At 38.9% G+C, this 72,089-nt stretch overlaps 2 protein-coding genes and 1 long non-coding RNA gene across 5 annotated transcripts in view; 1 reads left to right on the top strand and 2 right to left on the bottom strand.

Annotated features, from left to right (window-relative positions):
* Positions 1-35,422: 35,422 nt before the first annotated feature.
* LOC125794094 (uncharacterized) lies at positions 35,423-48,068 on the top strand. Its single transcript, XM_049473564.1, has 2 exons — positions 35,423-36,099; positions 46,043-48,068. Exon 2 carries the CDS (start codon positions 46,047-46,049, stop codon positions 47,829-47,831), a length of 1,785 nt encoding a protein of 594 aa, XP_049329521.1. The 5' UTR covers positions 35,423-36,099; positions 46,043-46,046; the 3' UTR covers positions 47,832-48,068.
* A 20,258-nt stretch (positions 48,069-68,326) lies between these two features.
* LOC125794096 (uncharacterized) lies at positions 68,327-69,947 on the bottom strand. Its single transcript, XR_007433608.1, has 2 exons — positions 69,636-69,947; positions 68,327-69,245 (listed from the first exon to the last, which is right to left on the bottom strand). It is a non-coding gene; the product is annotated as an uncharacterized LOC125794096 (long non-coding RNA).
* A 36-nt stretch (positions 69,948-69,983) lies between these two features.
* The window catches only part of LOC125794095 (tumor necrosis factor alpha-induced protein 8-like protein 2), a 17,814-nt gene continuing 15,708 nt past the window's right edge, over positions 69,984-72,089 (bottom strand). For all 3 annotated transcript variants that reach the window (XM_049473566.1, XM_049473567.1, XM_049473565.1), the window contains exon 3: positions 69,984-70,286. In XM_049473566.1, coding sequence (XP_049329523.1) covers positions 70,044-70,286 — 243 coding nt within the window. In that variant the 3' untranslated portion in view covers positions 69,984-70,043. The remainder of the gene's footprint in view (positions 70,287-72,089) is intronic.

Here is a 72,089-nt window from a genome sequence, read left to right as displayed (position 1 = left end):
AATTACAACTGTATCACTATGTATTATTATACACCAGGTATATTAGAGTATATGTACTAAGAATTGATGTCAAATATATGTTATATATACAAATATACTTCTTGTTCCTGAAAGAACCACTATTTTCCGATGGATTTTCTAAAATGCCAAATTCAGAGGGTCATAATAAATAAAATGGTACAGTAATATTCTCTACTGTTCAGGATATTTACAGTCTATATGGTCTAATTTCATTATTCAGTGTAAACTTCAACAGACTGTTTGATAATCTGCAGTTACGGCAACTGTAAATATAAAGAACAGGCATTTTTTTCTTAAATGCCAAACAAAATGAGCACACGTTTCTACACAACTCTTGGTCAATGAATTCAATACAATTGTTTAATACTAAATAGCGGAAGATGATTAGATCACATGTATATTTTCTTTTAAATAACTGCAGAACTAATTGTTGATAAAAATCCAAAAATGTACTAAAAATAAAGTCTGTTTTCAGTCTCTGTCTCTTCCTTCTGATCTTCTGTCGCCCTTCAGTCAATCCCAGGTCTACTTCAGAACTTGCATCCAGGGCTCTGTTAACACCCACCGTCTTCTGCAATGATTATAAAATCATTTCTTTAGATTAAAAATTCAGACCCCTTCATGTTTTCTAAGTGGGAGAACTTTCAAAGTCACAGGGTGTTCAAATACTTATTTTCCTCACTGTATATGTGTGAAATATGGTAAAGAAATATATTTGGCTGTTTATATTACTATATTCTTGTTGTAAATGTACCAAAATGGTGTGTTTTCCTTTGTTGCATTTAGGAAACATAATACAAGTAGAACACTTATGCTTATTTGTGATAAAAGGGCAAAATAGAATGTTATATTTGATATACCCACTCACTCAAAACTTTCAAAATTATACTTTTCCTTCTGATAAATATTATTTATGCAATTTAAAAATTTGTGTTTCTTTCATTATTTTTTTTATTATTATTTATAATGACCTATTTTATGTTTTTAATCCCTTTTAAACTGTCAAAGCTCGGCTGCATTGTAAATCAGAGCCCCCTCAGTGTACCTATACCTTATACTATCACATGTACTTTATACTATTACATGTACTATCACATGTAATATATACTATCACATACAGTAGCTAATACGGCTAATATATTAAGGGGGGCATATCCTCCTTTGATTAAACAACTTATAAAGGATTGTTAAAGTAATTCTGGGATGTAATCAGTAGTGGAGAGTAAATGAATTAAAAGTATATATTTAAATATATCATCCAATTTAACAACCAAACTCCTTCCAAAAAAAGCCCAAACATCAGTACAGACCACATCCCTGTTTTTCACTGTTAAATACCACCTGAACTACTGCTTCCAGTTCAGACTATCACTTACTGTACTCTGTCTGCTGGAGCTTAAAGCCTATTGTACAGAGTAACTGTAGTGAGACTACCTGTGTATTTCCATTAAAAATGACCAGTTATTTAAACGTGTCAGAGAATTCCTCTGTAACATCAAAGTAATGTTTGATATCATCAGTGACATCACGACCTTCACAGTGTTTTATTTTCTATTTATGGGACTGAAGACACTGTTAATGCTGCATGTTCAACAATAAATAATAATATTATTTTCACTTTATATATTCTCATATTAAGCTTAAAGTAAAGCTTAAGCTTAGTCACAGTAAAATATCACAATTTTTTGGTAAATTTAAATGTATATTTGAAACGAGATACATTTCGATTTACGTAGATCAGCCATGTCTTCATTAAATTCTGATTTTATCTAAAATTGACTGTCCACCCTGTTGTGCAGCTTGTTGCATGAATGGAAGATAAATAATAAAATAAATAAATAAATAAAAAAGAAAAGTAATCAAGCTGTAAAATATGATTGTGTGTAATCTGACGTCTTATACAACTATATAGAGGATAAATAGTAAAAATAATCACATATATTGATTAATTTTAGAAGGTTTTTAAGGCAAAGGGGTACAGTGTCCTAAAAATGGCCCACCAGTGATGAAATATGTTAAAAAGGGAAGCTTTCAATGGGTATTTCTTTAAACATGACTACGTGTTGGTATTTAGGTTTCTGTTTCTGGTAATCTGTATATCTGGATTTAATGGGTGTGTCTATATTACTGCAGTGCCTTCAGGGCAAATACAGAGCAGAATAGGCTAGTTTGGGCAGGCCTGGAGCTCCAGACCTGTTGCTGTTCTGTCAGCTGTACTGTAATTATAGGGAGACACACCCATTCCATCAGACCCAGTCGCTTCTCATAAACAGCTTTACTGTTTACCAGAAACTGAAACCTAATCTCTGACACACAGTTATGTGATAAAATTAACACAACCCAATAAAACAGAGCAGCTATTATTATTATTATTATTATTATTATTATTATTATTATTATTATTATTATTATTATTATTATTATCAGCACTGCATTGATTAGCAGTGATTAGCATAGTAATGGTGTATGAGGTGTAATGGTGAGTGTTAAGCTGGTATAGTGAATAACTCAGATACAGCAGTGCTGCTGGAGATCTTACACACCTCGGAGTCCAAGCTGCACTGAGAATGGACCACCAATGTGGACCATGTGGACATCACACAGCAGGATGGGTACAACCAACAGATTACACTGGAGATTCCTGTATCCACACTGGGTAAAATAAGAAATTGGAGATTCTACAGGTTCCGTATGGATCCTGCAGCACATTTACCCACAGGTGTTGCTACAGCTGGGCCTGTAGATCCTGTAGCTCTACACTCGTAGGTTGAGTCCCGGCTGCTCCATAAATGCTGGATTGGTGATAAATCTGGAGAGCGGGCAGGATGAGGAAGTGCTGCAATCTGGTGGAGACATTTCTGGGAAAACCTTGCTGTGTGTGGGTGAACATTATCCTGCTGAAAAATGCTATTTTTTGGAAGTTCTGCCATAACAGGCCACAACATGTGTCTGCAGTATGTTCTGCACAGATCACTGAGATCACTGTTAGTAATGTTCCTCCTATCACTACTAGGAGTGACCGACACTCACTGTATGAGATGCTCCTCAGATCATCAATCATACCTGCAGTTTACACTGTGAACTCCTTAGTCCAAACCTGCAGTTTACACTGTGAACTCTTCAGTCCAAACCTGCAGTTTACACTGTGAACTCTTCAGTCCAGGTCAAAGGCAGGATTGAAGCTTCACCATGAGACTCCATACTCAAATCTGCCTTTCGACAGATCTCAAACAGGACTTTGATTTGTTGCTAAAAATGATATGGGTCAAATCTGCAGTGTTCCAGTTTTTTATTAGGGTTAGGATTAGGGCTAATTCTATTACATAGCACACTCTTGGTGGCAGTTGATATTTAGAAAGATTTGGGACGGGAGAGCGCTGGTTCAAATCCCATTCATGTAGCTTGCCATCAGCTGCCAGGGCCCTGAGAGAGCACAGTTGGCCTTGCTCTCTCTGGGTGATGTGGAAAGGCACTGTGAGCTGATGCATCAGAACCGATTCGCTGTGCTTTCCTCCGAGTGTTAGCACTGTGATGCTACTCAGCAATGCTGCATCAGCAGCAGTTCAAAAAGAGACGGAGTCTGACTTCACATTTGTCAAAGGAGGCTTGTGCTAGTCTTTACCTTCCTGGTGTTTGAGCATCATTATTGATAGGAGGAGTCCTAATGAGTGGATGAGATCATTGGCCATGTAAATTAGGGAGAAAATAGGATAAAAAAATAAAGGATCTGGAAGAATCTATACAATGTTTAATCCAGAATGGCCCCATCACTAACATCCATACGTGGGCACAACACAGAACCCATGGGCAAAATGTACTGGTTCATACAGGCCTCACATGATCATCTTATTTAGGTTATGACACTTTTAAAAGTATTAGAGCTGGAAACATTTCAAATGTGTCTGTCTCTCCCTAAACCACAGGCAGACCATGATTTCTAAAAAAGCAGAGATAAGATAAGTGCACATAATCTGAAGTGAAAACATGAAACCACAGCTCAGGTAAGTTTCTGTTCATCAGAAACAGAAGATCAGAGGCCCCACCCATCCCTCCCCGCTCTCACGCAACACTATAAAACTTTGCAGTAGTCTGGTTCAGCCAGTCTTTCACCACTTCCTCTTACCGTATGATCACAGGTTTCTCCTGTAGTGAACAGTTTATCTTCTCTTCTTCGCGAAGGACTAAGAGGAGTTTGAACAAGGGCTGGGACAGGATGACCCGCAGGTCCCTATCTGATCCAGAATCTCCAGTGGAAATGGTCAGTGGTGGAGAAAGTCCTTTAGATATGAATCCCTGTGTTGACACAGGTCAGCACAGGGGCCGGCAGCTCACCTGTCCCAGCCCTCCGGAGCAAGGGACTGCCTTCATGGTGAGTAATACTGTGTGTGTCTGATCTAAAAGCAATGGGATGAAGGGAGAATATAATCTACAGTTTTTAGATAAAAACAATGGGTATAATTTATATTAATACTTTATTGTTCTGAATGTTAATATTGTTTATCTCAGGTTTCCAAGAAGCGTAGTCCCTCACCTCCAGAGGAGAGTGGACCAGAATGGCTTGCACGGTAAGTCGCATATTAATTTGCAATACCCTCAGGCAGAAAGGCATTGCAAACTTCTTTAACCGAAAAATAATAAAGTTTCCTGTTCAGAATTCTGCTCTTCCTGACCATTTATCAAAAAAGACATTAAAGACACACTATGCAACAAAACACTGTGATGATTTCTCTCTTTCTGTGCATTGACTGTGGCAGCCATTGTGTGTAAAGGTGTTTGATCCTGTTACGCCCTCGCTATGTTTTCCTGTGTTTTCCCCGTTTCCTAGTGTGTTTCTCTTGTACTTTTCCATCACGTGTGTGTAATTTGTAGCTCCGCCCCTCGTTACCTGTTTCCCCAGGTTTTCAGTGTTTCATGTTACTATAAATAGCCCTCCTCTGCCACCTTGTCCTCCGTCGGTCTTTGCACCTTCCTCTATCGTTTGTCTCGCCACGTTTGCTATTGTTTGTTCACGGTTTCGTTACGCTCTATTTATTTCTTGTATTTTTCTAGTCACGTTTCTTGCCTGTTTGTTTCTTTGTTTATTTTGTATTTATTTACGTATTTATCCTTTGTATATATATCCCTAGCCCTGTTTTGTACTTATCTGTTTAGTTTAGCTCTTTGTTTGTTTTCCCTGTTTGTTTATGTATATATATTTATTCGTTATCCCCCTGTTTGTTTATTTGTTTATTTGTTATTTATTAAAGTCTTGTTCTTACCCGCATATCAATCCGCCTCCCGTCTCAACCCTGCGTTACAGATCCACTGTTTTTATAACTGTGGTCTGCTGCTGGATAGATAAGTAGCTAGTGGGGATGTTCATTTTGATCAATAGTTAATTCATTGGCTGAACATTGTTGCTTGGGAAATACCTAATGCTATATAACTGCCTTTCAATCACTTGCTTTTTGGTAAACTTGCTTTATAAGTGAAGTTCATTGCATGTTTCTGTATTTACGTTATTAGATATATTGTTATTTGGTACAGATTTGGTTTAAAGTGTGCTTTACTATGAGCTGCAGAAACCAGTACAAGATCTGGTTGCGTTTGCTAGTCGCCATAAAACTTACAAAGCTAGAGTGTTGCCTAGACTAGCATTCACTAATTACCTTAGAATGGTTAGATTTCTTTCTGATTTTATTATATTGTAGATGTGTTTATATATTGCGTTCACCGATCTGCTGTGCTCAAAACAATCATGCAAGGCGAGAGTGAGAAACCGGAGGAACAGCATCGCCTGTTTACAACAGTGAATATTTACACTTAGCCTGTAGGGGGAGCCTCGTAAGAAAACGTAACAGTTATTCATGATTAATTTTGTCTGGTAGTTTTCCTACAGTCCCTAAAGTGCCAAATATGCTCAAATATAATCATACACAAGTTAAGTTTAGTAAAATAAAGGTGCAGTAAAGATGGTGGTTATAGTTTGTTGTTTATCATGGTGTGAACTGCACTTTGTCGATCTTCGAGACCTTCAGTCTGATATACACAGTGTAGCATCACCCTCTACCTTATACAGTATCCGCACTGTGTGGAAATGCTGAATATAAACTTATATATAATATAAAACAGTGGTTTCTCACTTTTTAATGAGGATGTGTCATTTCCAGGAAGAAGACTCGACAGAGTGAATGTCCTGCTGATGATGAAGCAGATTCTGCTGAAGGCTCGAACAGTACGGACAACACTCTCAACACCACCGACCACCCAGCTGACGTAGACACCAGTCAGACCACCACCGACCACCCAGCTGATGTAGACACCAGTCAGACCACCACCGACCACCCAGCTGACGTAGACACCAGTCAGACCACCACCGACCACCCAGCTGACGTAGATACCAGTCAGACCACCACCGACCACCCAGCTGATGTAGACACCAGTCAGACCACCACCGACCACCCAGCTGATGTAGATACCAGTCAGACCACCACCGACCACCCAGCTGATGTAGACACCAGTCAGACCACCACCGACCACCCAGCTGACGTAGATACCAGTCAGACCACCACCGACCACCCAGCTGATGTAGACACCAGTCAGACCACCACCGACCACCCAGCTGATGTAGATACCAGTCAGACCACCACCGACCACCCAGCTGACATAGACACCAGTCAGACCACCACCGACCACCCAGCTGATGTAGACAATATGAAGTGAGTACCAATAATAAAGTATTATTAGCTCTTCAGTTGTGATGTAGTAATAATAATTTTATAATCTCCTAACTTCATCATTTACAGTTCTGTCCTTATTAAAACTCTTTAACAATAAGCCATTATGTTTATCTAATATCATAATGCTAACTCAGTATCACATGTTCATGTTAGATCTAGTGATTCATATTCGTGCTTTTTATCATGTTTTACAGGATCGTTCCAGCTGGAATCCCTAAGACTGTGAAGCTGTCCCCTGAAGAGTGGAATAGTTCAAATTTAATTGATTATTACTCAATGACAAATAGTTTATTGTATCCGGACCTGTCTAATCGATCTCAGTCTATCCCTCTCATCTTAAAACTATCTAACCATACCCGTCATATTCCTGGATATGATTCTGACAGTACTATCAAGAACATTGTTTCAATTCAGTATAAAAAATGTTGTCAGTCATTAGATAAAAAGACAATGGAAAAGATCAATAATAAGGATCAGTATGCATTAATTTTTTTTAGAAGAAATGACGGCTCGTATACAGACCCCTCTCAACTGTATTTCCCAACAAACGGAGGTCATATTCACAGTGAGGATTTTATAATTAAGGCAATTCGACGTCATATTACTAATGGAAGCATCAGGCAGTACTGTGAGCTGTGGATCTTCTCACTGAACAGTCCGTGTTTGGGGAGAAAAGATAAGGATCCCTGTATGATTAATTTAATCAGGTTATCATATGTACTGGGCAGATTTTATCAGATTAAAACTTTCATCACATTCTCAAAACCATACGGCCCAACAGGTTCCATCGTTTCTAAATTACCAGATCACATCTACAGAACCTGTTCCTACAGAACCATCCAGAACAGTGCTCACCATCAGGACCCTCCACCAACCATCCCTGAAACTGATCAATCCACTAAATCCACTAAATGTAGAAGAAAGAGATGTGATTCGTTACCAGCTGATATCTCTAATAAACCCCTGACTTCTCTAACAGTTAATCAGAACAATTATCAGTCTTCTACCAGACTGCCCCCTCCTAACACTCCATCCCAAATACAGCCAGGTACAGTAAAAATTAAATTGAAGATAAAAAGATGCAATTCGCTCACGGCTAATAGAACTTACGAAGCACCAAGTTATTCCTCTAAAACAACAAATCCACACAATTCTGAACCTCAGTTTAAGAGGTCCAATTCTGACCGTTCATCTAAAAACAGTGATTTCAACAAGTTACTGGAGTCAGCGAGGAAAACACTTCTCACCACAGCCGATCGTGAATCTAAATTCCTCATGAAAATGTTTTCTAGATTTAAACCAAATTATGCAAACAATTCGGTTAAAGAAAACATTCCCAAAAATAAACGGCAAAAACATTTTAAAGAACTGAATAAATGTTGCCCTGAATTCCCCGAAACTCCACACTCTTTTGAAGAGTTAGAAAGCATGGGATTGAATAGAGCAGAAGAATATGAAAAGTCACTGAGAGCTTTATTCAGTGAGGAGTTTAATCAGAGAGACTGTAATTCCGTCTGTGAGACGTTTAAATCTGAGTTTCTGAGCTGGTGGGCTTCAAATCTAGAAAAGTCTTACAGCTCATTTCTAAACACGAGACTCAGTGACAATTATAATAGAAAAGCTGTTCAGATTTTCATTCAGGGGATCCAGAACCTTCCATATAAACCTACTATAGTCTGTGTTGGTGACATCACTGATTCAGAGACTGCTACAGACTGCACTGGTGACATCACTGCTATTCGGAGTATAGATGGTAGTGAGAACATCATCAATTCTCAGAGCATAGACTCTCTTAGTGACAGCACTAATACTCCTCATGACATCACTGATTCACCTTGTGACATCGCTGATTCTCAGAGTACAGACTGTAGTCGTGACATCGCTGATTCTCAGAGTATAGACTGTACTAGTGACATCACTGATTCTCAGGGTATAGACTGTACTAGTAACATCGCTGATTCTCAGAGTATAGACTGCAGTCGGGACATCGCTGATTCTCAGAGTATAGACTGTACTCGTGACATCACTGATTCTCAGGGTAAAGACTGTAGTCGTGACATCGCTGATTCTCAGAGTATAGACTGTAGTCGTGACATCGCTGATTCTCAGGGTACAGACTGTAGTCGTGACATCGCTGATTCTCAGAGTATAGACTGTACTAGTGACATTGCTGATTCTCAGAGTATAGACTGTAGTCGTGACATCGCTGATTCTCAGAGTATAGACTGTAGTCGTGACATCACTGATTCTCAGGGTATAGACTGTACTAGTAACATCGTTGATTTTCAGAGTACAGACTGCAGTTGTGACATCGCCGATTCTCAGAGTACAGACTGTACTCGTGACATCACTGATTCTCAGAGTATAGACTGTAGTCGGGACATCACTGATTCTAAAACTATAGACTGTACTAGTGACATCGCTGATTCTCAGAGTATAGACTGTACTAGTGACATCACTGATTCTCAGAGTATAGACTGTAGTCGGGACATCACTGATTCTAAAACTATAGACTGTACTAGTGACATCGCTGATTCTCAGAGTATAGACTGTACTAGTGACATCACTGATTCTCAGAGTATAGACTGTAGTCGGGACATCACTGATTCTCAGAGTGTAGACTGTACTAGTGACATCGCTGATTCTCAGGGTATAGACTGTACTAGTAACATCGTCGATTCTCAGAGTATAGACTGCAGTCGTGACATCACTGATTCTCAGAGTACAGACTGTACTAGTAACATCACTGATTCACAGTGTATAGACTGTGCTAGTGACATCGCCGATTCTCAGAGTATAGACTGTACTAGTGACATCGTCGATTCTCAGAGTACAGACTGTACTAGTGACATCACTGATTCTCAGAGTATAGACTGTACTAGTAACATTGTCGATTCTCAGAGTATAGACTGTAGTCATGACATCACTGATTCTCAGAGTATAGACTGTACTAGTGACATTGTCGATTCTCAGAGTATAGACTGTAGTCATGACATCACTGATTCTCAGAGTATAGACTGTGCTAGTGACATCGCTGATTCTCAGAGTATAGACTGTACTCGAGACATCATTGATTCTCAGAGTATATACTCTCTTACTGACATCACTAATACTCCTTATGACATCACTGAGTTTCCTCATGACATCACTGAGTTTCCTCGTGACATCACGCTTCTCAGAGTATAGGATGAAACTAATGATTTTTGAGTATAGTTTGTATTGATGACATTATTAACAGTTCTTGTTAGTAATCAGTTTCTGTTCAGGTGCTGTTTCTCCATCACTCTTATCTATCCGTAAATTTGTCTAAATTGAATTAAAAGAATCTTCCCCCTGAATCTTGCTGTGTTTATTTATAATTTATATATTTTAGATGTATGTGTTATTATGGTATGATGTTCTGGGATACATCCATTTTACTATAAGTCTGGTAAATTTAAATAATAATAATTATTAGTAGTAGTGAATATCTTGTTAGATAGATTTTATATATGAATTTGTAATATGCTTACAGTATATATCCTCAGGGATTTCTATAAACAGCAGTAATATTATAACTCGCCGCAGTGACTGGATCAGCTGTCAGGTACTGGGAGTTTTTACTGAACTGGGAAAATCTGCTTATATTTCCAGTTGCACCAGTGAGCTGGAATTCAGCACGGGAGCCTTTTAGTTTTAGCTTTTAACTTTAGTTTTAGCTGAGTTTTACACTTTCTTTATATATATTATATTAACTGTTATTTATTTTTAGATTGTATTATTGTATTTATTTATTAAGTATTTATTTTAGTATTATTATTTAAACTAATGGCTTTAGTCTTCTTTTTCTTACACATACTTTACCTGCTTGCCGGTACATTGTGTACACAGTTTTTTTAATGCTAAAAATAAAACTTAATTTGAAGTTTTCATATACATATATATATACACATACAGTTAAAACCCGGTCTAGGATCAGGTTGTAACAGATAATGAGAGTGGTTTCTCCTCTCAGACCCTCTGCCATGTTAAACACTGGAGATCATGAATAAACGAAGCAGAATAAGTTTTAGTCACAAGAAATTGGGAAGGTGGCTTCAGGGATACAACTAAAAACAAAGGGATGAAACAAAAAACACCAAAACGATGCATGTTAGGAAATCAGGGGACGTTGGTATCAAGACAAATGTCACTTCTCCTACTCTTCTGATAAATAATAATAATAAATAAAGCCAGTAAACAGACAGCGTGAGATATGGAGGTGCTGGGTTGGGCTGAGCAGGATGTTTTTCCAGGTCATTAAAGGGGAGGAGCTATAAAAGTCTCTCTCCCAGGTAAAGGTGTAGGAGCAGGTTTAATAATGGAGGGGGACACATTTGCTAAAATGAATAAAATGAATCCAAGCCCACCCTATATTTACTAACAACAACATTTACGGAATTACAGTTAATCGCAAAAAAACTAAATATATATATTTTTCTGTGCTTCTGGCGACTTTGCAACCTAAACATGTTACTCTACATTACATTTACTGTTGTTAGAAAAAAAATATTTGTGCAATGTCTGAATTATATATATATGACAAAAACTGAACAGTTATCACCTATATTTCAAATAACATAACAACAGATTATTACTATTATTATTATTATTATTATTATTATTATTATTATTATTATTATTATTATATATTGTCATGTCAATTCTGTCATATATTTTTATATGTACATTTTCTCCATTCTTTAAAAAATAATAATTTTTACGATGGTGTCCTTTTATTAAAGGAAAGTAATTTTATGTTTTATAGAGATTTTTGGCAGCAGTTAATATAAACGTTAGATAACTCAAATCCTTCCAGTCTGTTAGCAGAACAAAGAAGCCATTGTTTTTATTGCAGTTTATTGTTTTATTATTATTGTTATGATTCATTGCTCTCATCACTGACCTCGTGTGTAAAGCCGGTGTTGTGCTGAATTCAGAACCCCCGCCAGGAAAAGCACCCCCTCTCTCGGGAGCGCGCACCCACGTCTTACTGGCTTTAACTTTAATTAGAAAATAGAAAAATACCCAAGATACACTTCTAAGCTACACTGACTCATAAGAAATAAGGAAAAATAAAAGTCACCTTCAGCCTCTCCTGAGAGGAGGTGCTTTTCATGGCGGGGGTGCTGAATTTAGTGCGCTTTCAAAATAAAAGTGGAAGAAAATCCTGCTGAAAAAACCTGAATAAGCAGGAGAAAATGAGACACACCACTCAATGACTGAATTCAGGTACTTTATTCAGTGCCTCAGCTGTATAAAATCAAACCCATAATAGTGCAGTGTTTTACAGACATGAGTAAAACCTGTATCTACCATTAATTAATCACAATCTACTATTATTTAATACATATCTATTATTAATTCTTCAAAATCTACTATAAACAACTTAGTGTCCACTATCAATTACTTAGTATTTAGTATAAATTACTTCATATCTATTATTAATTACTCAAAATCTACTATGACCAGCTCATTATCCATTATTAATTACATAGTATTTAATATAAATGATTACATATCCCCTATTAATTATTTAAAATCTGCTATAAACAACTCAGTATCCACTATTAATTACTTAGTATTTAATATGAATTACTAAATATCAATTATTAATTACTAGTATCTCCTATTAATTAGTAATTCCTCTGAATATCTGCAGATATATGATTTATTACTCAGTATTGTAATGTAAATTCTGTATTTATGAAATAAATATCATTTAGAGACCTTTAGGAATTGTGAACATCAACACACCAACAATATAAACCTAAAGAAAAGATTAAAATTTTAATTCAATTTTAACAAAAAACAACAGAAATTGTCTTTATACATGTGTTTATTTAGTAAATACACTACAGAAATAATCAACAAACTGCTTATTAAAAAGCATTTCTCGGTAAGTAAAGAAACTTTAAGCATATTAAATCAATGATTTTGATTGATTTGACTGATTTAGATTTTTGTATGAGTAAATATTTTATCTTAATTGCATTTTCTGCTAAATGTAGAAAGGAGCCACAGCATTGTCTTTATATCAGTGAATGTAAAAGATGAATCATTGCATAATATATACTAAAATAATTTTAAAACATCTAAATAAAAACATACATATAAGGATACATATTAGGATGCTTATCACTATGCTTAGATTGTAATAAAAATGATACTACCTTAAACTGAGTTTGAATTAGCATTGCTAGCATTACAGCATTAGTATAATTATTTAAGATGTCTCTCAGACACTAACGTGAACACAGAAACTGCAATTATCTGATCCTCTATTAAAACAAAGTCATAAAACCCCAATCAGAGATCCCCTGAGATCTCCTGTAATCACCACATACTTACTGAATGATCAGAACATCAAACAAACTAATAATCACAATTAAAGGAATTTGATATTATTTCTGTAACTGATGCATCTGCTGAACATTTCTTCACACTCTAGTTTCCTCAATCTGGTCCTGTCTGTATTCCTGAACAGACCTTTTGATATTTCTGTCTTCTTTAAAGTCTGTTCTTCTCAGAAGTCGTCTTTTTGCGTCCAGTGGATCCCACCTGGAACTAAAAATGGTAAAAATCATTGAATCATTGATCTTTTTTTAGAAACAGATGCATCTTTGTGCACATTTGTTTAAAGAGTTGCAAAAAGTTTAGTCGATCCTTCTGTAGGGCTCAAAGAGAAGTATATTTATGTGTTAAATAATGTGTTGATTTATTTCCATTATCTTCCCCTTTCACATAAAGAACACCCAGAAAAAAGCTGCTTCTCATTTAAATAAAGTTGGAAAAATCTGAAGTTTTTTCCACCTGCTTCGCCTCCTTCGCACCATTACAGCTCCACCATTAGAGTCTCTATAGAACAGTGGGAGGAGTAGCTGCAGTGTCAGTGCTGTTAAAGAGCCTATTTTAAATGTTCTGCCACCTAAATCCATTATATCACTGCATATAAACGAAGAAGGACTGAATAAAAATCAGCTTAAACCTTAAAATCTATGTATCATTTATTCATTGATATTTAATTGAAAATCAAAATCTGAAAATTTAAATAAACAATACCTTATTTCGTTTTTTGTTTTTTGAATATAATACCAAAAATCAAATAATGGCTTAAATTTTCATTTTTTTTTTTTTTGATAATCCAAACAAAAATGAAAAAAAAAAATTGAATCTTATTCGAATCTCCATTACACCTTAAACACTTACTGCAGTACATACACAGACAGATATTCCGCATCAGTAAAAGGTTTATTTATTTTTTTCATGTATGGAATTGACTGTATTTATGTTCTATTGGTCGCAAAAAAAACCCCAAACTAAAATCCAGTGAAAAACCTCCGCGAAGTAACGCAAGCTCTCTACACTCGGGAGGCTTCTTGAGGCGAGGGAGCTGAAGGCTCGGCTACCAGGACGCCACCATGAGAAAATTTACACACTGTATTATATAATTGTAACAATAGAGCATTAATAAGCAGCAGGTAATAATGTATTTCTTTTTTAGTTTTCTGATTTTGATTCTTAATTGAATATCAAATGAACAAATGATTCACAAATGATTCTTTACAAACAATGGATTCCTTAAACCAAATTATATAATGAAAAAAATGATATAATGCTAATTTTATGTAACTTTTTTTGGTAATTATAAATACCTCTTAAGATGATTTTCTATGGCTTTGCGCTCGTATGTAAAGCCATATGGTGTTTTCACTGGATCCACAAACAGTTTGTTTGTCAGGCGGCATGTCAGATGAGGAGGTATCACAACCTCTGCAATTTCAGGAACGTATTTCTGAAACACATAAAGAAACATTTTATACAATATAAATCTTATGCCTAAACTAACATGAAAGAGACTGATTACATTTGAATGCATTTGACTGTGTTTATGTTATTGAACATATTATTGGGTATGTAAACCTGAAATTACCTTTTCTGCTTCATCCATGGTCTGATTTGCATTGCTTTCAGTGTTTCTTTGAGCTTCTTCATCATACCTGTCCTTGCTGGACATGAATTCTTCTGCAAGAACACTAAATAAACACAAAGACAATATATTATTTTTTTTGAAACATTATGGATTAAAAATATAAGAGCAAATGGACTTTTGTCAGTATTTGTTAGTAAGAAATGGTTTTACCATAATTCTGAGCAAATGTTGCCTATCATTATTTATTAGCATGCTACGGTTATGTGCAACAGTTATAGTTGAAAACAAAACTTAAACCTGAATTTTCTAAAGCAAACCATCCTGGCAGAATTGATGAGAAGATTATCTTGGTAATTCCTGGATTAGACTGATGTTGATTTATTATAGCTGTCTGAATTAATGGGTGAATAATTACTTACACCCCAAATATCCTTTAAACTTAGGCTACGTTCACAAAACAGGTAAAAATGGTCTAAATCCGTTATTTATTTTAGTCTGTTCACTCAGTCTTTTTAATGCGACCCATTAGTGCAGGGTGATTATGGCCTTAAAGATAATGTTTGATTATAATCAATTTTCCCCTCCTACTAAAAATCAAACTACAGATAACAAAGAAAGGTTTAGCTGTAAAAAAAAACACTTCAAAATAATTCAAAACATTGTTCACAAGCTCATGTGTTCATTTCACGCGCTGACCTCGTATCTACACACAGCCATATAGTTACTCACACACTGACGAACGCTGGATTATACTTCAGAACTTGGGTTTGTGACTGAAAATTTAGAAAAAACGCACTAAACGAGTCACAGAGGAAACTTTAAAAGAGAGATTATTATTATTATTTTCCACAATTATAATCACGGATCCTCACCGGAGAGCGACTACCATTTCTAAAAACTGCTGCAGTTTTTAGAAATGGTAGAATTTATTTTGTGTTTGTGTGGAAAGTGCTGTAACAGTGCTGGAACTGTTTTCAGTACGAGCTCAGTCAGTACTCGGAGGAATGTTTATTAAATATGCGTGGGTTAGTCTGTGGGAGGCGCCGGTAACCAAGGTACAATGGATAAACACTTCAGAAATGAGGAGCGTTTTCGGATATTTTATATTAAAAAGATAAAATGTCTGTATTGTGATGGCGCCCCTGGTTAATATAGTAAAAGCACCCCTTTTGAGCATATTTTTTTGTTTTCATCAAGAAGACGGTGCGTACGTGCTGCAGAGAGGGGGTACTTTTCATAGCGGGGGTGCAGGAAGTTTGTGTAATGTGTATTGCGATTCTTCTCAAATGACTTCTATGTTGCCTTGGCCTTATGTTTTTGGTCATTGTCATGTTGAAAGACCCATTCAAGATCCATCTTTAGTGTTCTGGCTTTACATGAGCCATCTTCGCCTGGGGCAGTAAAGAATCTTAATCCATTAAGATGAAGTGTGCTAGTACTTGTTTTCGTGGTGACTGTGCTTCCAGCTCCCTTGAGATGATTAACAAGCTCTTAAGCTTTATATTATTATTGTAAATTCTTCTGCAGACATATTTAATTAGAAATGTGTTAAAATGTATTAAATAGCAAGAAGTAGATGAATTATCACTAAGGATAAACAATATAACAATATAATAATCCTACAGTATGTGCAGGTAGCAGGACAGTAAAATATGGAAGATATTTACCTGTCTAAAGGATCTTCTGGCTCAGGAACAATTAGGAGTCCATAAACAGCATCCAGAATCTCCCGCATGGTGATCTGGGCGGAGTAATTACGATCAAATATGTTGTGACAGATTCTTCCCACACTGTTCACGTTGCAGTGATAAATCTTCAGCTCAAATAAGGATGGAGAACTATTAAAGAATTGTAGAACTGGTTCAGGACATTACACAACAAACGTACCAGTTCTGATTTATATATAAAAAAAACAAGATATATGCAATCCCTTCCAGTCTTTATTTCAGAACCATTGTTTTAAACTTGCATTACAAACTGAAGATCCTCTGATCATCTTCACTCCTCAGAGATTCAAATACTTTACTGAAAGCTGATTTAATACCAAATCCTGATTGTAATCACATAAACATAAATGCCTTTTTGTGTCCAGACAAATACTTTCTTCATAAGGCAAGACAAAAATGCACTTCAACTATTTTATTATTGCAATGGTGAACAGATTGACACAGTAAAAAGGAACCTACGAAAAACTGTGTTTGGTACAGTATTATATATACAGAACTCGTACAATTGATTTATTCCTTTTTAGAATTCATTTCAGTTTAAAAAATTAAATATTATCCGTCAGAAAAAAGGATACGGGTGTGAGGAATTTCATCAGTGGTGGTTTCACAGGGTATTCTGTCTCAAACTCACAATACAGCTCAAAAACTCCTTTCTCGTACGGTGTTTCAGGAGGACCCTGCATCAGAATCTTCCAGAAACCTAGAAAATACAAATATAGAAACAAATCCACTATTTCAGACTAATTCTGAGTGATCTAATATTTATCTCATTGTTTAATCTGTTTGGTTATTTCACAAAATAATACATTTAAAACCACATAATCAGAGATCATAACTAAAAACAATTTTAATAATTTTTACAAATAAAAATTAGTTTTTTTGGTCTCCAGTTTTCTTCTTATGCTCTTTGCTCTAAGTTACTTGATTTTATCTCCTTCTCTATTGTCTACTGCTGTCTTTCTTTCCCTGCTGTTTAATATGTTCCTCTCCTTTCCTATCACGTCTTCTGTCGTCCATCATTTTGCCCTGATTGTACATAGTTTTAGTAGTATTTGATTTGTAAGTGCGGAGAACAAACGAGCCATGATTTTAAAGGTCACCTTCCGCGAAAATCCGATTTTTCTTGTTTTTTGTGGAATACAGTAGGTCTCTCCGAGTTGAATGTGTACACCTGCACATTAAACTGTTTTGCAGCCCCCATTGTCTGCAGGAGCTAAGCAAAGAAATCCCCCCTCCCCCCCTCCGAAAAACGGGTGAATTTTGAATTATCTTTCTGCCTACGTAGGCAGAAACTCACAGACCAGCCCACCTTGGCTCGAGAAACTCCCAGAGGCGGAGCTGAAGCGACGCAACATCACCGCTCATCAGTTAAGGTGCTTACACACTGCACGCGGTAGGTGCGGCGCGGTACGCTGACCCCCATAGGATTCAATAGTGTCTAGAGCGGTAGAGCGGTGCGTCGCTGCCGCGGAGCAGAGCGGAAAGCGGCGCATTTCCCCGCCCATAACCACGCCTCCACCGCGCTACCGCTTACCGCGGGCAAAGTTCAACATGGTTCAACTTTGACCTCGCGGCAAGCGGTACCTCGGCAGAAAACGCATGACGTGAACTCACGCGACTAGAGAGAAACTGTAGTCCAAACAACAATAAACATGCGCGAGAGACTAATAATAGCGATTAGTGAATCCCCTCAGCTGTACATCACTTCCCTACACTCATATAGAGATAACAGGAGGAAGAGAAGAATCAGAGCTTTGTTCTGAGGCTGAGAAACAGATACAGATCCACAGAGGCTGTAGAGACTCAAAACTACAAAACACCGCTCGCAGAGGTGATGGGTTTTAGAAAACTCCGCCTATTATCAGCAGGAGACGCTTGGCGTCAGCAGCAGCCCAACGCAACAACAACTGACCAGCGTAGAGCAGAGCGGCAGCACAGCGGAATACAGCGCGGTGTACCGCGTTCAGTGTGTAAGCACCTTTAGGAGGTGGGAGGCAGTGAGCGGCAGAGCGGTGGAGGGGCGTCGCAGTGCTCCTAGCCAATCAGAGGAGAGATATTTGCATGCTGTTTGCATGTATGAATATTCATGAGCAAAGCTGGAATCCGGTCATTTTGGACACACCCCTAAAACAGTCCATTAAAAAAGAGCTATACAGAGACACCTGAGCACTTTTTTTTTACAAAAACGGCTCACATGTCATTCATTCATACTAGAGACCACAACTAGACATTTTAAAATGAAAGAAAAAACGACGGAAGGTGAGCTTTAAGTTTTTACAGTGTGGTTCAACCACCCTTCTGAGTGAGCCTTCACACTTTTTGCATCTGTCTCACGTTTGAAGCAAATTCCAAAATAACTATAGTGCATGCCTAAGTAGATGGTTTATAAGGTATTTATTATCAGTATTTCTATTAATCATGAAGTCATTAATTATATTGTAACATTAGTGTTTTTTTAGTTATTTTATAAGTTTTATATCCCAGTCAACAAAATGTAATGGTAATGACTTTTACTTTTTACTCTCTTCTCTCCTCTTTAACATTTCACTTTGTGATTTCTCTCTCTCTCCTTTTCACACTGTCCTCCTTTTTGTTGTTATATATTTTCTGATTGATATTGTAAAAAAAAAAAGCACCCAGCCGCCACTGAATTTTTACTGGCAACGGGATTATTATATATATTTTTTAATATTGTCACACAAGATCAGAGTAGTGAATCCAAACGCAGGTTTATTTGACAAAAACAGACAATAATCCAAGCAAACAAGGCAGACGAGGGAAATCCAAAAATCGAGGTTTTAGACAGAAAAATGGTCATATAACAGCAACAACAAGATGAGATAAACGCTTCGAATTGCAGGAAAAACTGACAAGATGTGCAAAAAGGCATGCGTGAGAGAGACTTAAATAGCACACTGATTACAAGGTGAGATCAGGTGAGACTTCTAATATTGAGGCGAGAGCGACATCCAGTGGCGTGGAGGTGCATTACCAGGGTCACTGATGACAAATATATTTTATTTAAATTTTACAACTTTGCATACAACAAAAAAACATCTTCCCATCCTCCCGCACACCCATTTAGCACATAAAGGAGACACATCGGCATAGATAGAATGTAGTTTTGTTTGGGAATAATGTAATCTATGCAGTACTTTGCACTGAATTAACTGATAACTTGTATTTATAGAACATTACTGAATACTTTGTAATGATTTTGTCCAAAAGTCATCTAATATTTCCATTCCCAACTCTTCTTCCCACTGCTCTTTCAAGCTCTGGGTGGATGCAGTGCCCATTTTTTGAAACCAACCCCCTGCTGTCTGGATCTATTGTCAAGAGTGAATAAAAACTATTCTGAGGGCTTTATTTTTCAAAGCATTCAACGTTGGCCTTGACATAATGGATTTTTAAACAAGCCCAATTTGGAGGGAAAACCTCCAACCTGGCAACTATGGGTCCAACTGAGCATGTGCAGTATGAAGCACACTAGCTTGTTTCTGATTGCAGAACTCTGCAGTGCTGTAACTGTGCCCAATCTCCCCTTGTTAAAATATTAATCTTCAGAAAAGTATTTGCAGAAAATCATCTATTACTCACTGAAATCAGATTCTGAAGGTAGAACTGTGCAGTATGGATGAGGGTCACAGTGCAGACTCTTCAGCTCCTGCAAAAGCCGCTTGTCTTTCTCCAAGAGGCGTCCCAATCTCTGTTCCACCATCTGTCTCTTCAACACGCTGTACGAGAAGATATTAAAACAGAAGTTCTTCTATCAGGACCCAAAGCTGCTATAAATAAATGCAGTAAAACATCTTAGAGTGTGATCTAGCACTCAATAAAAATGTATGTGTCCAAACTAACACTGGAAATGTGCACCGCTAATGACCCCAGCTATTAATTCAGCTCTGAAAACAAATTATTAGCATTAGCATTATTAGCATTACCAGTTATCTGTTAGCAATTATAGCTAATCCGCAATATTTGGCTTTGTAGTCCCGAGGCCAGATATACTAAAATATTAACGGCTATACAGTATTTTATTTTATTAGGAAGTTACTAAATAAACTTTTCATCAAAATACATTAAAATATCTAAATTCTGTTAACGTTTGCACCTCATTTAAAATAATAAAAATAAAAAATTACATTATTGTTCTACTTTGTCACTGTGTGTTTGAAGAACTGAGGATATAAGGTTGGCCCCCCTTTATAAACAGCAGTGTTGAGGCCATATATATATATATATATATATAGAGAGAGAGAGAGAGAGAGAGAATAAATAAGAGAGCACTTAAAAATGATGAGTTTCTTTGATTTTACCAAATTAAAAACCTCTGGAATATAATCAAGAGGAAGATGGATGATCACAAACCATCAAACCACCAAACTGAACTGCTTGAATTTTTACACCAGATTACGCCCAAAACACACCCATGAATAATTAAGGGAATTAAAACACGCCCTTTGCACCGTTGGAGCTTCAATACCAAAGACAGAGGACACACCCCTAAATCCAGCTGCGCAAAGCGCAATTAACTAGTGTGCTCTAGATCGTTAAAATAGGTCCCTAAAACATAAAAGTAATGTTCAGTATAGCATGTGGTTGTACTTTCTTGTTTTCCACCATTTGAACACAAAACTGTGTGGATGGTTAATTTATAAATAAAAGGAAAGAAAAGGAAGAATTATTGTTGGACATGAAACATATGAAACTAGGAAATGTATGCCCATAGATTATAGTATGCAAATGTACCTGAATTTGTAATGTGCATTATGTAATGATTATTTCATTAAAACATGTATGGATTACTTGTAATATAATTGTGCAATTGTATTAAGTAAGCTATTCTAAATTCAAGACGTAAGTGCAGTTACTCACTTCTGAGTCGTTGTCACTTTATCTTTTATCTGAGGAGGCAGTTTCGTTTCAGGTTTCTTATCAAAGGGGCGAGTGAGAAAAATCCTTTTCAAGTCATCCTGAAAAAAATGAACAGGGCTATTAATATTTTTAACCCTAATTTAGCAACATTTTATTATTTAAAACAATGAAACAAGTTGAACTTGGTGAAAACAGCATGTTTTAAATGCTATATGGTTCTTGCAAAATGTATGAGTCTGCTTAGCAAAATACAAAACTTACCAGAACACACAGTACTTACACAGTGAAGAATTAATAATATTTGATGTTAAAGTGAAATATTATACTTTTTACATACTCACTGTAACTAAAATACAGTTGCAGGAAAAAGGTATGTGAACTCTTTGGGGTTATACTTGTATTTCTGCATAAATTGGTGATTAAATGTGTTCTGATCTTCATCTACATCACAACAATAGACAAACACAGTCTGCTTAAACTAAAACCATACAATATATTATATATATTTCCATGGTTTTATTGAACACAACAGGTTAATATTCACAGTGAGAGTAAATAAAAGTATGTGAATCTTTGGGTTTAATATCTGGTTGATCCGCCTTTAGCAGCAAAAACCTCAACCAATGGTTTCCTGTAGCTGCAGATCAGACCTGCAGAACGGTCAGGAGGAATTCTGGATCATTCCTCTTCACTAAACTGTTTCAGTTCAGCTATAATATTATGGGATATCTGGTGTGAATCTCTCTCTTGAGGTCATGATGCTGCAGCATCTCAGTTGGGTTCAGGAGGTCAGGACTCTCCAGAAGGAGGATTTATTTATTTTCTTCTGTTGAAGTCGCTATTGCTTTTTGCAAACTTCCAACAAGGAACAATTTTGGTTTTTTTGGCAGCAGTGTCTTCCTCCCATGAACTGCATTCTTGTTTAGTATTTTCCTTATTGTATTTATTGATTTGTCAACAAAATGTTAGCATGTTCCAGAGATTTCTGTATTCAGTCTTCAACTGACACTCTAGGATTCTTCCTCACCTCATTGATCATTCTGGGCTATGCTCTTACAGTCATCTTTACAGGACTTTACTATGCCTAGAGAGAGCAGCATCAGTGCTGAACTTTCTCCATTTGTAGAGCGTCTGTCTTACCGTGGAAACATGAACATCAAAGCTTTTAGAGGTACTTTTGTAACCCTTTCCAGCTTCATGCAAGTCAACAATTCTTGAACGTAGGTCTTCTGAGAGCTTGATCTTTTGTGTGAGGCATGATTCACATCAAGCAATGCTTCTTAAGAACAGCTAAAAACTTAAAACTGATGTGAGTTTTTATACATCTAATCTCATCACATCCTGCCTCCAATTAGCTCTTAGAAAAGTCATTAGTCTAGAGGTTCACATACTTTTCCCCCTCATTGTGAATATTAACATGTTGTGTTCAATAAAATCATGTAAAAAAATATAATTATTTGTGTGGTTTTAGTTTGATCAGACTGTGTTTGTCTATTGTTGTGATGTAGATGAAGATCAGAACACATTTAATCACCAATTTATGCAGAAATACAAGTATAATCCCAAAGAGTTCACACACGTTTTCGTGCAACTGTATATATGGTTTGTATAGATTAGAAGTTTAAAACTCAATATTTTTATATCATACCTCTGTTCTGATGGAAGATATATCTATCTTTGGTTTCTCCTTCCTCAGCTCCATGGACAAAACTGTTTCCATTTCAAACAGCTGCAAAGCTTCTTTAGCAGTCTGAGGTTTAAAACAGCATCCTCCTTAAAATAAAATGATAATTTTCATATGTTTTCTGTAAAAAAAATTATTAATTGCTAAATTTAAGATGATAAAAGTAACCTGTGACGTTGCTGATCCCGTGCAGCACTTTGTTTCTCCCGCTACCAATAATCACAGCATCAACAACGATGTTTGACGTCACAAGTCTTGTTGCAACATCAACTGGCTTGGACATAGAACTGATTTTTTTAGGAGAGAAGAAAAACAATTAGTTTACCAATCCCTCTTAAACAAAGCTCTCTCCTAATAAAACTCATTGGTAAATAGAAGGGAAGTGAAATATAATAGTTCAGCTCATATTCAGTGGCGTGAAAAAGTAGTTGCCCTCTTGCAGATTTATTCTATTATACTCTACAAATATAACCTTATTAAATATATAAAAAAAACACTTTGTAAATGATGATTTAATTTATTGACATATTACCAAAACTATAAAATGTATTAACATATTAACAAAACTATCCAAACCAATCACTTTTTTTGTAAAGCTGAGTTCAATTTCACTGCTAACCACAACCAGACCTGATTACGGCCAAACTAATGGTGAAAACATGGAACAGTGGTGAACCTTCCTAGGAGTGACCGGCCGACCCAACAAAATTACTCCATAAGGGCATGAAGAACTCATCCAGGATCCCAAAATAACCCAGAACAACATTTATTTAAAGAACTGCAGGATCTCACTCACCTCAGTTAAGATCAGTGTTAATGATTCAATAATAAGAAAGAGATAAAATTATGATGATTTCCAGAACTTTGGGTAAATATTCTTTACAGGACTGACACAAGACAAAAGAGTAGCTTTTTTGAAAGTGTGTGTTTAAATGTTACATCTGGTGTAAAACTATAAAACACATAATTTCAGACAAAAATCATCATACTGAACAGTGTAAAACATGGTGGTGGTAGTGTGTGTGTGTTATAATGGTCTGGAGCTGCTGGATTACTTGCTGTAATTGATGGAAGCAGGAATTCTGCTGTTTATCAGAAAATCCTGAAGGAGAATGTCTCAGGAGCTCAGGAGTACTTGGGTTCTGCAGCAGGACAATGACCTCAAAGTTGGTGGCGACAAAGATAAAACCAAGGCTAACTGATTGGGCTGAGCAATTTGTCTCGGTTAGTGGTAAGACGCAGATGATTGGACATCAGCAGAATTAGGGCGGGATTATTGATTGACTGATCTGCATATTGTGATGATTTGTCTGTTTACCAAAGTACACATCCTCGTCTATAGCACAATTAAACCTGAGAGGATCTACAGAGGCAGAAATTACCACAATAAAAGTGTTTTTGTAAGAAGGGGTTTCCCTTCACCTGTACAGGGTCCTAGCACCATTTTAAAAGTCAAATTTAATGCTTTTTAAGACCTCAATAAATATCATTTAAGATGCAAAAATGTAGTCATGTAGTCAAAGTCTTTTTTCTTCAAATTTTGTTTCCTTGTGATGCAGAACAGAGGCAACACAGCATATGTAAGTTGCATTACGTTGAAATTATAAAAGCCTGTCCTCCTAAGCCAATAATTAAAAAACAGCAAAACTTTGAGAAACCAATGAACAGAGGTTTATTGTATTGGAAAAAGGGAAAAAATTATCAATTAAATTGTTGTGATAATTTATTATACTAATTACAAATAACACCATTGCTACTTCTACTATTACTGCTAAAAAATATATATATAATAATTTAAAACATTACATTATAAGTGTTCATTTATCATTATCTGATAACATTAAAATCCACAAAAATAATATAATAATGTGTGCAGGTTTTGGTTTGTACCCCACGCACAAAGAGGGTCTCCAACGGAAAGGTTTGAGAACCGCAGTCGTAAAATGCAGCCTAATGTTAATGTTAGCTAGCCCTTTCCTTAACCTTGGTTCTCTCCCTGATAACCTTAGCTAGCTCGCCCCAGACAGGCGCAACGACTCGGCATTAAATGCACCGTCTGAAAAATTAATACTTACAGCAATTTTACAGTACATTTAAGACAATTTAAAATGTAAACATTTTCGGATTTAAATTTAAGACATTTTAAGATATTATTTATATTACGATTTATATATTTAAGGACCCACTGGAACCCTGCTGTAAAGTTGCTAGTTAAGCGACTTAAGGGTACAACATTTTTGCACTGTGTAAAGGTGAGGCAAATACACAATAAAATACACTTTATTTTCAAAACACCAACTTATGAATCCAGCATTACCAACATCATCTTACCTAACATCATTCCCATCAGTCAAACATAGAATGCGGCATCTGCAGTCTGGAAACATCCGTTTGACCTCAGCGAGTTCTGTGATTGCATGATTTAGTGCATCATACAGCCGAGTTTTGCCATCCGCCTGCAGATCTTTAACATATTCCTGAAAAAAAGGAAAAACACTGACATAATGCACTAGTTAAAATCTAACCGTTTTCACTCTAATCAGCTGCAGCAAACAGAGGAGACACAAAGTGAGGTTTGGTTTTATTTTGCAATGACATGAGTGACATACAGTATGTAGTGGCATATTGATAATAAACCATAATCTTTGGTGCCAGCTGTGTGTTCATGTGTACTGGTACCTCTCCACGGGTCCAAGGAAAAGGCTGTGTGAGGTACAGGGGTTGGAGAATGAAACTGAAGCACCTGGTTTTAGAGCACAATAATTGATTGTGGTGACGGACAGTTCTGGTGGAAACAGGAGAGTTGAGGTGCACATTGAATTCTGGGTGATTTGATCAGCCGTGGTTTTATGTTTTTTGGATACAATCCGGGTTAGCACCCGAACATCCCTTTCAGACAGCTTCCTCTTACAGCGTCCACAGTTAATCCTGTTGGATGTGGTTGGTCCTTCTTGGTGGTATGCTGACATTACCCTGGATACAGTGGCTCTTGATGCATCACAAAGACTTGCTGTCTTGGTCACAGATGCTCCAGCAAGACGTGCACCAACAATTTGTCCTCTTTTGAACTCTGGTATGTCCCCCATAATGTTGTGTGCATTGTAATATTTAGAGCAGAACTGTGCTCTTACCCTGCTAATTGAACCTTCACACTCTGCTCTTACTGGTGCAATGTGCAATTAATGAAGATTGAACACCAGGCTGTACGGTACAACAGTAGTGAGAAAAGATAATAAAACCAGAAATTACCTTGAATGTTTCCAGGTTATCTGTAAAGGTATGAAGAATGTTCACGGAAGAGTTGAATATGATCAGGCTGATCACATGATTGAAATCATAAGCACTGCTTCTGTTCGAGAAACTATCAAACACTTGTTTAACAGCATCGATTCGCGTCATCTGGCACTGAGAGTCGAAGCATTCCTCACTCATCGAGTAGCTCGAATCAAAGAGCACCTAAAAGAAAACAGAAAAGTGAAGCATTTTACAGGACTAGGACAGAAGATCTGCCCATTAAAGTCCTATAATTATTTCATTTGTTCATTTCTGTGTTGTAAAAGCCAACAAATGCAAGCATCTACAGATAAGCCATAACCCCGCAACATACATCACTTATAAAATGTAAAAATCTTGTGTTTAATGATTAAAATAGGAATGTAATGTTATGTATAATTATTATTTGCATGTATTATTGCTAGTATAGTAACACAATACACAAAAGACTGGTTACTAATCGTACTAATTGCTATTTATATATTTTTGTCATGTCTGGTGCTGAAAGCACACCTGTGGTTCCCACACTCAGCTCTACCTGCGTTAACCAAGCTTCCAACTACATTACCCAGAACGCACCACATCGTGACATCACACACTCCCGATCACGTGGTACACAGCATGACACCTCCAGGAAGTCCTGAGTATTGATTACCCCTCAGTATAAATAGACCACGCTCAATCCTCGCTGAGTAATTGTATTGGTTCTACCCTGCATTAATAAGCATTTCCATTGCCTGATTGTTATTCTGTGTATGATCCTTTTCCGTGTTTTTCCAACTTTGATTTTTGCCTTGCCCGTGTATTGGATTTTCTGTGTATGACCTGGACTGTTACTCGTTTGGATTTCTGCCTTCTCTGTGATACTCCCTGCTCGTGTATGAACTCTGGACTGTCTCCCGTTTATGGTATGGTTTTCCTGCTCAATGTTTCTCTGGTATTGACCTGGCTTGTTTTGACTACCCCTGCTGAATCTTTTAATAAAAGTTTTTTATCGTATCTGCACAAGTCTCCTCCTTGTCTGGCCCTGACAATTTATTTAACTTTTTACCCCGTTTTCTCCCCAGTTTCCACAACCAATTCCCCAATCCTGATTCATATGAACTCCTCCCATCACTAATAATGTTCCCAACACTGGAAGGTTGAGGATGAGCCTATGCCTGCTTTGATACATGGGAAGTCAAGCTCCGCCTCTTTTTCAGCTCCAAGCAATCAGCTGCAGTATTACTAGCCAGCATCACAGTGTATTCGGAGGAAAGCGCCAGACACCCAGCTCTGATACAACAGCCAACAGACGCCTGTACCGACCAGCATCACAATGCAGGAGTGATGAGGTGAGAGAGGGCCACCTACTGTACTGCTGTACCCACCCAGAGAGAAACAGCATGATCCACTGTACTCTCTCTCTCTCTCTCTCTCTCTCTCTCTCTCTCTCTCTCAGACTCCGGCTGCTGATGGATAACCTGGGTTTGAAACAGCGACATGTGTAACACAAAGTGTTATCAGATTAGGAGTATATGAGTTTCTGTAACATACCAATATGGCTTCTTTTGGTGTTCTTGTCACGTTGATTTTTGAGTCATCTCTTCTGTCTCTCAGCCTAGAAACACATGGATAAGTCATGTTTTAGGGACATACAATTACCTATGAACATACCTCTTTTGTAAAGAAGAGAAAGAATTTAAAAAATCACATTATAACTATTATATAGCTTGGAATTAGCCTGCTGTGTTCTTTTGTTGGTTTATTTCTACAGTGCTGGGTAGATTAGACACTGGATTAAGGTGTTTAATTCATTTAGGCGTAAAACTTTGTCATTTGGAATGTTTTACCTAATCCTAAGTTTTTGTAACAAATACTAAGGGTCCTGAAGAAAATCTGGCACCACTGAAATGTAACTACAACCATGCACTACTGACAGAGGTTATCTAAACTGCTCTACCCAGAACTAACAGAAGCTCTTTTATGACTCTTTTTTTTATTTTCTCATATTTCCCATAGCAGAACAGGATTTTATTATTTATTGACCAGTTGATGATACGTACTTATTGGCCAGCTCCTCAGGATCCACATTTTCTCTTTTTCCAGAAAGACAGTTGAACACCATGATGTATTTAGGGGTCATTTTGTCTTTGCAGGTGAACATGCCGACATTTTCTATAAGAGTGAAAATAAATCAAATATAAAATATTCCAACTTGTTAGGAATTTATTAAACTTGTTCGGAAGTGTTCTTTTATTATTAACCACAAGTAAGGAATCAGAGCCAGTAAAATAAGGGTCAGTGACAGAACTGAGACCAGAGCCTGGGTTAGAATTATGTAACCCAGCTGTTTAATGTAAAGTTACCTCTTAATTAAGCGCTGCCCCTTTAATAAAACCACAGCAGTTTTCACACACACTCAGCACACTTTCTGTCAGTTTTAGCTCCAGCTACCTTTATATCATTAACTCGTGTTTACTGATTCTCCTGCTAGGTGAGCATTGTCTGCTTATAGGGCATCCTAGTGCATAATTATGAAGAGCTTTATATGTTTTATTTGTTTCATAAAACTCCTGTTTATCTGCTCTGTATTAATGGATTATATGCTCTCTACATGCTTTAAATATAAGCATTTAGTTAATGTGTTTTTAGTGAAATGTTAAATGTGTTTTAATGAATTTAAATGCTATTTATATGCTTTAAATATAAGCATTTAGTTAATGTGTTTTTAGTGAAATGTTAAATGTGTTTTAATGAATTTAAATGCTATTTATATGCTTTAAATATAAGCATTTAGTTAATGTGTTTTTAGTGAAATGTTAAATGTGTTTTAATGAATTTAAATGCTATTTATATGCTTTAAATATAAGCATTTAGGTATTTTCTATAAGAAACATTCAAAAAGTGTACGTAAGCTTATTGTAAAACAGTATTTTGGGTAATGTGTACTTATTGATTTAGTGTTCCAAATAGTATTTTTTTTCTTTTCCTCCAATTTTTCCCGAGTATGAATTGTTTAAGGACTGTTCCAATACCTTTTTTTGTCTACTTCACAAACACTTTAAGTATCTGGTCTCTGAGAAAGAAAAAAAAATTCAAGGTTGAAGAGCTCTTACATATTGTTCAGTGAATATATATATATATATATATATATATATATATTTGGGCTTAATCTCATTCATACAAGGTGAATTCAGGGAAATGTGACTGTGCACATTTTATATATATGTTTTTTGTTGTGGCTCTTCTATTTGGATTGAAACATTTTAAAGCTTGGTTACATAAATACTAAGAAAAGCGTTTAATGTTCTTCCTACCTTCAGTGAGATGCACCAGGCATGGTGCCTCAACTCCAAGTCTCTTCAGCTGTAATGGTGGATATATCCGTATGTGAGGGTACTTTGCACGATTCTCATTCAACTGGGAATATATGTTCCCTGGATTCATCCTAAATCTAAAAAAATCTATATTTAGAATCGTTAATAACATTTACTGTTTTAATTTTACCAAGTAAAATAAAAACAGCTCATACCTGCTGATTGGTTGATCAGCATCATAAGAAATCCACAGTGGGAAAGTATCGACTGATGGTGGGAGACTGAGCAGAATCTTCTCAATATCTGTCGCTCTTTGAATGGATGACTCTCTCAGGTTCTCATCAGTACAGTTGGGGATTTTCTCACCCCCTAGTGAATCATAGTATATATTATATTATACAGTGACTTATAGAGTTCTGAACACCAAACAGAAACATGTTTAGAAAAGTTCTTACTTTTTATTTTCTCCAGAACGTACGTCCTTTCAAAGACCTCAGGCAGTCCAGGAACTCTCACCGGCTCAGAGAGACGCTGGAATGTGGACTGAGACTTCAGATATATTGGAGCGTAATTTTCCTGCTCTGAGCTCTCGTTCTGAAAACAGAAGCAGGACTTTTATGAGTTTCTTTGATTTTATCAAATTGAAAAGCTCTGGAATATAATCAAGAGGAAGATGGATGATCACAAACCATCAAACCACCAAACTGAACTGCTTGAATTTTTGCACCAGGAGTAAAGCAGCATAAAGTTATCCAAAAGCAGTGTGTAAGACTGGTGGAGGAGAACATGATGCCAAGATGCATGAAAAAAACTGTGATTAAAAACCAACCAGGGTTATTCCACCAAATATTGATTATTTCTGAACTCTTAAAACTTTATGAATATGAACTTGTTTTCTTTGCATTATTTGAGGTCTGAAAGTTCTGCATCTTTTTTTGTTATTTTAGTAATTTCTCATTTTCTGTAAATAAATGCTCTAAATGAGAATATTTTTATTTGTAATTTGGGAGAAATGTTGTCTGTAGTTTATAGAATAAAACAACAATGTTCATTTTACTCAAACATAAACCTATAAATAGTAAAATCAGAGAAACTGATTCAGAAACTGAAGTGATCTCTTCATTTTTACATTATATTCTTTTTCCAGAGCTGTGTATGACTGTTTCGGATCTACAAGCATGGCTGTAACATCTTTATGTACATTTCTGTTATTTGATTGTTTAGTTGTTCAGTAAATTAAATGCTTATACAGTAAATGTTGAGGAGAAAGTGATCCAGTCTCGATCTAAACCCAGCTATCAAATTTACTCCTTGCAGTTTAATCTGATATATATATATATATATATATATTAGCCAGATGACACTAATTAGTTACCCCAGCTATGGACAAACCCTGTCTCTGCTGCTCCATGCTGTTTACACACTGAGAGCTCAGTCTGTGCAGTGTTCACTGCTCACAGCCACATGACTCTGTCTACTAAATGTAGTGTTCTGTGTTACTGCACAGATATCAGCGCTGAAACACAGAATCTTCTCGCTACATTTGCTTTCTTGCTCCCGTGCCAGACAGCTCTGACCAGAAGTAAACAAACAAATCAACGGATCCGGACCATAGAAACCAACTACAGGTGTAAAAAACGAATAATAAATAACATTATTAATAATAATTTAAAATTAAATTAGAATTAAACAATAAATAATCAATTAAATAATAAATAAAAGTACTACTAATAAAAAAAGTAGGAGAGAGAGGTCACCATTTATTTTTTAAGTATTAGTCAACCAGTTAAGACTAATATTACCAGCGATCAGTATTTCTAATTCTAATAGTTCAGGTCTTGAAGCTGTTAAGTACAGCTTAGTAAGTTATTATAAAAAAGACCTGTAAACGCTACATAATTGGTTAATTGAACTGTTTAAATTAGATATTTAAGCAATAGAACACATGAGGGAGTGTGTTATCACGAATAACATCACGGCTGTGATTCGGTCGTAGACCATCAGACGGCAGTAACCGAGAGATTTTCTTTCCCTTTTTTCCAAAAAGACGAGTACACGCTGCGGGCTGCAGGCAAGCTTGCCGCAGCTAAGCGCTAGCCTGTGCTAAGCTAAGGCTGCTGCGGGTGTCCTGTGTATATATGTCGTTACTCGGCAACGCGTCATGATACAATTTTAGTGTGAGAAGGCCGTGACGTTATCACAAATATCAGCACGGCAAGAACACTTCTCAACCAATCAGATTGTGAGGTCGGAACTAACAAAACAAGATAATACAACTAAGTGCCTTTAAATGTGTAGAGTACGGGATCTCATTACCAGTGCTGGAGATCTACCACCCTGTATAGTGATTGTTTTATTATGTGTGTGTTAGATCTTAAAATATCCAGGGTAGTAGATCTTCAGGACCAGGAATGAGGACTCCTTGTCTAGGAGATAACAAGATGATGGTAGAAACTTGATTAGTTCAGAAACACATCAAAATATTTAGTGCTATTATTTTTTCTATATAGGTCTCGATGATAAACTCATAACACCTACCTTAACTAGTGCAAGATTTCCAGGATTAACTGCTATTTAAATAAATCCTACATTGATCTCACTCCCGAGCCTCTCTAAGCCCCACCCCTCACCTGAAATTGATTTTTTTACCTACCTGGTTTCTGTTCAGACAAAACGTTTTCATATACCTACCTCCCCCTGAGATAAAAGGTAAGCCCAGCAAACAGTGGAATGTTCAAAAACATCCCCATCTTCGATTATCCTGTCCCCGTATCTTCTAGTTGGGCTTGGCAACATTTCCCTGAAGAGGAAGTACAACCCTTCCACAATGGCTACCTGGAGAAATACAAAATAAACTCAATTAATCATCACAGTTCAACAAGTACAGTAAAACACACAGCTCAGCAAAGGCTTGTTAGTTGATTAGTTGGAATAGTTGTGATGTAATTAGTGTGTAATGGTCGTGTATTCTTTACGTACTGTCACGGTACGGGGGTCACAGTTTGGTTTGCGTAAATGCACGCAGAATACACGGTACACAGTCAGTCTATAGGAGACTTGTGAAACCAATGAACGCAACCTGGAAAGTGTAGCTGTAGCACTGTTGCTATTAGCAACTCGCTAATGATTTAGCCCATATCTTGCGCTGAGACTTTTAGCTCTGACTGGAAGTTGGAGCTCACAAGCAGAGAGCACAGGATCACAGATAATTCAGACTGTCCACAACAGTCGCTGTGCTGCCATAGGAAAATAACGATCGCCTGTCGCTTTCCGGTGTGAACGCAGGGTTAGGCGCTCATACTGTCTCTCTCAATCTCTCTCTCTCTCTGAGAAATTATACCACATCTAATGCTGATATTTCTTAAAAAGAACTCAAACACTGAAATGCATCCAGTAATATTATCAAGAAAACATATGTGTAGTTTAATCAGGTAAAGTTATGCTGTTGTTTTTGTTGCTCATGGAGATGATGTAGGAGAGAATCCTGAATTCAGTATTTAATAAAAGAGCACAAGCCCTGTTACAAAATTCCACCCCAAAAAACTAAATATTATAATGAAGATTCATTCTTATTATGAAGTTAATAAAGGAGAGGTGATACAGAATAAACAGCTTCTTTATATTTCACACCAACCGCACCGAAAACATAACGTTATGTTACGTTACGCTACTCTACATTAATAGTAAACCTGCGGGGAAGTACTGCTCCAGAACCAGGACTGAGAGCCTGTTTATACTCCAGATCACTACTGCACTATTGTCTTCTGTCTCTCGTATGTCTATTTGTGTCCTTGTTGTATTGTATATATACTAACCCCAGTAACATGATGATAAGTACCAATACAGTCTCCTTACCCTGATATACCTCACAGGTTCTAGGTAATAACCAGGTAAGTGTGAGGTACTAACCCCAGTAACATGATGATAAGTACCAATACTGTTCATTTTAATCAGTCTCTATTTATTTGACTGAGAAATCCCTAAAAATGAATTTAAGGTTTATAGAGTGGAATTCTTCACTAGGAAGACAGCACAGGAATGGAATACTTGGCCATATGTTTAAAGACATTAGAGCATGTTACAAGGTTTAAGGGTGAAAAAGTATACCATAAGAATAAAGTGTTGAATATGTGTATTTACCCCCTTTTTAAACATAATTTGTAGAATAAGGTCTTACATGTTAAATATATATATATATATATATATATATATATATATATATATATATATATATATATATTTAACTTATATATATAAATTAAAACTGCTTAAAAATCAGGGTTATTAAAACTACCAAATATTGATTTCTGAAATCTTAAAACATTATTATAGTTGTTTCTAAATTAATATTAACTGCTTTTGTTTGCATTATTTGAGATCTGAAAGCACTAAAGCATCTTTTTCATTATTTTGACCATTTCTCATTTTCTGCTCTAAATTACAATATTTTTATTTAGTATTTGGGAGAAATGTTGTCAGTAGTTTATAGAATAAAATAACAGTGTTCATTTTACTCAAACATGTACCTATACATATGTAGCAGATAGCCTGATATCTCATTTTGAAATCACAACTCTGTTCCCTTAAATCCATTTAAGGAATTCCAATGGAGAACATAGGGGAATCTCCCCAACCTTGAATGATAACACTTTAACGACTTTTACGACCATTTGCTGGAAACATCTGTCTCGCTAAAAGCATCTGAACAAAAGACCCATAAACTTTGGGGATTAACATGTCACCTGCTGACCCGCTATCTTCGGAGCACACCTCTTAAACAGTCACGCTAATTTACACACACACACACACGCAGTTTGACCCTTTAACTGGTCCAGGACCCGTGGACCATTTAACAAGACAATACTGCCACCCGCAGGAGAAGAAAGGAACTTTTCTTGGAGCACGAGGCTATGATCGAAAAATTACATATGTATATGCTTTTACAATAACTTAAATAACTGTTGGTTAATTCTAATATTGTGAGAAGCAGGGTATCAAGCAATGTGATGAAACACTTTCTAATCAAGAGAACAATTTTGAGGTTTACCTTCATTTTCTTCTACAGGTTCCAGGCTGAAGAATTATGTCTTGTTTGTCATTGGTTGAACTATTGCAACTAGTCAGCGTAATTTTAACCTTTGCTTTGGTTATATAGATACATTTTCCTGTTTAGTAAAGAACAAAGTATAAAAGTATAAAGGTATAGTGAATTTCTGATTTAAAGAGGTCTGAAATTATGTTAACCAGAGCAATGAGACCCGCATTCCTTAGTGGGGGAGAGGTGTGAATTACGACGGCCAGAGTTCTTATCTCTTCAAATACACAAGAGAGTCTGCCTTTTCAAAAAGGAAATTTAAGGCTGAAAAATGTTAAAACATTAAAAACAAAATGTGTTCTTAAGACGTGAATGAACATTAACTACAAAAAGAATACGGATGGCAACAAACTAGCAGTCTGGTTAAAATAATTACTTAAAAGCTATCAGGGCATGTTTCCACAATACTTTAATCAGGTTAATAACCAAATCTTGAATTAATAAGTTTAAAGTTCATAACGAGTTTCTTTCTTTCCTTTCTAAGAGTCCGATGCGTGGAAGTTAGTGTATTCCCTGGTCATGTGTTATATTTCTTTCCATTCTTACACCTCAAAATCAACTATGATTATCTAATTGTCTGGTTAGGATTTCAGTTCTGAGATGTTTATTCATATCACTAAAATGCTATGCAACAGTGGGTGAATGTGGGGAAATTGTGGGTTTTCTATGTCAAAGTATATTTTAAATAAGCAATTGTTTAATTTGATCATTTAAGAATGTTAAGGTTTAAGTTAATAAAGAAAAAAGGAGGAGTCGTCCAGGCAAGACTCCACCTACCTGGAGCTGATTGGGTTTTTAGAGATTATACTTGCAGTTAGGAAACCTATCACAAGTTAGGGCCAATACGTCACGAAGGGAATGTGTTTCCAATAAAGGGGGGTGTTAGATTATTCAGGAGTAGTTCGTGGTTCGCAGTTCGGAGTTCGTGCGCTTTTTAGGTTTAGTTAAGTTCAATTTTTTTTTTCTTAGAAGTAATTTTAACTTAGAGTTTTAGTTAGAATTTTGTACTCTCTCTTTTGTTTTACTTTCTCTTAGATTCAGCTTAGTGATTCTTAAGTTTTTTGAGTCATAGATCTTAGCTTGAGCTGCGCTTGCAGCGCATCCGCGCTGACCAACACAAGTCCAGCGATTATCAACAGAATTAGAGAATTAGGTGCTTCCAGCTATTGAACCACCTTAGCGCTACGGAGCTGCCTATAGTTCACCGCTCATCTTTAGCGTTATACATCGCTCGCCGTACCAGACCCAGACGCGAAGAGAATCCTGAAGCAATCAGCTGCCCGGAGCGAGGCTCCCGCTTGCCGTTGGAACCGAAGCCCTGCTTGCACCGTGAAGTCCACCTGAAGAACCCGCTTCGGCCACTTGGATCGAGCTACCCTTCCTGGCGGTCGACACCAACGGTTCCCTTCGCGGCAGAGACGACACCGGTTGCCCGAGGCCGGTCAACGCAAAGTGAGGCGCTGGTTAAATCTCTAATTCTCTGGTGGCGTTCTGTTGGTCTGGTTAGGTTGAGTCTTGCTAAGTTCTCAGTTATAGTCATTCCCGGTTGAGATGGTGGTGATCCCTGTCAGTTCCATAGTTCTAATGTAATCTAGTTTAACTCAATTAGCTTGGATTTAGAGCGTTTTTGCTTCTTCAGTAGTTAGTTCGTTTATAGCAGTATATAATCACATATAATCTTGTTTAATCTCCTAATATTCTTATAGTGGGTTTAGTTAGTCATTTTTAGGTTTATCTCCTAGTGGGTTATCATAATTACTTCCCCTTTGGTATATTAAGCTGGGTATTGATTTGTTTATTTTTATCTACTTATACATTTCGGTTGTTTGGGTTATTCATATATGCGATGAGAAGGTTTGGTTGTAAGACTGTTATCATCAGCGTGCTTGAATTTCACTCTCAAATTGTTGTTTGAATTATGCCCATTATCTAATTCTGCATATATCCATGTATTACTTTTATTCTAAATAAACATTACTTGATTTAGCCAATTCTTGACTTAAGTGTGTTCCTCCCGTGGTTCAAAGACTTTCTGAAACCGACAAGAACTCACCCTGAGGTTAAATATAAATTTTGTAGCTAGCCGCTACTGGCGCCCTATTAACCTTTAATATTAATATTAAAATTAATATTGATATCAGGTAAATAGTTCGGTATCCCTTGTAACCACTACATATTTGGCGCGGCCGACGCGGGGCCAACGTCACATCTCTGATCTACGGGAGAAAAGCACGGAGTTAAGAAACGTATTGGTGTGTTGTGTTTATTAAATATCTACCTTACGTTCCGCGTTAGTAAAACGCCAGCGGGCTGGCGAAAGCTAACCGGGTCACTCCTCTGTCTGTGTGCGCGCACATCTATATACATCTATATATATATCCAACTCCTTTATGTGTATGTGTTTTAAAGAGCATTGGTAATCACTTGTGAAACGCCTCATATTACTCGCCAAAGAGCTGATCAGTGTGAGCGCGTGTGTGTATTGTAGACGCCGCTGTGCGTCTGCTTTCATTATCACTGTTATTGGTGCTTTACATTTACCCGGGGTATCTAAACAGGCTCAGCCGACAACTATTATCACGTGAATTATATCAGCGCTATTTGTAAAGGCCTCAGCGAGGTTGCTGTAGCTGCGGATTTCCAGTGCAGTAAACCCGCTTCCCAGTTTAAACGGCCCGTGTGCGCGGATTTCCGCACCCCGGTCGTACTGGGACCCTCTCGTGTGCCCCGCGGCTTTGCAAACCGCGGCGTAACGCTATCCTTTTAGGTGGTAGAGAGGTTTACAGTCGCGAAAACGCGACGGGCGAGGATCACGCCCTCAGCGGAAGCCCCGCTTGACTCAGACTGTGTGAAGTAAATTCCTGCGTGCTGTGTTCCTCTCTGTGTCTCTGTGTTAAGGTCAGCAAGACCGTTGTGTTCCCCACAAAGCTTGAAAGCAACTGAGCTCTCAGGAGCTGAGGTTTGTCCTCCCACTCAAGGGGGCGGGACTCAGTTGTGTCACCGGTAGGCGGAGCCTTCCCCACCAGTGGCCTCTAGTCGCCATCTCGTGGTCAACTGTATCAGCTACATCTTGCCTCAAGGCTGTCTTACCTTTTCGTGCCTCTAGGGGTAAAGCTATATCTACACTGCCCTCTTCTGGTCGTTTGGGTGAATACTCAGGTTAAAGGGGGTTGCAGTTCATTTATACGCTATTTTGGGAAATTCTTGTAGTAAACTGTGTTTACGTGTGGTTGGTGTTGGTTTCATATGAGTTTTGGCATACCTTAATCGAGATACCCTCTTCCCCTGCTTTCTTTGCTTGGTTACTGTTATATTTTAAATGTTGTATCGTTCTAGTTATTAGTAATACTAGTAAGTGTCATTTCCATTCTTAATTACTAGTAAGTATATATTCAAATTAGAATTCACTTCAAATAGATACAGTTAGATAACTCAATTGTAATAATTCAATATTTTGTTCTATGTAGCCACCCTACTTCAAACATAGTGTCAACCCTCAAAGCTAACTTGCTTGTCAGCTGTTCTACTCACATTGCTTACATTAAATATAATCATTTGAGATAACCATAATATCCAGTATTTTAAACATTCAGGTTATAATCATTTGTTGCTATAAATACCTGTTACTTAGGTAATCCATAGTAGCCATTCATTATTTTGTTTTGTCAAGCATTTTATCCACTTCTTCTTGTTATTCTAAATACAGGCATATAATCCTTATCCTATTTGGCCATAAAAAAAAAATAAAAATAAAAATAAATTAATTAATTAATTAAATTAAATTAATTACTAATAGGTATTTGACAATTTTCATGCAAAACTATTAAAACTTATACCTATCCAAGGTCACCCAAATAAAATTGAAATAATAACTATCCATTGAAAAAAAAAAAAAAAAAAAACTACACTTTTGGGCTTATTAGATTCACTAGGGACTACGCATCAAGGTTTGTTACCCTAGCATCAATCTCTCCAATCTCAGCAGCAGTGCTAAGTCACCCATCCGGGACTGGCTTCCTCAGCGAGGCTGAGTCGGTGGACCAAGTAGAAGCCACTCTTCTTGATTTAGTAAGCTGCCGCATTCCAGACTATGCTGAAGGCGTGCAACAGGCAGATGATGCCCACCTTCAGAGTTTGATGACTAGCTGTGTGGACGACCACCTAACTAAATCCCTAAAAATAAAAGAACAAATAGACACCGTGTACAAAATGGCCCTCATACTCTGGAGACAACTCCAACTCTCACAAGAGAGAGAGCAACATGCTACTAACCACTGTACAGCTCTCCAGCAAACTAACCAAAAACTCAGGGACGAATTGGCGCAATGGCATAATACTGGTTCAGAGATACAATCCCAACAAGAAGCCCTTGAACATAAAGTAAAGTCACTGCAGGAAGAGGCCGCAACAGCCACAAAGCTTGCCATCCAGTCACGAGGTAAGCTGGAGGAAGCCCAGGAGCAGCAGACCGAACTCGAGGCTGAACTAACACAGGCTATGAGTGCTTTAAGATTAGCTCGTATAGAAAAAAGGGATGCAGAAACGCAGTTGGCAGAGTTCAAATTAGAACGGGATGAGACATATTCCCGGGGGCCAAAGGTAAGCCCAACAAAGGGTAGACCAGCGACCCCACATCTCTTTAAGACGGAGGTACATACTCCTACGCCCGTAACTTCCATGGGTTACCAGGGAGGAGCTGAAGCTCCTCGATCACCCATCAGAGTCAAACCGGAACCGGCTGGCCCCAAAAAGGTGAACCGGACCCTGTTTGGCTGGGACGAATCTGAACACACCCGACGACCGCAAACAAATGCAGATATGGCCAGGCCCATAACGCCCTCAGATAGAGATTTGGATAAAGTTGCCCGCAATATCAGCCGGTTTGAACCTAAGCCTGGCTGTCCTAATGATATCCACCTTTATCTAAATGACATTGATTACTATCTACGGCGCTTCCCTCTGGCCACCATAGACGACAGAATCTATCTCATTAAAATAACATCCAACCGCGATGTTAGCAGTTTCATTGAACGCCAACCACCACACGTAAGGGGGAACTATAGGGCTCTCTGCCAAGCATTGGTGGCAGAATTCTCTAGCTTCTCAACCCAGTTAGGCCTCTCTGCTGCATTCGCGGTGAGGCAGAACAGGCAGGAGGGCCCCGAACAGTACTACTATCGCCTCAGGCGCGCTTACTTTGGCTTCAAGAATGAACCAGAGATGGAGGAGGACGAAAATTTCAAGGTCCTGTTTGTCCAGAACCTCCATCCTTCAACCAGCCACCATTTAGGTGTCTCGGCTTGTCCCCGCACCCTGACTAGTCGGCAGCTAAGAGATCTAGCTCTTAGAGGTTTTGCAAAAGTTCAGCAAAGTTTGGGTAAAAAAACCGACTCCGAGGTCCTTGCAGTAGCCAGTAACCCTTGTATGGAACTAGAGGGGAAGCACAGCTTCCAGGGAACAGATAAGACTCACGGGTCCAGACCCTATAGACAAGAACCAGCCCAAAGTCAGCAGGTCGATCCACAGCGACGCCGCTCACCTACTTATAAGGTGAATCGCGGCCAGGGCAGACCCCATCGAGGTCGAGCCTCCCACCATCAACGTGGTGGCAGGCCACACCATCATGGGAATAACAGGCACTCTGGACCAAACCAGACTGCAAAAAGCCCTAAGTCATCACTTGACAAAACCCTTAACGGCCTGGAGGCAGGGGATCTTGAGTTAATCCTGCAATGGGTTAACCAAATGCGCAAGGAGAAAAGGGGTAACCTCAACCAAGGGCGCAACATCCAGGAGCAGTCGAGCACTGCTCCCCATGAAAAAGACCCCAAACGAGCTACTTGGGAGCATGCCCAAGACACTGCACCTAGTGCAGTCCTAGTTGTGGAACTAGACACTGACCACTCTCTCAAGGAAGAAGACCCATTTCTAATTCGGGGGGAGCTTCCTTTCCGACAGTTCTTGGGCCATCTGAGCGAAAGGGGGGTGGCCAGAAAATTCTATCTTGCTACTACTTTGGAGGATGAATTTGTGCAAGATGCTCTTCTTGACACGGCATCAGACATCACACTGATGTCCATGTCCCTGTTTAACCGAGTGCGGGCATCCGCTCGGCAACGGAATAGGGAGATACAGCTGAGTAACTGTTCTCTCAATATCCAGCCCTACTCACACACGGGCATCACCATACATTCGATGGCCCTAATTCAACTTACGATTGGGCCCGTGACTGTTGTTCATCCAATTCATGTGTCTCCCTTGGAGTCCATCCCATTCCTCGCAGGAAAAGATCTTCTTAATCGGTTCGAGCCCCTTATCGACTTTCAAGGTCTTAAGATCTGGGCGCAGGTTCGGCAACCCCTTCCTGTTCTTCCCTCTCGTGAGGAGGAGATCCAGTGCTACCGTCTTTGTGGACATTTCCAACCATGCAAGGAACTGATCGACCCCGTGGTTCCTATGGAGATTGAGGAAGGGCCTACAGCCGCCGTTTCACAGTGTACAAATCCTTCTTGGCCTCCAAGCTCAGTCTTGGAACAACGTGACACCTTCTTGTGTACCATGGTCCCATCTGAAAATCTTGGGGAATATTGTCCCAGAGTGGAGAAGGGGGTCACATTGGACGACTTCCAGGTGGATGACGTGGTCATCGCCCTGTGGTCGGACAAATCCGCAGTCAGCCAAGACTTAGTAAACTCATTATCGGCAACCCATGCTAGCTTTCATTTCATTCAATCCCAGGGAGCTTTTCCGCTTGGGCCCGTTCCTCAACCCACCTTGCCGGCAGTCGGCACTTGTTCTTTGACCGTCCGTTGGAACAAGAAAGAGTTCACCCAGCTTTTTCTTGTGGTCCCAGACTTACCTCATTCCATCTATGTGGGCGGTGACGTGTTGGTCAGGTTGGATGTTCAGGTAGACACCATCAATAACATCCTTTGGTCCCTCACAGACACTCAGGCAGATGGCTCTTACCCTGAACCAGAGTATCTGCACTCGGGTCAGACCATACCTGAAGTTTGTCAGGTGGCAAACAACCAAGCCATCACCCTACCGGCAAATACCAAAAATATCGGCCTCTACCTGACCATCCTACCTGGACAACAACTATGTCACCCCCATGCACTGTTCCAACCCTCACATCGATTCTTTGATCTTGGTCTGACCGTGGAAGCCACACCTCTTGTGGAGTTACGTGCTAGGTCAGTGTACTTGTTCGTTCAAAATTGTACAACTCAGGACATAGTGATTCCCCAACTCACAGAACTGGGTTGGCTGGTTAGCACCAAATTTCATGACTTTGAACTGCGGCTTCCAGTCATCGGTCCGATTCCTCAGCAGTTGCTCCCAAAGCAAGAGTCCAAGACATTATACACCCGACCGTCTGGGGCAATTGCTATTTTTCCTGTCTTGGAGACCAATGAAGATGCGTTGTACCGCATTGATCTGACCCACAGGGACCAAATGGTCTTGGATACAGTCACTGTCCTTAGTCTCGATTCTGTCCCATCACCTGGCACTAACACAGTCCTGGTGAAGCAGAAGGAGGAGGCCGACAGTTTTCCTTCAACCCAAACAGAGTTTGAGAAGCAACTACAGCAAATGCTGTTAGATGCGGATGCATTGCAATCAGACGAAGAGCGTGTAAAGCTCAGAACAGTGCTGACTAAGTATCGCGCGTCTTTCTCTCAAGATTCTATGGATTGTGGATTGACCCACATCCATATGATTCGTATTCCGACGCATCCCGACGCTGCTCCTGCTTACGTTCGCCAATACAAGATTCCACTTGCATCATACGGGCCGGTGCAAGAGATCATAGATGATCTCTTAGACAAAGGAATAATCCGACCATGCAACAGCACCTACTCTGCGCCACTTTGGCCGGTGTTGAAGCCCAATGGCAAATGGCGTCTGACTATTGACTATCGCCGCCTAAATGACCAGGTCCCTCTTTCTAGATGGCCCATGACCCAATTGGAGCAAGAACTCCCTAGGGTCAGAGATGCCAAATATTTTTCAACCTTAGATGTGGCATCGGGGTTCTGGACCATTCCGGTCCATGTGGAAGACCAACACAAACTGGCATTCACATTCGCCGGCCGTCAATTTACATTCACCCGCTGCCCATTCGGATATTCCAATTCACCAGCTGAATTCAACATCTTTCTCAACAAAGCTTGTCCTGATGCAAGAGAACGAGGAACCTTGATTTATGTTGACGATGTTCTTATCCGGAACAATTCTCTCGATGCTCACTTGGAAGAGATTGATCATGTGCTAGATCAGCTCACAAAAGCAGGTGCGAAAATATCCCTAGCCAAATGTCAGTGGTGCAAAACTAAGGTCAACTATGTGGGCCTTTTGGTCGGTCCAGATGGTGTTCTCCCGCAACCATGTCGTGCCCAAGGCATCGTGGATATCGCGGAACCAAAAACCATCCACGCCCTTCGCAGCTTCTTGGGGGTATGCAACTACTCCCGCCAGTTCATTGAAAACTTTGCGGAACTGGCCAAGCCACTGTACCAGCTGTTAAAGCAGGATGTACCTTTCATTTGGGGTGAGGCCCAGGCACAAGCCATGCAAACCCTCAAAGACAAACTGGCATCGGCACCCTGTTTAACCTATCCGGACCACAGCAGAGAATTCTACCTTCAAGTTGGGTTTTCAGAGCACTGTGTGAGTGCTGGTCTATACCAGGTACACGATCGAGACAAGAGAGTGGTGGCTTATGCAAGCAAAGCTTTGATGGCTCCGGAACTCAAATACTCTGACTGTGAGAAAGCACTTCTGGCCACGGTCTGGGCAGTGAAACACTTCTCCAACTACCTTGGGGGACAAAAGATCATTGTAGAAACGAACCACCAGCCAGTGGTCTTTCTCAACAGTCAGCGCATTCGAGAAGGTGTGGTCACCAACGCACGAGTCGCCTCCTGGTTAATGGCCCTACAAAGTTTTGAGGTTGAGGTGCGCTATGCGCAAAACTCGAGATTACCTCTAGGCACTGATCTGGCGGCATGTCAGCGGTGCGAAACTGACATACCGGCCACATCAGGGCCCATTCCCAATCTCGCCTCCCAAAAACCCACAAACCATCGTTACTTTGACCCCAAGGAGTGTGAAAACATTCCCACGGTCTACGTAGATGGATGCTCTTTCCGACATGACCAAGAAGGCCTCAAAGCTGGTGCAGGAATCGTCTGGCTTGATGACAATCCTTACGAACCACAACAGTTCAAACTAGGATCACAAACTTCTCAGTATGCCGAAATCGCTGCCATACTCATCACAATTCAACTTGCTATCGACCAGGGGGTAAAAACCCTGGTAATCTGTACAGATTCCAACTACGCACGTCTAAGTTTCAAATGTCACTTGCCAATCTGGAAAACCAAAGGTTTTCTCACATCTGGCAGGAAAGCAGTCAAACACACAGAGCTGTTCACAGCCGCGGACTACCTGGTAGTTCGGCATGACATGCTTGTCTACTGGAAAAAGGTGAGGGGACACTCACGTGTCCCAGGGACAGACAAGACATACAATGATCAAGCTGATTCACTGGCCAAAAGAGGTGCCTTGGAAGGAGTTTCATGGGTCTTTGACCCGTTGAAATACCCAACCCAACCCAACCCCACTGTTTTAGCCGTGACTAGAGCACAAGCTAAACAAACCTCAACAACAGAAATCCCACCCTGCGCTGCGGTCTCCATTGATCCAGAAATCACAGATGCTGATTTGATCACGCTACAAGACGCAGACCCCGACATCAAATCTATTAAGGCTTTCTTACTTGATCCCACCAACAATCCCATAACCAGCCAAATGCTGGAGGCATCAATTCCGCTTAAACAACTCTTGGACAACCGTGCATTCTTGAAGGTGGTCAAGGGCTTGCTTGTTCATGTCACTGAGACCCACACTTCTCCTGCGTTCGTGGTGCCTCCGTGCCACAGGGGGGTAATGTTGGGGCACGCCCATGACTCTCCATCAGCAGGTCACAAAGGGATCAAGGAAACCTATAGGACACTCAAACAGGTGGCCTTTTGGCCACGAATGCGGGAGCATGTAGCTAGTTACATTAAAGGATGCTTGGTGTGCTGCCAGTTCCAGCCGGCGAATCCTCTGCACAGGGCTCCCTTACAGAGAAAGGGGTTAACCTTCCCGTGGTCGGATCTGCAAATGGATTGGGTGGGCCCGCTCACAAAGTCTGCTCGAGGGAACAAATATTTCCTCACAGTCACATGTGCATTCACCAAGTGGGTGGAGTGTCTTCCAGCCGCCAATGACACCGCTATAACCACAGCGTGTCTCCTGGTTAATCATATCTTCACCCGGTTTGGTCTTCCTTGTAGGGTTGACTCAGATCGAGGTACTCATTTCACGGCAGAAGTCATGCAACAAATGTGGCACGTCCTCGGTGTAAAAGCCAAGTTGCACGTGAGCTACCACCCCCAGTCCTCTGGTCAGGTCGAACGGGCTAACCGCACAGTGGTCAGCATCCTCAAGAAATTTGTGGCCACGCATCACCGCGACTGGGATGTGAAATTGCCATTGGTACTCATGGCCATTAGGGCAACTCCTCACGATTCCACCGGCGTCTCTCCATTCGAGGTGATGACAGGCAGACAGATGACACTTCCGCTACATCTGTTATATCAGCCAGGTGGAACAGATACCTCAGTTGCCTACACAACACAGCAGTACATAGACGATTTGCAGAAACACCTAAAATCCACTTTTGCTTTTGCCCAACAGCACATGGCACGAAGTGCCCAGGGTCGGAAGGCCTACTATGATCAGAAGGCGTCCTATGACGAGCTTCAGGTGGGAGATAAGGTGTGGTACTACATTTTCGCTCAACCTGTCGAGAAACCCCAATCGAATACGGGTAGGCTGGCTCGCAAACTCATGCCTCGCTGGACTGGACCCCACACAATCACGGACAAATTGTCCCCGGTGGTGTACCAGATCCAGATCAGCCAAGGTTCTAAGGAGCCAACCCGCAAGTGGGTACACCGCAACCAAATTAAGCCACACCAAAGCCCTATGGGACAAGTCGGGGCCGCCAATGCCTTGATTAGAGTCTAATCAGGTGGACAAAACCCCTGCTAGACCCCTAGGTGTTTAGCAACTCCTAGCTGTACAACTGGCAACTAAACTAATAACTTCATTTTTAAAATTTAGGAATACATTGATCTTTGATCCATATACAGTAGTCTGTTGTTTGCAATTTCAACCCAAGTACCATTACACATCTGCCGATCAAGCCAGCCAACAGAACCATCATTTTGTGCCTGGGAATAGGATATCACTGATTGTTAGCCACTTATCTGTTAGATTCTACTTCATTGGTGGTTCACACTAGTACACCCAGGTTAATCATGTACATTTGTCTCGTTAGGAAGATGAGGACTCTCCTGCTCCTGACGCTCGTGCTGGGGACGATCGTCGCGGCCCCTGATGTGATCTCCCCCGGACCTACCTCAGGAGTAGTTCTTAGGGATAATTCGGGACTACTAATCACAAACTGCCGGTTACATACCCAAAGGGTGTTTGTACGACTGAACCCGGAGGAAGTATGTAAAAAGAACTTCCCTGATTGGTCCCGCCAAGTGGGGTGGGCTGGGCATTGGTGGGTACGAGAGGCAGTAAGCCATGCCGAACGAGACACCACCCACATGCTACAACAGCTGCAAAAATTTGCGGTCACACAGTCTGAACTGAATGGGGCTCAAAAGAGATCCAAACGGTTTCTTGCAGGTTTATTAACTGCTGCCGCCGCTGTAGGCTCACTCCTTGGCGTCGGCACATCCGCTGTTAATGCCGTGGGCCTAGCCACGGTCCGCCGTAATGTAGGGGAACTACAGGCAGAACTACCACACATCAAGGACCAAATAGACACCCAACAGAGACAGCTACAGGCAATTGGACAAACTTTACAGGGTACCATTGTGGTCCTCAATACCCACACGGTAGCTTTAAACAAAACTCTGCAAACGATCACCTCCCTGACCCGGGCAATCCAGACAGATATGGCTCACATCCAAGTGATTAACATGCTTTTGAATGACATGCTACAGGAAGTGGGATCCTCAGTAGACAGTCTAGCTATGGGCAAGATACCAGCTTATCTGGTGCCTTTAACCCTGGTACAGGAAATCCTCAGTCGGGCTACCCGAGAGGAAGTTACTGATCTCCAAGCACATTTAGCCTATACACTCGGAAGTGCAGTACCTCTTTATGTCAATCCAGAAAATAGAGAAGTAGCTTTTCTGGTCAACTTACCTATAATAGCTGCGGAAAACATTTATCGCTTAAAAGAAGTGGTAAATGTTGGGTTTTGGCAAAAAGAAGCACACATCAAAATTCAGACTCCGACCTTGGTAGCTTACCAAGACATCAATCCTGGACTTTATCTGGCCCCAAATTTGCGCATGTGTACCCTGTCCAAGGATATACACTATCTCTGTCCCAGTAAACCGTTCACTCGAGAGGGTGCCGGCAATCTTTGTGGCCTTAAGCCCATGCTCACTAAGGACCAGTGTCCTGCCACTGTCACTCATAGGTACCAACAGGTCGAGACTCAGGTTGAAATCGTAGGGAGCCGGTGGTTGGTAAATACTGCGGCACGGGAAGCGGTGTTGTCCTATGACCAGCATGATATCGATGAACGTATTCCCCTTCCGGAACAAACATTTTGGGTAGACGTACCACCTGGGGCTACTCTGCATGTTGGGGAATGGTCCCTGTACCACTTAGTACCTGATCAATATGAGAGTGAAATTGAGGTGTCTGATTTCTTTACTACCCACTCCTTAGAACTCAGCCCTGACACCCTTGGTCGGATACAGTATGAGGGTCCCCAGTCTATCGATTTGACCCCCATCAATAATGTCTTAAAAGAGATCGAGGCACGTCCCACATGGACAGTCCAACCTGTAAGATACTCCTGGTCATTGCCCGATACCTTGTTAGCTGCGCTGGTATGTCTGGGTTATGTAGCAACCTTTGGTATAACGTGTTTTTATCGTAGGAAGACTGTGAAGCTACAGAGACAGATGGATTCATGGTCGGGTAAGGTGGTTAGATTTGTGAGACGTAGAAGGGGGGGTCAAGAAGTGTCAGTGGAAACTCAGGAGGACGCAACTGATGAACCTATGCAGGCAGCTGCAGTAAGGGAAGTGGTTTAGCTCTGGTTTGGATAACGCTAATGCAGCCTGTTGTGTACTGACCAGCAAATGCCACCAGTAAGAATTGAGATACCCAGTAACCTCTTTTGTCCACAGCTATCTACGTCATCTCATCGGCTGATAACCTGGATCTCTGCTGATTATCACCCGATGGGGGGGGATATGTAGCAGATAGCCTGATATCTCATTTTGAAATCACAACTCTGTTCCCTTAAATCCATTTAAGGAATTCCAATGGAGAACATAGGGGAATCTCCCCAACCTTGAATGATAACACTTTAACGACTTTTACGACCATTTGCTGGAAACATCTGTCTCGCTAAAAGCATCTGAACAAAAGACCCATAAACTTTGGGGATTAACATGTCACCTGCTGACCCGCTATCTTCGGAGCACACCTCTTAAACAGTCACGCTAATTTACACACACACACACACGCAGTTTGACCCTTTAACTGGTCAAGGACCCGTGGACCATTTAACAAGACAATACTGCCACCCGCAGGAGAAGAAAGGAACTTTTCTTGGAGCACGAGGCTATGATCGAAAAATTACATATGTATATGCTTTTACAATAACTTAAATAACTGTTGGTTAATTCTAATATTGTGAGAAGCAGGGTATCAAGCAATGTGATGAAACACTTTCTAATCAAGAGAACAATTTTGAGGTTTACCTTCATTTTCTTCTACAGGTTCCAGGCTGAAGAATTATGTCTTGTTTGTCATTGGTTGAACTATTGCAACTAGTCAGCGTAATTTTAACCTTTGCTTTGGTTATATAGATACATTTTCCTGTTTAGTAAAGAACAAAGTATAAAAGTATAAAGGTATAGTGAATTTCTGATTTAAAGAGGTCTGAAATTATGTTAACCAGAGCAATGAGACCCGCATTCCTTAGTGGGGGAGAGGTGTGAATTACGACGGCCAGAGTTCTTATCTCTTCAAATACACAAGAGAGTCTGCCTTTTCAAAAAGGAAATTTAAGGCTGAAAAATGTTAAAACATTAAAAACAAAATGTGTTCTTAAGACGTGAATGAACATTAACTACAAAAAGAATACGGATGGCAACAAACTAGCAGTCTGGTTAAAATAATTACTTAAAAGCTATCAGGGCATGTTTCCACAATACTTTAATCAGGTTAATAACCAAATCTTGAATTAATAAGTTTAAAGTTCATAACGAGTTTCTTTCTTTCCTTTCTAAGAGTCCGATGCGTGGAAGTTAGTGTATTCCCTGGTCATGTGTTATATTTCTTTCCATTCTTACACCTCAAAATCAACTATGATTATCTAATTGTCTGGTTAGGATTTCAGTTCTGAGATGTTTATTCATATCACTAAAATGCTATGCAACAGTGGGTGAATGTGGGGAAATTGTGGGTTTTCTATGTCAAAGTATATTTTAAATAAGCAATTGTTTAATCTGATCATTTAAGAATGTTAAGGTTTAAGTTAATAAAAGAAAAAAAAGGGGGAGTCGTCCAGGCAAGACTCCACCTACCTGGAGCTGATTGGGTTTTTAGAGATTATACTTGCAGTTAGGAAACCTATCACAAGTTAGGGCCAATACGTCACGAAGGGAATGTGTTTCCAATAAAGGGGGGTGTTAGATTATTCAGGAGTAGTTCGTGGTTCGCAGTTCGGAGTTCGTGCGCTTTTTAGGTTTAGTTAAGTTCAATTTTTTTTTTCTTAGAAGTAATTTTAACTTAGAGTTTTAGTTAGAATTTTGTACTCTCTCTTTTGTTTTACTTTCTCTTAGATTCAGCTTAGTGATTCTTAAGTTTTTTGAGTCATAGATCTTAGCTTGAGCTGCGCTTGCAGCGCATCCGCGCTGACCAACACAAGTCCAGCGATTATCAACAGAATTAGAGAATTAGGTGCTTCCAGCTATTGAACCACCTTAGCGCTACGGAGCTGCCTATAGTTCACCGCTCATCTTTAGCGTTATACATCGCTCGCCGTACCAGACCCAGACGCGAAGAGAATCCTGAAGCAATCAGCTGCCCGGAGCGAGGCTCCCGCTTGCCGTTGGAACCGAAGCCCTGCTTGCACCGTGAAGTCCACCTGAAGAACCCGCTTCGGCCACTTGGATCGAGCTACCCTTCCTGGCGGTCGACACCAACGGTTCCCTTCGCGGCAGAGACGACACCGGTTGCCCGAGGCCGGTCAACGCAAAGTGAGGCGCTGGTTAAATCTCTAATTCTCTGGTGGCGTTCTGTTGGTCTGGTTAGGTTGAGTCTTGCTAAGTTCTCAGTTATAGTCATTCCCGGTTGAGATGGTGGTGATCCCTGTCAGTTCCATAGTTCTAATGTAATCTAGTTTAACTCAATTAGCTTGGATTTAGAGCGTTTTTGCTTCTTCAGTAGTTAGTTCGTTTATAGCAGTATATAATCACATATAATCTTGTTTAATCTCCTAATATTCTTATAGTGGGTTTAGTTAGTCATTTTTAGGTTTATCTCCTAGTGGGTTATCATAATTACTTCCCCTTTGGTATATTAAGCTGGGTATTGATTTGTTTATTTTTATCTACTTATACATTTCGGTTGTTTGGGTTATTCATATATGCGATGAGAAGGTTTGGTTGTAAGACTGTTATCATCAGCGTGCTTGAATTTCACTCTCAAATTGTTGTTTGAATTATGCCCATTATCTAATTCTGCATATATCCATGTATTACTTTTATTCTAAATAAACATTACTTGATTTAGCCAATTCTTGACTTAAGTGTGTTCCTCCCGTGGTTCAAAGACTTTCTGAAACCGACAAGAACTCACCCTGAGGTTAAATATAAATTTTGTAGCTAGCCGCTACTGGCGCCCTATTAACCTTTAATATTAATATTAAAATTAATATTGATATCAGGTAAATAGTTCGGTATCCCTTGTAACCACTACACATAGTAAGATCAGAGGAATAGAAAATTTGAAGTGGCTTGGAAGGGTCAAGGGGGCGAAGGCAAGCTCCTGCCCGCAAGCTGCTTACCCCAATAAAAGCTGTCCTCAGCTTTCATTGTATATATATATAAGTTCAGTAATGCATGCTTGGTTGTGTCAAAAAAGAGATAAATAATAAACAGTAAACAGTTCTGTTTTGTTTTGAAGTTGTATGTTGTTCTTTTTGAAGTGCTTATTTGTTGAACTACATGGTAAGAACTGAGTAAAACCAGAGAAATAAGCTCTGCTCTCTTTTACAGTCCTTTTACTCCTTTATTAAGCAGAAAGTTCTGTTAGTTACACAGTGTTTTATATGGTACTTACAGAAAGTTGTGTCACATTTAAGTAGTTATTATATATATTTTAATATATATATATATATATATATATATATATATATATATATATATATATATATATATATAATAACTACTTAAATGTGACACAACTTTCTGTAAGTACCATGTAATATATATTCTTTTGGGTTTCTGAATGGGTTTTTGTATGTGAAACGTGAAACATCCAGTCCTGTAGGGGGAGCAGTGCCAGGGGGCGGGCGCTAGGCTGTGGCTTAGGTGAGCAACAGGAGATGGGTCTCAGATTCAGCTGAGAACTGGGAACACCGTGTCTTCTCTGTATCCAGGTGGGGAAATATGTGGAACTGTGCAAGTATAAATGTTTCCAAAGCACTATAAGAGGGATATTTGAGTGTATATGTTCGTTAAAAGGTTTTGCTGTGTAATATGAGCCGCTATGGTCTTGTGTGTTGGTGGACGCTCAGCATCGGGGAGCATTCACTCCCGCGGCCCGCTAGCCGCGCGCCTGGCCGGCGCTCTTGCCTCTGCCACTAGCATTAGCCACTGCCCCCGCTAACCGCGCGCCTTACCGGCTCCCCGCTGTTATTCCTCTCGCTCTTTCGGTCGCTAACTTCGCTCTATAACCGTGTTTAAGCCTGTAATTATCTCTCGTGTGTTCGCGCTCTAGTTTTAGCTATTTTCGCTCGGTAATTGTGCCCGTGTGTCGCTGTTTCTCAAAGTAGCTCGGGCTAATTTCGCGCCTTCATTCCTATTGTTTCTCTATACATTTACGCTAGCATTAGCAGTCGCTGTTAGTTAAATACATGTTTATTAAAAGTCAAGTCAATTTTATTCTCTTTTTAAGAGCCAGTTTGGCCTTGTTAAAGTAAATATAGAGCCTCTGCCAACCACAATAATGAGTTATTACAGCTAGATAAGCTACAGTTTAAGGTTTCTCTAAGTAATCATGTTTTTATACACTTTGTTCAAGTTTTATACTTTGGTCAATTCTATACACTCTATGCAGATACAAATATTAGAAACTCTGCTTAAAATGAGATTTAAAAGCACTAAGATGTAGTTAGTGTGCTCAGTAAAAGTTAAAGGTGTTTTTGGTAATGTAGTGTGTTAATATGAAAGAAGTTTGAGTATTGGTATATGTATGCATATGTAAATGTATTAATATAGAGTAGTATTTTTATATTCATATATATATATATATTTGTGTGTGTAGAAACAGTATTAAGAGGGTTTGCTGATTAAAAAGTAAAGGTAATATGTACTGTGATATACAGAGTTTTGTTAACTGAAAAAAAGTAAAAAAAGGATTCTCTGTGAATGTATGTAAAATGCAGATGAGATGCAATGTGTATGTGAAACTGCAAAAGAAAGAGAAAAGAGACCAAAGTAAAAGTGGTTTAGTTTGTGTTTGTTGTTAAATAAAGAGATTAAGCTGAGAACTCACTGGAAACACCGTCTCACTGTGTCTTCTCTGTATCCTGTATTCAGCTGATCTAGGCCCTGCTCACCCGGGGTCGCAAACTGTTATAGCCTAACCCACGCCTGGGGAGTGTAACAGTTAGTGTTTTTACATGGTACTTACAGTAGGATGTTCTACAGAGGGTTATTTGTTGAACTACACGGTAAGAACTGAGTAAAACCAGAGAAATAAGCTCTGCTTTCTTTTACAGTCCTTTTACTCCTTTATTAAGCAGAAAGTTCTGTTAGTTACACAGTGTTTTATATGGTACTTACAGTAGGATGTTCTACAGAGGGTTATTTGTTGAACTACACGCTAAGAACTGAGTAAAACCAGAAAAATAAGCTCTGCTTTCTTTTACAGTCCATTTACTCCTTTATTAAGCAGAAAGTTCTGTTAGTTACACAGTGTTTTATATGGTACTTACAGAAGGATGTTCTACAGAGGGTTATTTGTTGAACTAAATGGTAAGAACTCAGTAAAGAGAAATAAGCTATTTCTTCTCTGTTATCAGGTATTGATCTTTTATTTTTAAATCAAATAAATAGAGACTGATTAAAATGAACAGTATTGGTACTTATCATCATGTTACTGGGGTTAGTACCTCACACTTACCTGGTTATTACCTAGAACCTGCGAGATATTTCAGGGTAAGGAGACTGTATTGGTACTTATCATCATGTTACTGGGGTTAGTACCTCACACTTACCTGGTTATTACCTAGAACCTGCGAGATATTTCAGGGTAAGGAGACTGTATTGGTACTTATCATCATGTTACTGGGGTTAGTACCTCACACTTACCTGGTTATTACCTAGAACCTGTGAGACATTTCAGTGTAATTAAATTGAACTGTCCTTGTTCTTACCATCTTGTTAACCAACATAATTACCTAGTACTTTAGAGTTTGTACCACCCATGTACCTGTTTATTACCTAGTTCCATTTCAGTGTAATTAGGCAAGACTGTCCTGGTGCTTACCATCTTGTTACCCAAAATAATTACTTAGTACTTCCGAGTTTGTACCTCACTATTACCTGGTTAATACCTAGACATTTCAGTGTAATTAGGCAAGACTTTCCTGGTACTTACCATCTCGTTACCCAAAATAATTACTTAGTACTTCCGAGTTTGTACCTCACTATTACCTGGTTAATACCTAGATATTTCAGTGTAATTAGGCAAGACTTTCCTGGTACTTACCATCTTGTTACCAAAAATAATTACTTAGTACTTCCGAGTTTGTACCTCACTATTACCTGGTTAATACCTAGACATTTCAGTGTAATTAGGCAAGACTTTCCTGGTACTTACCATCTCGTTACCCAAAATAATTACTTAGTACTTCCGAGTTTGTACCTCACTATTACCTGGTTAATACCTAGACATTTCAGTGTAATTAGGCAAGACTTTCCTGGTGCTTACCATCTTGTTACCAAAAATAATTACTTAGTACTTCCGAGTTTGTACCTCACTATTACCTGGTTAATACCTAGATATTTCAGTGTAATTAGGCAAGACTTTTCTGGTACTTACCATCTTGTTACCCAAAATAATTACTTAGTACTTCCGAGTTTGTACCTCACTATTACCTGGTTAATACCTAGATATTTCAGTGTAATTAGGCAAGACTTTTCTGGTACTTACCATCTTGTTACCAAAAATAATGACTTAGTACTTCAGAGTTTGTACCTCACTATTACCTGGTTAATACCTAGAACTTAGGGTACTGTAAAAGAAAGCGTTACCCAATTCTCTGTATGTCCTGTACATATGCAGTACTGACAATAAAACTTGACTGTGTCCCTCAAATGTGTTCCCTTCAACTGAATTGAATAAAATGCATTATTTTATATTTTTCAATGTTTTTATTTTACTTATAGTAAAAAAACAGCAATGTTACCCTTTGGACTCTGGTAATAATTGTAGTTTTGCAGATGAGCTGGTACAGACTTTGAGCCAGAGCGCTACATCCACTCAGCTTTCGGATGTACGCTGTCACTTTCTTGAACTCATCTCCGCTGTGCCTGTATGACTAGAGAATGAGAGTATAGGTTTAGTTCAATGAAACGTTTGAATCTGTTTCAAACAAAAGGTATCTGAGTCGCCGAGTGGTCCAGTGGTCTAAAACGCTGCCACTATGAGCAGCTGCCAGAGCCCTGAGAGAGCACAGTTGTCCTTGCTCTCTCTGGGTGGGTACAATACAGTAGATGGCGCTCTCTCTATCCCCTCATCACTCCTAGGGTGATGTGGATCAGCACAAGGCTGCGTCTGTGAGCTGATGTATCAGAACCACAGAGTCGCTGCACTTTCCTCAGAGTGCAAGCGCTGCTGTGCTAATTGGCAATGCTACAGAATCAGCAGCAGCTCAAAAAGAGGCGGAGTCTGACTTCACATGTATCGGAGGAGGCGTGTGCTAGTCTTCTTCACCCTCCTGGTGTTGGAGCATCACTAGTGATAGTGATAGGGGGAGGGCTAATGAGTGGGTTGGGTTATTGGCCGTGTAAATTATGGAGAAAATGGGAACAATTAGAAATAAAATTATAAAAAAAATCTGATTAGTAAAAAAATGTGCTAATCCCATTTTATATACTATACCAAATTATTATAAAAATAATGAAATGAATTGTGATACAGCTGCTTCCCACAGAGCTCACAGAATCACTTCTGAAATGTAATTATATTGGTTATTTGTGTTTTATTGTAAATCTGTGTGAATCTGCCTCCACAGTTATAAAGGTGCATGTTCATACTGAACACAGTCAAATACATCAGTGTGTCTAATCCAGTCCTTTAAAATGGTGTCAGGGATGGTGCAGGCAGGAAGACGAGGAGGCGGACGTAATCGTAGGTAATACGGAATTTATATTTATTAAATAAATAACAAAGAAACAAATAAACGAATAAACAAATAACCAAATAAACAAACCAAAACAAACGAGGGGGTAACGATAACATACAACAGGGAGGCTAAACAAAGAACCAAACGAGTAACATAAACAGGACTAAAATAAACTAAACCGAGCAAGGAAAACAAAGGAAATAAACAATATCCAAAATAAAATAAACTAGGATAAAACAAGAAATAAACAAGAAGAAAAACACGGAGATAAACAACTGAGAACACGGAGAGACAAAACAACAGGGGTTAGTGCAAAGACCGACCAAGACAAAGTGCCACAGGAGGACTATATATACTAACAGGAAACACACACTAAACACGAACACCTGGGGCTAGGGGGCGGAGCTACAAATGGGACACGCATGATGGAAAATTACTGGGGAAGAAACACAGAGGAGCAGGGGTCACATGGGGATAACGCAGAGACATGAGAACAGACGAGAACAGGGCCTGAACGTGACAAATGGTGAGCAATTTGAGGAGGAAATGTGGAATGCAAGTTTCAGTAAAGAAAACTTACGATGGCCATCAGTGTAGAGTAGAAAATGCTCAGGCCCTTCTGTGTTTGTTGTACTGTGGGTTTGACATCATTGTGGAAGAAATCAGTAAAAGATGGTGTTAAACCATGAAAAGAAGACAAGACAAACTGCACTGTTTCATCTTTAGCAATCCGAAGATCCTTCAGTTTCACCCCACCCATGTAATCCTTATCTCTGTAAAAAAAAAATTACATATAACATAAAATATAGTATTTTACATTCCTTTGCGAATGTCAGTGCAGTATATATATATATATATATATATATATATATACTATAAGCTGTAAACTGAAAACATTTGTGTATGATATTAAAAGACAAATATGATATGAAAGATCAACATTTCAGATTTTATTTTCTGATATTTATATCTGGATCTGAAACACAGTTCAGAAGATTCAGCACCTTCTGTCTGAACCCACCCATTTTTATTATGAGTGAAAGTATTGGAACAGATAAATTAAAATGAATAAAACTTAATATTTAGCTGTAAATAGTTGTTTGCAGTAAATGCATCAAGTCAGTGAGCCACTGACCTCACCAACCTTCTGCATTCTTCTGCAGTGATGCTTTTCCAGAGGACAGTGGTTTTGGGTCATTATCTTGTTTGGTTTAATCTTTCTATAAAATCACAAATAAAATGTTTCTGTAGACTTTTAAGTTCATTAAACACCAATTACGATAAACAAACCCATCCCAGAGAAAGCCATGCAAGTCCAAATCATGACACTACCCCCGCCATGTTTCACAGATGAGATCATGATCTGATCCTTTCTTTCTCCAAACCTCCAAGGCTTTCCATCACACTGGTAAAGGTTAATCTCATTAGTCCATAATCAGTTCACAGGCTTTAGTTTCTGTACCTCTTGGCAAATTCCAGCCTGATCTTTCTATTTACCTCATTAATAGTGGTTTATTTTCTGTTGAAGCTTCTGTACTTTAGTTCATGAAGTCTTTTTCTGTGAACAGTAGATGTCTGATCTCTGGAGGTTGAGCTGATTTCACTAACAGTAGTTTTAGACTTTTTTTTTACAGAACTCATGTTTCTGTTTCATTAACTGCTGTAGATTTCTCTGATCTACATGTTTCATCGTCTGTTATTTAATACACCAGTGACGACTTTCTTCTTCAGGACATTCCATACAGTTGTTCTGGTTATGAACAATATTTGTGCTCTAATGGCTCTGATGGATTTTCCATCTTCTTGCAGCTTCACAGCTCTCTGTTTTTTATGTTTCTGGTTTCTCCTCTAACTATAAAAGCTCAGTCTGTACATATAAATCCAAAGTCCTAATGCATCAGGACACACCTGGGCAATAAAACACACCTGATAATCACGATCCAATACCATTGCTCCTAAAAACAATTCAGACTGAAGGTTCTGAATCTTCTGAACTGTGTATCAGATCCAGATGTGAAAACATGGTAATAAAAGCTGAAATGTGAATATTTTGCGTCATATTAATCTTTTAGTATTAAACCCAAATGCTTTCAGTCTACAGCAGTAATAAATTGATTGGCCTCACTCTTCCAACACTTTTGGTAGGAACTCTATATAATACCACTCCTTTTTCCTTACAGAGAATAAAATTTATTTGCAACAACACGTCCTTGTTCTAGATGTGCACCAACTTGTAGTTCTGTATGTGCAGATAAAATTACTTATATATAATCATATATAATTACTATATATATAAAATTACCTGGGGTACAAGAGTTTTGGAGGTATTCCACTTTCCAATGAAAGTCTTTCCCTCAGATGAGCAAAAGTGTCTTTCACCAGGTCCACGCGAATTTCATAATGCCCCTATTAGAAGATAAACGTGTAAATGCATTATTACAGATGCTGAAAGTTTTCATTTACTATGAAATTACCCAATGACTTTTTGTACACTGCACAAACTGATCTCCATCATGGAGGATGATGACGGTCACCCATTGCACACCACCTTTATGGATCATAGGAGCAGTTTCAGTGGCAGGTTCCTGTCAAAGAGCTGCTCTACAGACAGACTCAGGAGATCTTTTGTCTCAAGAGCCACCAGACTTTTCAACTCCGCCCAGTGGAGCCGGAGGAGAGAAGAGGATGGACGAGGAACAAGTCATATATGCTTTCTTAATCACAGCCTATTTTCTATCTATCTATCTATCTATCTATCTATCTATCTATCTATCTATCTATCTATCTATCTATCTATCTTGTTAAGGCAGTTCTAATCATTGATGGATCTAATGACTTCCAGTGATGCACTGACTTTGGAGAGTGGTATATATAACTCATACACATTTTTTAATAAATACTGAAATGTATTAATCAGCAAGTATTTTTTTTCCCACACTACTCATTTGTTAACAGTAAAAACTGCAACTTAAAAACATATTGTAACATATACTTAAAAACTATTGTTCCCCCGCACTTGTTGTCGAGCTGCTGAAGGTAAGATTAGTTAAGCTCTTGCTGTGAGTTTAAAATTGATTAATGTAATTATTGTAAATTCTATATAAAGATTACCCTTCAGGCACAGGCCGGCTCCAATAGCAGACTAATTATTAACACATGTAGCCACTGCTAACCCCTCTGTGCAAAGTTAGCTAACCCTAGCTAGGTTTGCTAACTAAGCAGCTAGTGCTAATCCGCCTTAATCATAAAATGTAGTGCTGTCTAGCAAGTGTGCAGCTTCATAATAAAAATGTTGGTTAATTCAAACAAGGTAGTTATCACACTACATGATGTATTTGGAAATATGTACACGAGGATGGTTTGCATATAGCTAATGCTAATTTCAGGCTCTTGACTGAATGTTTGTGTTTGAGGCGGGTTATAAAATACATTGTCGATTATGAAACACTGTGGCTACAGGAAGATTATTGGTGCATGTTTTAGTGAGTATAACAGGATAAAGGTCGCTGATATAGAGTTTATAGCCAAGTTAAATAACTGGAACTTCTAAGTAAGTAAAGTTTGCAGAGGTTTGTAGCTGTGATTCTGTTAATAATGTTAATAATGCCTAACAAAGGCATTATTGGTTAATCATGGTTTATATTTACAATTTCTACATGTAAGTTGAATTCCAACAAACACTTCCACATATATATAAGTTACTAGAACCTCTTTTCCATTCCAGGGGCCTCATGAACTGAACATGAAAGTATAATCTTATAATAATAATAATAATAATAATAATAATAATAATAATAATAATAATAATAATAATAATAATAATAATAATATGATAGAGTTTAATATGCCCGTTGAGAAAGTGTCGTGAGGTGCGTAGCGTAGCCGTTGTCTTCTAAGTAATTTAATCATTTTAAATAATGTTTTAAATGTATTATTCTAAGCTGGATAATAAATGCGTTTATTTAAATGCTTTAAATGAGTTGCTTCTTAACAAGAAGCCTCCTGTCACAAACTCAGCTTATAATCTTATCAAAATCCCAACCAGGCTCTTAGAAATCTGATACGGTTTATAAGCCAGTCGTCATCTTGATCCAAAAAAATCATAATGGTCACGCAAACACGCTCTCGACAAATTCAGCCATTAGCAATATTTTACAATAATGCCAACGCTGCCATCTCCAACAACTCCAGCACAACATTTTATACATGATTATATAATCTAGGATAAGTGGAAACACGTTAAACGATTGTTTCAGTAAGCCAATAAAATTGTCTGATTGATTTATTGTTTAATAATCTGATTAATTTACTTTATTTTAACCAATAAAGGCTTATTACTACAATGCGTGAATAAAGCATATCTTAATATTTGTGATTTCAATGTATCGCCAAATGACAAAAACACAATACATAAGCACAAAAAACATACGTACGTCTGAAATGAAAGTGCTGCGGGGAAACTGGGCACTTTCTCACGTTCAAGTCACATTTAGTACATCAGAGCGTGAGCGTGAAATATACCTTTAGTACATGTGGCCCCTGGTCTTTAAGGTATTCAGATCAATTCTCCATCGTGCTTTTTTATCTACTTAATGTTTTGTGTTGTTTTTATGTTTTTTTTCTTTCTTGGATTGTAATTGTACAGCATTTGGTTTTAGATGTACATTTTACTTACTTATTTTACTTTACTTACTAGAGCCCTTGGTTTCTTTGAATTGAGAGGAGACAGCTGAGGTGGTTTGGGTATCTGATAATGGTCACCTCCCAGTGGAGGTGTTTCAAGCACAGCAGACTGGTATGAACTAAGCAGATTAGATAAAAATGAATATTACTTGTTAAAATGAAGAGTACCTTGAGCATAATGTGGCAGCGGACAGTGTTAGTTCCTTCGTTTCTCATGTTATTTTGGCTGTGGGTATAATCTGTCAGGTTTTCTTTAGGTGTAAATATGGCATGTAGTTTGCTCCCATTTTCAATATGCCTGTCCTTCAAAGACCCTGTAAAAGAATAATAATGAAAAGAAAAACATTTGTGTGTGAGTGGAACCAAAAGAAAAGCACAATTTAACAACATTGCACAGCATTCAAACTGATGAACATTCATGTACTTTATTAACCAGTAACTTAAATGTACATTTTCATTACAACATCAAGCATAGATTTATAATCTCTTCTGATGGTAGCGGTGTAACCGAATGATGACCATTCCCGATCTCTCTCCCGGCTTCAGCTTGTTAGCTAGTGACCTGTGGGCTCGGTCAAGCTCTGGTGGAGTATGGAGCACCCACTCATCCAGAACCTTAGACAAAAGACCTGAGGAAAAAGCTGTAGGATGTGGCCGACGATGCGGATATTAATCCGACGGCATCTGGATTCGAGGTCGATAACGTTCGCAGCGAGCCTAGTGTTTGTGATTAGAGATTGGCGTTGGCTTTGAGAGATTAAATCTTCTGGTTGTGTTCGGAGAGCATCACTTGCATACAATTAAGTTTGTTCTCTAGAATAGAAATGGAGATCCTCTAAAAGAGATGCGATGGACGCTCTGTTAACGTCGCTGCTCGACGCCTCGGCATAGTCAGCTTTAGCACCTGGTTCTTCCCTGCCTTGTTTAGACGACTTCAACAATCAAGTTAAGTCAAGTTTAACCCTTAGAACCCTACGGACAGATTTTCCCGTCCAAAATCTCACCTTGTGTTCTCAGCTTAATTATTCAGGAATCTCTTCACACATAAACATAATCCATATATGGTTAGAAAGGGCGGAGCTTACTCTTTCTAAAAATAGTGATCACATCCCAGTGCGGTAAAGCTAAATCTACAAGAAACCCATTGAGAAAAAAACACCTAAAAAAGTGAAAAATCTCCTTCCCCAACCAAAATTATTTACCTTTAGTGCTTCAAACATATTTATATGATGTTTCAAACCAAATAATATCAGTAAATAAAGACTCAAAAGTGTGAAACTACCTGCTTTACTCAAACTAAAGCTAGGTATGGTGTGCGCACTACTTCATATAGTTTTTATTTTACTAAGTAGTTATTTTGCACTAAACATTTCTATTTATTTATTTAGACTAAAACGTTTACATTTTTGTATATTTATTTAAGTTTTCTTTGTGTTTCCTGATTAAAATACTGAAAGGTATAGGCTGCTCTGAGGGTCAGGTGTTTAGTATCTACATGTATCCTAGAGGTGTGATTATTGATTATCAAGAAAAATAAATAACTTCCACCTGATGCTGTTTCTCCATGTATTTTATAATAATAATTAATAAGTCATGTAATGAACTCAAATCATCAATATTATTATGCTTTCAACTCATAAACACTCTAGTCTAAACAATTTTGAAATGATATATTAAGTGTGAATATATTTAAAGTCTATACATTCAAAAATAAGTAAAACAAGTTTTTTGAGTAAAACATGATCAGTTCCAGGAAAATATAACAATTCTGCTTCCTTTTACATTTTAAATGATGATATTTTAGAGCAGCCGTATGTCTTCTGGAGTAAAAGAGATCAGGGCATGTGTCTGTCTGATATAATTACTGTGTTATAAGACCTGAAAGAGGAACTGAAAACAAAAACGATGAGTTCAAAGGGTTAAAAAAGTGGAATTTAGGAAGAAAAAGGTGCGGAAGTGGGGTTGGTAAACACGCCTATAATGAACGATAATAATAAAAATAATTAATAAAATGCTTCTCTGGTGAGCTTTTGTTTACATTTCCCCCCCCCTCTCTCTGTCGCTCGGCATGACGTTAGTTTCCGACCGTTCTTGTTTTTCCGCCTGTTCTCTGGCTCCCTATCTCCTTATAAGAGCGTTAGTTTTTTCCCAGCTGTGTCCCAATTCAATTTGTGTTAAGTATAGCTTACAGTAAGTCCTGTAATCCTAAATTAATAAAAACAATGTGAAAATGAAATATTTATTGGCTGATCAGGTACATCAGAGCAAGTTAAACATTTATATATATATTTTTCTCAAACCTTGGCTCTCTATCTAAGCTAGCTAATACTAAAGTTAAGATAACTGATTCACAGGCTGTAGTTTATTAATCACAGTGGGTTTTGATCTGTGTGTTTTGATTCAGAGACGTGTATTTTTAACCAGCTATCAGAAACATATCATTACAGTTTACGTGGTTAATCTACCTTTACCTTTCTTTCAGAAAAATCTCCATATATCCAGATTAGTTTTAACATCAGCGCTGCATCTCAGTGAAAGAACTCAAAAATACTCTCCAGCAAGCTGATTGGCTGTTTCTCCTGTTACTGGCTCTGTGATTGGCGTTAAGAGATTTTCCATTCTTACAGCACTCAGTGGCCCGTCTCCTCATTAATAATACAGTTGAGCTGAGCGAAACCATTCGGGGCTACTAGAAAATCATTCGGGGCTAAAGCCCTGGAAGCCCAGGCCAGGCCACGCCCCTGGTTAATACTGTACTTTATTAAATCTTGATGCAATAGATCATTGACCGTTACGCTGTATGAGAACGTAACACATCATTATCAATTGTAGGAGTTTGTTTTACATGTTTTACTCACAGGTGTTGAAGAAAGGGTCGTCTGTCAGCGGCATTCCTTCACCAGTAAATAAACACACGCCCATGCCCCGCCCATCTCTCTCCTCGTGACAAATCCTCAGCATCAGATCCTCCACAGTGTTCTGGCCAGAGTCCATTCCTGTTCATCAACAACAGATTAATCAGTTTTAATGATGGGGTTTATGCAGTATATTATTATAAAGTCATTTACTTTCTCAGTGTTTTCACACCTGAAAGTTTCTATGATCCGGATCAGTTGATGAGTTCGTTTATTTGGAGCTTCAGTTTCTCCCTCTGTTTGGTTTGGTTTCACACAGATATAAACTTAAACGCACCAAAATACGCACCAATAAACCACGCAAGCGCATCAGAGTCTCCTCTGATTGGTCAGAGCTGTCTGGTGTGGGAGTAAATATAAATATACGAAAAAAGTAAATATAGTGAGAATATTCTGTGTTCCAGCACTTATATCTGTGCTTTAACACTAAACTCTGAAACTCTACTCTTTTAAACACAGTGTTTAACTGTGCAGTGCTGAGGTAAACATAGTAAACACATAGAGTCACGCGGCTGTGAGCAGTGAACACAGCAAAGACCGAGTGTGCATGGAGCAGCGTTTGTTCACAGCTGTGGTTGTAAGGGCTGGTGCCCGATCGAGGCGTCCTCCAGGGCATCGGAGGGCGCACCAGGCCAGCGCCGAGGGTTAATTGGCTAATTATCAACACCTGCTTTCAACAGCTTATAAGCAACGCCAACTAGCCACTCGGCGCTGGATCTTTGAAGCTCGTGAGAGCGAATCTATGCCCGATTTTCGAGCGAGCCTCGGCTCTTTTTCTCTTTTCTTCCCTGCTATCCCCTTTGGAGAGAGCATTGATCAGCATCGCTGGCGTGCCTCTCCCGCATAAGTATCTTCCTCTATCCCTTTCCTCTCCCTCTCGAGCCTGGTGGAGCTGTGTGCTCTGTCCTGTGTGTGTGTGTGTTTGTGTGTGTGTGTGTGTGTGTGTGTGTAGCAGCCGCGAGGCGCGGATTGCTCACCTCTCTTTCCCCCCCCCGCTGTTCCTTCCCTCTCTGGTGGAACAGCATATAATCCACAAACTCCTTAGTTAAGTTTCGTTTCTTTTGGAAGCTCTTTTGTTCTTCACCTCGTCTTATAAGAGGTAGCCGTTAGCTTCCGCGGCGAGTCTTGTTTACATTCTCCCCTTCTCTTTCACTCACGCTAGGCGTGATTTTGTTTTCCACCCGTTTTCGCTCTCCGCCCGTTTTCGTTGCTCCGCCCCTTTCGGCGGAGGCTCTTTAAATGCCGATTAAAGCGGCCGCATCCCAATCCGCTCGCTGGTGTAGCGGTTAGAGCATTGGGCTGCGACCGTGACAGCCTGGGTTCAAACCCTGCGTGGAGCGGGGTTTAATAATAAGATTTATATATTTATAATATTATTATATATCTTATTAATATATATTAACAACTGTATATCAATTATTATTATTGTTATTATTTAAGCATTATTATTATTATTATTATTATTATTTCCCTTTTTCTTGGGTTTACCTGCTTTGAGATCTCCTGTTCTGCAACTGGGTTCGACAACTCTCTGGGCTGGAGGGCTGCCTATCAGTAGCACTCCAACCCATTACAGTGGTAATTAGCGTAATCTGGCTAATATATATATATATATATCAGATTAAACTGAGCTGTATATCAGCAGTTTAGCTTAAATTAAAGGAGTATATTTAATATCTGGGTCGGATTGAGACTGGATCACGTTCTCACCACAAGTGAACTGCTCCAGAGTTCTTTTGGATTCGTTTGATCCGAATCCGAGTGTGATTACTATTTTCACACCTGCTCAATCAAACCGCACTAAAGTTACAAACAGACCAGAGTTCATTTTAACCAGACCAAATAGTGCCGGTGTACAAACACCCTAATACACTATAAATATATTTTCTTTACCTGTAAGCTCCTTGTATTCCGGACAGTCTGGAGTTCTGTAATGTAGTTTAAATGATCCCGTTGTTTTTTTCACTTGAAAGCGACTTCCGGAGCCGAGTCTTCTGATGGAATCTTTCAGATTAGTGAATCGATTTTTCTCAATTTGGCTGAAGCCTGGAGTCGACCGAGGATCACAGAGCGGTGCCACTTCTCATTTGATTTTACAACAAGAATATCATTAAAATTACTTTTATTCAATCATCTGGACATCTGTACTTCATTTGAACAGAGCTGAGAGATTTATATAAGTTTACATAACTAATCAAATACAACTGAAAAAAAAATTTACAGTGAGGAATTCATACCGGATTTATGACAGAGAGCTCCCTCTGAGACAGTAAAAAAATTCATGATGGACTTTTTCCTCAGAAGAAATTTCAATTTCCATTCGTTATATTGTATAATAAAGGTATAATTTGTGTTCAGTTTTATTAGATTAGTTTTATATAAGCTCCATCTCTCAATACTGTTCTAATGAAGGTCAACAAGAATAAGGTTTCCTTGGTGTGTCCGAATTTTTTCACATGACTGTAGTATATATACGTACAGTATATCACATTACTTGTCATCTTTATCACTTGCTTATACATATAATATAATTTCTCTTGTATATTTTACATTCATACCCATTTCTTTCAGATTCTCGTCGGTAACGCTGTCAATGAAGTCTTGTTCATTTTCCACTCCCATTTGCAGGAATTTGTTATAGTACTTTTCCAGCCTGTGGTTTTGAAGTAAGTCGAAAATTTTCTGAGTTTCCATCTTTGATCTCACAGTTACAGTCCAGTCTCTCCTAGATCACAACTGAATACAAAAATACACTTAATATACACATAAATAAAAAAAAACAGTACAGTATTCAGTATAAGAGGTGTATCAGGCACAAATGAAAGCAATCTTTAAATTATTAAAAAACATGTTCATGTTTCCAGATCAGTGTGATGTTATTCCATTATTTCCATGTGTATACCCTTATCATTATCAGTGTATAAAATTTAAACAAGCTTATCTCAGTAGATAAGATATCAGTGGCCCTGACCTGCAAAACTTTCATTTTCTCTTTCCCAGAAAGGGTGTGGTTCTGGGATTTTACATTCAGTAAATACATTATCCTGCAGAATAAACATTTAGACTCTATTATGTAGCTAACATGTTTATTTTTGTGATATACTAACAAGTAAAGATCTAAGTTATTTAGTGTGGAATATGTTTTTTTAAGTGTGTGTGTATATATATATATATAGCTAAGAGACTATGTAATATTTATAATCAAGAGGAAGATGGATGATCACAAACCATCAAACCACCAAACTGAACTGCTTGATTTTTTGCACCAGGAGTAAAGCAGCATAAAGTTATCCAAAAGCAGTGTGTAAGACTGGTGGAGGAGAGCATGATGACAAGATGCATGAAAAAAAATGTGAATAAAAGCAGGGTTATTACACCAAATATTGATTATTTCTGAACTCTTAAAACTTTATGAATATGAACTTGTTTTCTTTGCATTATTTGAGGTCTGAAAGTTCTGCATCTTTTTAGTTATTTCAGACATTTCTCATTTTCTGTAAATAAATGCTCTAAATGAGAATATTTTTATTTGTAATTTGGGAGAAATGTTGTCTGTAGTTTATAGAATAAAACAACAATGTTCATTTTACTCAAACATAAACCTATAAATAGCTAAATCAGAGAAACTGATATATATATATATATTGTCTTATGTCAGAAATAGCATTAGATCAGTAGAATGTAGAATAAACAACACTGTATTTTGAAAGGTTTACAAATAATAAAATAAAGTTTTTGACTTTGATTTACTTACTTTAGTCCTGAAAACCGTCAGATAGAGTACACACAGCCGCTGCAGGGATTTACGGGAAATGAAAGTATTTTGTCTTCTATAGGACTCTAATCCTACACCTTCCCTCGGGATCTGCCACGCCCAGATTTACCTGAGGTTATACTGGGCTTTATCACACCTGTATCATTTCCCTCTGTTACTCTTCTCCTCAGGTTTTGTTCTCCTTGATTTAATTCAGTTCTTTAAATCTGAATTAAACCTGAACAGGGGGATAAACAAGATTTCACACCTGAAATCAGGTTACTGTTATAATCTTGGCAGAATATTTTAGAAAAGAGTTAAAAAACACTGTTAAAATCAATTTGGTAGTATTCATACTCAGTAGTATTAGTACTCAAATAGTATTAGTATTTGACAGTATTAGTACTCAGTAGTATAATATTAGTACTTGGTAGTATTGGTACTCAGCTGTATTAGTATTTTCTAGCGCTAAACAGCTTCATTTTTCTCCTCTCGGGTCTTTTTATCTTGCGCGCTGTGTGAATTACCTGCAGCTGCAGTTTGCGCTCGAGTTTTGAAAAAGGTGGTTTTACAGTTTGGGGGCGGAGTCAGGGTCACCTCCCTCAGCGAACGCTATTGGTTGATATCTCTGGGGTTCGTGACGGACCACCTACCTCCACGAGCCGGAGGAGGGCGGAGAAAAAAGGACAGTGAGGGAGAGTTAGCTAACTGGCTGTGCTAACAGACAATATCATTCGCTGAGGGAGCTGACCCTGACTCCGCCCCCAAACTGTTGCAAAATTTTCTTTCGAGGTAAAAGAGCAGCCGCAGGGTATTCACAAAGTGTGCAAGAAAAAATGTGAATTCAAGAGTAAAATAAACACCTAAAAGGAGAAAAATAAAGCTTTTTTTTTGCTAGTTGGTTTCTAATTTGCGCTCACAATACGTTAATTAACACTTACAAAATGTTAAAACACTCTGGTTATTTTTGTCACCTGGTATTTTTGTGCCCCCGACTTTTGACATTGATGTAACGCCATATTCTCAAGTCTGTTTTAACTGAAACACCTGTCATCATTTTAGTGTGGGAGGTTTCATGGCTAAATTGGAGCAGCCTGGTGGTCAATCTTCATTAATTGCACATTGCACCAGTAAGAGCAGAGTGTGAAGGTTCAATTAGCAGGGTAAGAGCACAGTTCTGCTCTAAATATTACAATGAACACAACATTATGGGAGACATACCAGAGTTCAAAAGAGGACAAATTGTTGGTGCACATTTTACAGAACAGGTGGAAGCCCTATACCCAGGTCTCCAATTCAGGAGCCTGACCAAGGTCTAACTGAGGACCTTCTCAGGATCTTCTGACTAATTTACTAAGAGCTTAATTACCTAGTTTTCTGCTAAGTGAAATACTAAGTGGAAAAAAAAGGCCCTAAAAGAATTTAACCCATTGCCGGTGTAAGATCCTGAACTTCCTGCCCTCTGCGTTCACAGAGCTTTAATGATTAACCCACGACTCCAGTAAGTCTAAAAACACTGATAGTCTACTGTCTTATTTACATAACAATATTATCAATTATTTAAAAGATTCACTTTAACAAGAAAAGGTCTGTACACATAATATTTTATTAAAACTTGATTTGAAGTATTAAAATATTATAAACACTCAGATGGTATTTTACATCATAAGGGAAATACACTTTTATAGAAACACACACACACACACACACACACGTTGGTTTTGCTATTCTTGTGAGGACCATCCATTCACACAACAACTGTAGCTAATTTACACTACACCTACCAATAACCTTAATCTTAACCCCAACCTTAAACCTAACTCTAAACTTAACTCTAATCTTTACCCTAACTCTAAACTTAACCTTAACCCTAACTCTAAACTTAACTCTAATCTTAACCCCAAACTTAAACCTAACCTTAACCCTAACTCTAAACTTAACTCTAATCTTAACCCCAATCTTAAACCTAACCTTAACCCTAACTCTAAACTTAACTCTAATCTTAACCCTAACTCTAAACTTAACTCTAATCTTAACCATAATCTTAACCCTAACTCTAAACTTAACCCTAACTTTAAACTTACCCCTAATCTTAACCCTAATTTTATCCCTAACTCTAAACATAACCCTTATCTTAGCCCTAACTCTAAACTTAACCCTAATCTTAACCCTAACTCTAAACTTAATCCTAATCTTAACCCTAATTTTAAACTTACCCCTAATCTTAACCCTAATTTTAGCCCTAACTCTAAACGTAACCCTTATCTTAACCCTAACTCTAATCTTAACCCTAATCTTAACCCTAAATTTAACCCTAATTTTAGTCCTAACTCTAAACTTAACTCTAATCTTAACCCCAAACTTAAACCTAACCTTAACCCTAACTCTAAACTTAACTCTAATCTTAACCTCAATCTTAAACCTAACCTTAACCCTAACTCTAAACTTAACTCTAATCTTAACCCTAACTCTAAACTTAACTCTAATCTTAACCATAATCTTAACCCTAACTCTAATCTTAACCCTAACTTTAAACTTACCCCTAATCTTAACCCTAATTTTATCCCTAACTCTAAACATAACCCTTATCTTAGCCCTAACTCTAAACTTAACCCTAATCTTAACCCTAACTCTAAACTTAATCCTAATCTTAACCCTAATTTTAAACTTACCCCTAATCTTAACCCTAATTTTAGCCCTAACTCTAAACGTAACCCTTATCTTAACCCTAATTCTAATCTTAACCCTAATCTTAACCCTAAATTTAACCCTAATTTTAGTCCTAACTCTAAACTTAACCCTAATCTTAACCCTAAATTTAACCCAAATTTTAGCCCTAACTCTAAACTTAACCCTAATCTTGACCCCAACTCTAAACTTAATTCTAATCTTAAACTTAAACCTAATTTTAACCTTAAACTTAACGCTAACTCTAATCTGAACATTAATCTTAACCCTAACTCTAAATTTAATACTAAACTCAACTCTAATTTTAACCCTAACTCTAAACGTAATTCTAATCTAAACTCATCACAGTGTCCTCACAAACAGAGTTATGACATATCACTATGCTACTGAGGTCCTCATGAAGATACCAAAATGTGCACATGCTCTCACACACCAACACACACACACCAACACACACACACACACACACACACACACACACACACACACACTACACACACACACACACACACACACACTACACACACTCACACACACACACACACACATGCACACTCTCACACTGACACACACACACACACACCAACACACACTCTCTCTCTCTCCGGGTTCTGCACTAGAGCTTGTCCTCCTCGATCAGGCGGTTGAGTCCGGAGCAGATTTTGGTGAGGCTGGGCCACAGCGCCCCCCGGGGGTCGTACAGGTGAGTGAGCAGCTCCGGGTCCGAGTAGTGATTAAAGACGTGCTGAATCCGACCCACAGACTTCTGAGTGAGATGATTCTCCACCAGCTTCACCAGCAGATCCCTACACTCCGACAGCAGCTCCATCATCACCGCCTTATCAAACGTAAACTCCACCTGAGAGACAGACAGGTACAGAGAGAGAGAGAGACAGAGCATCAGCGCCTTATCAAACCTAAACTCCACCTGAGAGACAGACAGGTACAGAGAGACAGAGCATCACCGCCTTATCAAAGGTAAACTCCACCTGAGAGACAGACAGGTACAGAGACAGAGAGAGAGAGAGCATCACCGCCTTATCAAACGTAAACTCCACCTGAGAGACAGACAGGTACAGAGAGACAGAGCATCACCGCCTTATCAAACCTAAACTCCACCTGAGAGACAGACAGGTACAGAGAGACAGAGCATCACCGCCTTATCAAAGGTAAACTCCACCTGAGAGACAGACAGGTACAGAGACAGAGAGACAGAGCATCACCGCCTTATCAAACGTAAACTCCACCTGAGAGACAGACAGGTACAGAGAGACAGAGCATCACCGCCTTATCAAACCTAAACTCCACCTGAGAGACAGACAGGTACAGAGAGACAGAGCATCACCGCCTTATCAAACGTAAACTCCACCTGAGAGACAGTCAGGTACAGAGAGACAGAGCATCACCGCCTTATCAAACGTAAACTCCACCTGAGAGACAGTCAGGTACAGAGAGACAGAGCATCACCGCCTTATCAAACTCAAACTCCACCTGAGAGACAGACAGGTACAGAGAGAGAGACAGAGCATCACCGCCTTATCAAATATAAATTCCACCAGAGAGACAGACAGGTACAGAGAGAGAGAGAGAGCATCACCGCCTTATCAAACGTAAACTCCACCTGAGAGACAGACAGGTACAGAGACAGAGAGAGAGAGAGAGCATTACCGCCTTATCAAACGTAAACTCCACCTGAGAGACAGACAGGTACAGAGAGAGAGACAGAGCATCACCACCTTATCAAACATAAACTCCACCTGAGAGAGAGAGACAGGTACAGAGAGAGAGACAGAGCATCACCGCCTTATCAAACGTAAACTCCACCTGAGAGACAGACAGGTACAGAGAGAGAGAGAGAGAGAGAGAGCATCACTGCCTTATCAAACATAAACTCCACCTGAGAGACAGACAGGTACAGAGAGAGAGAGAGAGAGAGAGAGAGAGAGAGCATCACCGCCTTATCAAACGTAAACTCCACCTGAGAGACAGACAGGTACAGAGAGAGAGACAGAGCATCACCGCCTTATCAAACGTAAACTCCACCTGAGAGACAGTCAGGTACAGAGACTGAGAGACAGAGCATCACCACCTTATCAAACGTAAACTCCACCTGAGAGACAGACAGGTACAAAGAGACAGAGCATCACCGCCTTATCAAACGTAAACTCCACCTGAGAGACAGACAGGTACAGAGAGAGAGAGCATCACCGCCTTAACAAACGTAAACTGCACCTGAGAGACAGTCAGGTACAGAGACTGAGAGACAGAGCATCACCACCTTATCAAACGTAAACTCCACCTGAGAGACAGACAGGTACAAAGAGACAGAGCATCACCGCCTTATCAAACGTAAACTCCACCTGAGAGACAGTCAGGTACAGAGAGACAGAGCATCACCGCCTTATCAAACCTAAACTTCACCTGAGAGACAGACAGGTACAGAGACAGAGCATCACCACCTTATCAAACCTAAACTCCACCTGAGAGACAGACAGATACAGAGAGAGAGACAGAGCATCACCGCCTTATCAAATATAAACTCCACCAGAGAGACAGACAGGTACAGAGAGAGAGACAGAGCATCACCGCCTTATCAAACTCAAACTCCACCTGAGAGACAGACAGGTACAGAGAGACAGAGCATCACCGCCTTATCAAACGT

Source organism: Astyanax mexicanus, unplaced genomic scaffold (assembly GCF_023375975.1).
Source record: "Astyanax mexicanus isolate ESR-SI-001 unplaced genomic scaffold, AstMex3_surface scaffold_39, whole genome shotgun sequence".
Classification (NCBI taxonomy): Eukaryota; Metazoa; Chordata; class Actinopteri; order Characiformes; family Acestrorhamphidae; genus Astyanax; species Astyanax mexicanus.
The sequence above is the reverse complement of the archived record's forward strand: the minus strand, read 5'-3'. Positions and strand labels throughout refer to the sequence as shown.

What these genes read in the sequence shown, in the direction of transcription:
- LOC125794094 (XM_049473564.1), top strand. Translation starts at nt 46,047, where the DNA reads ATGAGGACTCTCCTGCTCCTGACGCTCGTGCTGGGGACGATCGTCGCG.